Below are 63,351 nucleotides of genomic sequence, written 5' to 3'. Positions count from 1 at the left end.
TCACATCCGGATTTGGGGTGTGACAATCTTCGTCGCTCCAATCATGTAATACCCACTATTTGCCATATAAATCAAACACAAACATGTAGTTATACATCAAATTGACAAAAAAAAAGGGGGCGTGTGTATTACAAAGCTATACCTTAAGTAAAATTGCGTTGGCACAAGGAATGGAGTTAAATATATCTCCTCCCACAAAGCTCAGGTTCTTGCTTCCTTCAAGCCCTTCAATTACATGAGGGAGTTCAAAGACAGTGCAATTTATTTGTGGAAATGCATCTGCAATAGCTTTAGCTACCGTTCCAGTACCCCCTCCAACATCTACCAACGATTTCAACCCTTCAAAAAGTAGTCCCTTACCATTTTGAATCAACACACTCATGATCAAACGGGCATCACAAGCCATGCCTTCGTTTAATAGATGGTTAATTTTTGTTTCCTTCTCAAAGATTGTGTTTCCATTAGTAGTCTCAAATGGAGTAGAAGAGTACTCTCCATTTTGCAACCATTGGCTGAGATAGTGAAACGGATCAATTACGATTGAGTCTAGTTCAAATTGCACAAAGGGGAGTATGTTCAAAGGCTCATCTTTAAGGAGGAGACGTGAATTTGGAGTAAGTAAATAACCATCTCCTTCTTGCAAAAAGAAGCCATCATGAATTAGAATACGCATGAGACGATAAATATAATCCTGACCTTTCGATTTGTTGTCAATAGGGAGAGCATTCACTAAATCAGATAGGGTCATGGGTCTCCCATGGCTATGGATTATATCTGGAATTCCAAGCTGAATTGCACATTTGAGTGACATGGAGCTAACGTAGTTGAATGTATGGTTCCATATGTGTGCCTTAGCAGCCAATACTTGTTTAATATCATTATTACATAATGTTGTCATATTTTTGAGATACTTAGAGTTGTAGTAATAATGATTGAGGCAAATATTATTTATAAGAAGAAAGAATGAGCCAAGACAAAACTAGAAAACAAAGTTATAAATTACAGTATAAAGAAATTGAAAGGCAAGACATCTTTTACACTTTAAAATGGAAATTGAAGAAAGAAAAAAGCATTCTAAGTTAGTGAATAAAGAGTCTAGTACGTATTAGAAACCAAAATAAAAATGGAAAAAAGAAAGCAAGAAAATTAACTCAAATAAAGAAAAAGGACGAATATAGTATTAGAAGCAGGCAGACCCACCTCGTTAACTTCGGGAAAAAATCATGTGTATATATGTATATTTATCTTGAAAAACTGGTAGAAAATATGATATATTATTAATAGTGTACCCATAAGGAGGATATGAGTGTTCTTGTGCTACTGATACAAGACCTCGAACCCCCATGTGACTAGGGTATGCATCTAATTAAAGTGTTAAATTTCATTATTTTTATTTTAAATTTAGCTTAGAGATCATATGTGGTACACCCGAATATAAAAATGAGAAAAAAAAGGAAAATAGGAAAGCAAAATTAGGAAAGAAACACATTGATGAGGGGGGAATCACACTATTTGTGATACTTATCTAAAAAGATTCACAATACGCAATTGTTAATTTGTCCAAAAAATCACAATACGCAATTGTTTTTACCATTAAATCCTTAGGAATATAATTTGACAATCGATGAATAATGTAAATATGTAATAGCTATTAACCAGGACAAAATTAGAATACACATGAGACGATAAATACAATCGTGACCTTTCGATTTGTTGATAGGGAGAGCATTTACTAAATCGGCTAGGGTCATGGCTCGGCCATGACTGTGAATGATATCTGGTATTCCAAGTTGAATTGCACATTTGAGTGACATGGTGTTGATGAAGCTTAATGAAAGTAAAGAAACTGTAATCTAAGAATTGAGAGGAGAGAAGAAGAGAAAATTATATTGCAAGATTAACTGACTACATTCACAATGAATAGTACTTTATATACATACTACACAGTATCAGCTCGTACTAACCAACTAACTACCTTGTGGACCCCACCTTCTAACTAACATTTCAACTAATCAACTTAATTAATTAACTGACTAGTAAAGGAATTATTTACCCAATTCCTACACTCCCCCTCAAGCTGGATCTATTGAACAAGTTCAAGAATCCAAGCTTGGCAACAAGTGTTTCATGTTGAGATCTTCCAAGTGCCTTTGTCAATAAGTCTGCCTGTTGGTCCTTGGTATGGATGTAATTGGTCTTGATCAATCCTGCTTGGATCTTTTCTCGGATGAAGTGACAATCAATTTCGATGTGTTTAGTTCGTTCATGAAACGCATGGTTAGCAGCAATCTGTATAGCTGTTTTACTGTTACAATAAATGTTGGTTAGTCCTAACAATTTAACCCCCAACTCTTGAAACAGGTTTGTAACCCAAACTATCTCTGCAGTCAAAGTTGCTAGACTTCTATATTCTGTTTCTGTAGAGCTTCTGGAAATTATGTTTAGTTTTTTGGACTTTCACGAAATCAAGAAATCACCCAACTTCAATATAAAACCAGTGACAGACCTTCTGGTATTTGGGCAAGCAGCCCAATTTGCATCACAAAACCCTGTAAGTTGAGGCTTCTGAACTGAACTCAACAATAACCCTTTACCTGGATCAACCTTAATGTATCTCACTACCCTTAAGGTTGCATCCCAGTGTGAGAGCTTTGGTTGTTGCATGAACTGACTCAAGGAGGCTATATCTGGCCTGGTGTTAGTAAGATATAATAGCTTCCCAATCATTCTTTGATACCTGTTTACATCTTCAAACAAACCATCATGGATATCACTGCCCTCGTCATACTCCACACTAGTCATCTTCATGTTACATTCTAGAGGTGTAAGGGCCGGTTTAGCAGCTGCCAGTCCTACCTCAGATATCAACTCCAAGGCGTATTTTCTTTGATTCATCAGTATCCCTATACTTGATCTAAGAAATTCAATGCCTAAGAAGTACGTAAGCTCTCCCAAGTCCTTGATCTTGAAATGATTGTGTAACACACATTTAGTCTCTTCTATCAAACCAGCATCATTCCCCGTAATCAACAGGTCATCCACATACACTAAAATAATGACCAGCTTAGTGCCTTTCCTCTTAGTAAATAAGGAGTAGTCCAAGTGACTCTAAGTATACCCAGAATTACAAAGAGCAGTTGTAAGTTTTGCATTCCATTGTCTGGAAGCTTGTTTAAGTCCATAAAGAGACTTAATTAGCTTGCATACAATATTATTCCTCTGTGGCAGAAATCCCTTAGGCAATTCCATATACACCTCTTCAAACAAATCACCTTGTAAGAAGGCATTGAATACATCTATTTGGTAAATAACCCAATGTTCAGCAGCAGCTAATGAGATTATTGATCTAACAGTGACCATCTTCACCTTTGATTCTTAATTGCCTCTTCATAGCTCCTAGGTTCAACCTCTATGGAGAGTTTGGACAGATATGCAGCATAATTTGGAGAAATGTGCTGATATGAGACATAGTTTCCAAGTGTGTAAGGCTGGCTTGAATCGGATACTTGTGTCACATAATCCTTCATCCATATAGGTGGATAAGATGTTCTAAGTGACTGTCTAGGCCCTCCTTCTGCAGCAACATTGTGATCAACATGATCTTCAGCAACATTATGATGAACATGATTATTTCCTTCAACTGTACTCATATCCTGTAAGGCAACATCAGGAAATATCTCCTCATATGGGAACTGAGGATTTACTTCATGAATGTCATTCTCTTGAAGTGTCAGATCATTAACTGGAAATAGGGGTAACTGTTTTTTACTCATCTTTTCAAAAGAAAATATATCCTCTTTAAAAATAACATCTCTACTAACCAACATCCTTTTCTAACTCAAATTATACAATATGTATCCTTTTTGAGTAACTGAATATCCAAGGAAAATACAAGCATCTGCTCTAGGGGAAAATTTGTCAGCTTTAGGCACTCTTGTCGCATAGCACAAGCATCCTAATGGAAAACTTCATAGGGGGTCTATCCCTTTAATATTGTTATTGGCAGCCTATTTATCAAATACACAGCTGCAAGAACACATTCTCCCCAGAACCTAAGAGGGATGTGTCCATGAAATCTAAGTGCTCTGGATACTTCAAGTATATATCTATGTTTCCTTTCTGCCACTCCATTGTTGTGGAGTGTATGGACAACTACTTTTATGAATTATCCCTTGTTCTCTAAACAAGTCATTGCATTCTTTGTTAAAAAATTCAGTTCCATTATCAGATCTCACCCTTTTTATATGTTTCTTAAACTAAGTTTGAACAAATGCAAGAAAGGATTGTAAGGTCTGAAACACATCACTCTTCAATTTAAGCAAATACACCCATGTCATTCTAGAATTATCATCAACAATAGTCAAGAAGAATCTATAACCATTGTAAGTCATCACTTTATATGGTCCCCAAACATCCAAGTGAAGCAAATCAAAAATAGAAGTACTTCTAGACAAGCTTAAACTGAAAGGAAATTTGGTTTGTTTTGTTAATGGACACACAGGACATTTATCACAAACAGCATTTATATCACTCGAAGACAATGACAGTTGTCTCAACACCTTTGTTGAAGGGTGACCTAACCTGTTGTGCCATAACAATCTATCATTTAGTGTTCCATCTTGTGCCATCAGTAGCATCTCAATTGCTTTATTTTCTCCACGTATTGATCGACCTGGAAGGTAATACAATCCATCCAATTCCTTACCAATCCCCTTCACCCTCCCATTTGAGAGGTCCTGAAAAACAACAAACTCAGGAAAGTTAATTGAGCACTGTAATTGTCTTATGATTTAAGATACTAAAAGCAGATCACAATTAAAGGCAGGAACTACTAAGACATTTTTTATGGATTCACCAGTAGTTATGTCACAATTCCCAATGTGTTTTACTGTAGTAGTCTCTCCATTTGGTAGATACACTCTTCTACCTACAAAATCTCTAATGTGAGTTAACCTTCCTAGCTTAGAAGTCATGTGACACGTAGCCCCTGAATCAACTATCCAGCTTCCTTTTGCATCATTCACAGAAAAGGCTGGAGTAATTGGACTCATACCTGTCATAGCTATATTTGCCAAAGTGTTATCAGTTGCTTCTACTTCTTCCTTGTCCATCATATGCATAATTCTTTGGTATTGCCATTGAGTGAAAGTAGGATGAGTCACCAAAACTCCTAGCCCAAGTGAATCAGAAGCCTGCTCATATCTTACAGTTGTCAAAGCTCTTGGTCTAAATGCATTAGGATCTTGTTCACATCTCACTTGGTTGGCCAAATGTTGGTGTTGTTTGTCAGTGATTTGTAATCCATACATCTGACTGGTTCCTCCCTGATCAACTCCTGGTCCAATCTTCTTCTTTAACTTCCAATCCGGTGGATATCCATTCAATCTGTAACAGTTCAGTTTAACATGTCCTTGCAACTTGCAATAGTCACAAATTTGATCCCAATTTTTTTCTTATGTTGAAAGTTCCTTTAAGGAGGTTCTTTCCCTACATATAAGGCTACTGAATCCAATGGTTCTCTACTAGAATGAGTCCCCGCAGTTGTACGCTGACTTTTATCTGCCATTATCATGGCATAAGCTTTGCTAACATTTGGTAGTGGATTCATCATTAGGATCTGACTTCTCGCCTGACCATATACTTTACTCAATCCCATCAGAAAAGCAAACAACCTTAAGTATGCCATGTGATCTACATATGTTCTCGATTTATCACATTTACATGATAGTGGAGGTACAAATGCATCAAATTCATCCCATAGCAACCTCAATTTCATAAAATAGTTAGAGACAGTCGAATTACCATGATGAATTGTGTAGATCTCTCTGTGGAGCTGATAGATCCTTGATCCATCGATTTTGTCGAATCTCTCTTTGAGATCCTTCCATGCATTCGTTGCATCATCTGCATACATAATTCCACTAAGTAATTCCTTGGAGATTGTGTTCATAATCCAGGCAAGTACAAAGCAATAGCACTTTTGCCATTGTTCTTCCAATTCCAGTTGATAATCACTTTGTTTGCATGTGCCCAACACGAACCCTAATTTGCTCTTAGCTCGAATATTGATTAGCATAAATTAGCTCTATAGAGAGTAGTTTTCTGTTCCTGTGAGTTGTATTGTGGTGAGAACACACCCAGGAGTATCTGAAGGATGAAGATACAGAGGATGGTTACGCTTCTTTTCAATTTCATCAAGCGTCTCTATTCTAACTGTTGCTACAATTGATTCTTCGTTGTTCTCCATTACCTCTGCTTCCACAGAAGGTCTTCAATGGTGGAAACACAGAATCGTAGCTTCACGCAGTTGAATCGAACTCGATTCACTGCTCTGATACCATAAAGAAATTGTAATCTAAGAATTGAGAGGAGAGAAGAAGAGAAAATTATATTGCAAGATTAACTGACTACATTTACAATGAATAGTACTTTATATACATACTACACAGTATCAGCTCGTACTAACCAACTAACTACCTTGTGGACCCCACCTTGTAACTAACATTTCAACTAATCAACTTAATTAATTAAATGACTAGTAAAGGAATTATTTACCCAATTCCTACAAAAAGGTTCAATATGTGTGCATGACCAGACAATACTTGACTAGTTTTGTCTTCAATAGTATCATTAGGCGATGTCATATTTGCGAGATGCTTAGAGTTGTGATAATTGTCGATCGAGGTATATTTCTTTCTATTTCTATATAATAGAAGAGACAGTTTTCAACATCTTCTTTGTCAATTAATTCTAAAATAAGGATATTTTGATTATTTAAACTCTTCAAATCGTGGATTATGACTTGCAATTCTTGAACTTGGGTGACAACAGTCTTATGGTCTATTATATTATAGTCCAGAAACTTTGCCACAATGAACTTCTTCATTCAAGCATCCTTTGTTTTGTACTTCTTTTCCAAAGCATCCTAGAGTTCTTTTGAGGTCTTCATATTACGGTACACATTGTACATATCATCTTGCAGGCCACTCTGCAGAATATAGTTTTTGCACAAAAAGTCTTAGTGCTTCCAAGCTTCTATTACTAAGAATCATTCTTCGTCTGGAGTTTCATCCAAAAGAACAGGAATGTTCTCACCAATGAACTCTGCAGACTCAACGTAGTCAGATAGAAGAACATTTTTTGTTCCCATCTCTTGAAGTCGACTCCAGAAAACTTTGCAAGTTTCTCAGTCGGTGCAAGAGCAGCAGTTGAACGATTGGGTGCAACCAATGTTGTTGCAGCACTCATTGTTCCAACATTAACTTGACTTGAATTAGTCATTTTGTCTGTCTAAATGGCATACACTTTAGCATATGCAATACTAACAGTAAAGTATAAATCTTTATATGACATGTTTCTGATTTAACAATGAAGTTCTTATATTTTTCTAATCGTTAATCGAATGAATCTTAAATTTAACAGAGTAGAAAATCACAAAGATTTTAATCTCTAGAAACCTTAAATACAAAAACAAATACATATTAAATTTCTTAAGCTTGTTATCTTCTGTATTCAAGTTAGTAAAACAGAAACAGAAAAGATGAAATAGAAAGACACAAAGTAATCAATCTGAGTCCACAGAACTCAATGTGTATCCTTAAGAAATTCAATCCCCTCAAGTACCCGAGGTTGTAGATTAATTCCTCCTAAGATAAAATGTATTAGCTATTAAAAAAGTAGCGGTACCTCAAACTTCAATAATTTTAGCGAACTCAAAAAATAGCAACGAGAGCACACACAGAGACTCAATCGATCGACAATTTTATTTATAATAAAATGTATGCAGAAGAGAGAAAAAATTCCAGTGTTTGAAAAATGAGAGAAATCTCTCTATATATAGCCAACTGTAGAAAGTGAACTCATCTGTTCGGACAAGAGTGTGAATGCACCTGTTCAGACATGTCTTTTCCAAACGTTTGTGTCTTTTGAGAAAAGAAGTGTTTGTTCGAAAGGAACATGTCTCTTCTAAGCGACTTTACCATTACGTGAATTTTCAAATAATTATGTTACGCTAAATTAATTTCGTTAATTAATTAATTAACATTCTGAATTAATTTTAAGAAGAAAGAAATTAATTAATGAGATTGATTAAATAAAGTTTGCCTAAAAGTTTATCAATCAAATCCTTTGCCCTTGCACTTGCCGAGGCCGAGCGACGACAGCGTGAGGGGCACCTTCTACTTAATCCTTTAAGAGCTAAAGGAAGTGTTTCATAATATAAGGACAACTTTTTTCTTTCTTTTACCAATATGGGATAAATGACTTTTTATTTTCCCTCCAAATTGGTTCCCCCACATTTTCAATTTCTCATTCATTCTTATTTCACATTCACACCTTGCTTAAACTCAACAACTACAACATTATAAATCTACTCGTATCATGACATATTGTTTATTTTTTTTTGTAAGCAATAAAAGAGTGTTTTTCTTATAAAAGAATAGTCGTCTTTTGATACTATCAAGTTGTTGTTATTGTATTACTTTATTTGAATATCATATTTACCTTGTTATAATATTTGATGTCGTTGTTACTTTTTGTTATTGCTATTTAGCGTGGTTATTACCCTAGTTGGGATTATTATTTTCCCAACAGAAATAAACTAGAGGTATATTTGGTCGTGGAAATGTTAACTCCTTTCTCTCAAAAAAGTAGTTGTAATCACTTAGGGGCCGTTTGGTTACTGGTTAGAGTTATGCAGATATTAGTTATGCAGGGTTTAGTTATGCAGGTATTAATTATGCAGGGTCTAGTTATGCATGTATTAGTTATGCAGGGTTTAGTTATACAAGGTTTAGTTATGTGGGTATTAGTTATGCGAATATTAGTTATGTAGGTGTTTTTTAGTTAGGTAGAGATTACATTACATGAATTATTAACTATTAAATATTGATTTTAATATAAATTAATATATATTATTTACAAATAAAATAAGTATGCAAATAGAATTTTCTCTATACTTAACTAGGAATTCTGTGTTTTTTCTCTCTTTGTTTTTTTTAATGTTTAAAGCTTATAAAAATTAAAAAACTATTGATATATTTCAAGTACATTATACTATCCTATTTTATATAATGTAAATTTCTATCAATATGATGCATGTGTTGTTTGTACATTTTTAGTATACCAAATATATAAATTTACATTCTAAATATAAAATTAATACATGATAATTAAATATGTGGATATATTTAGTAATATATAATGTGAAATGCGAATATATGTATATAATTAGCATATGCGCTATCAAAATTATACATTCCTATTCATAATATTAATAAATAGTTAGATTTTGATTTTAAATGAAAACAGATAAAAAGTCGTTTGTATACAAAAAGAAATAAGAAACAAAAAACAAAAATAGTTGTGAAAATAGAATAGTTATGTGAAGTTTTCAATATAAAAAAAAAATTTTAAAAAATTAATAGGGATAAATGTGTAATTTATCATTTTAATACATGTATAACTAATACTCACATAACTTATTCCACCTTCTATGCTGCATAACTTATACATAGATTCCCTCATAAGTTATGTAGGTTTTAATTATGTAGGATTACAAAAAAGACAATCAAACACTGTATAAAATTAATACATGAATAACTTGTATACAATATTTAGAACTTATCAACCAAGCATAGTATAAGTCATGTTGACTTTTCAACCTAATAATTTTTTTTTATCAAACATAGTAAAACTAATACAATGTTTTATACATGAATAATATGCCCTCTTATACGGTATCCAACCGGCCCTACCGGAGTAAGGATCGGAAACCAAACACAAAAGGGTCCTTTATTAACACATGGAAATGACGAATAACATATGCATCATGATCACTCACTGCAGGGCACGATGTTTTATTTGATTTGTCGAATTAAGAGTGTAGATTAAGGGTAAACCTCAATAACACATCTTAATCCTAAGATGGGAATAATCTTGTAGTCACTATAACCAGCATCAAAAAAGAGTTTTGCCTATTCTTGATGGCTTCTTTCTTTTCCACAAACAAGAACCATCATAAGCATATCCATTAAGAGTTGAGTTTCATTTGACTTATCGTCTCCTTTCTCATTGTTATGATCCATCAGTACCATGTCAATGATGATGACCCTTCCTCCATTCTCTCTATTTGGAATTGCTTCTTTACATTTCTTCAATATTTTTATACAATCATCGTCGCTCCAATCATGTAATACCCACTATTTGCCATATACATCAAACACAAAAACAATTAATACATGTAATATCAAATTGAAAAAAAGAAAGGGCGTGTGTATTAATTACAAAGTTATACCTTAAACAAAATTGCGTTGGCAGAAGGAATGAAGTTAAACATGTCTCCTCCAACAAAGCTGAGGTTCAATTACATGAGGGAGATCGAAGACAGTGCAATTTATTTGTGGAAATGCATCCACAATAGCTTTAGCTACAGTTCCAGTGCCACCTCCAACGTCCACCAACGATTTCAACCCTTCAAAAAGTAGTCCCTTACCATTTTGAATCAACACACTCATGATCAAACGGGCATCACTAGTCATGGCTTCGTTTAATAGATAGTTAATTTTTGTTTCCTTCTCGGCATATTCAAAGATGGTCTTGCCATGAGTAGTCGCAAATGGAGTATACATTTTGGAACCATTGGCTGAGATAGTGAAACGGATCAATTAAAATTAGATCTAGTACAAATTGCACAAAGGGGACTAAGCTCAAAGGCTCGTCTTTAAGGAGGAGACGTGAATTTGATGCAAGTAAATAACCCTCTACTTCTTGAATAAATAAAGAAGTTGTTGGTCTATTGAACATTTTAATATTAATTAAATTGTTATAGAATGTCCTAGGCTTATTATGCCTTTGTGAATATGTTGCAGAAAGGAATAAGGACTGCCCATTAGTGGTTCTTTTAATTGGTGAGTTACTCCATTTTGGAGTTAACTGCCGCATTACTCCATTTGTTGGAGTTAGTGTTATATTCAATTCCTTTCTTGCAACAGTCTTAGCCGTTGGTGCATTTGGCCATTATTTCTCCATTATCTTATTCTTTACTCCTCCATTATCCTTGTAACATATGTAACTCCTAAGGTCATTTATCTTCACTATTTACTACCCATTATCTTCCTATCAATTGGTAGGAAGACTTCCTCAACTATAAATAGTGATAGTCTTCATTTGGTTTGGGAGATACTACACACAAGAAAAATATAGAGTGAAAGAGTTAGTCAAAAAAGAGAGTTCTTATTAGTTGAAGGAAGGTGTTCTTTTTGTGGAGCTTTGAACTCAACTCTTGTCCAGGGTTGTTGAGTTATATATTGTGAATAGGTTGTTGTATCCTGGAGGGGACAAGTCAAGAAGGACTATTGCTGGACCGGTGAAAACATTTGTTGCAGTGGGCTTGAATCTCCTTAAAGAGAGCGAGATATCCGCGCCTCAGCCTGAAGAGATTTATTTCTTCATTTTTATTTTTCAATTGTAATCTTGTATTTTTTGTTCTCTTGTAAGTTTTTTCACTAACAGAAGCCATCATGAATTAGAATAAGCTCATGACCTTTCGATTTGTTCATGGAGAGGGCTTCTACTAAATCGGATAGGGTCATGGCTCGGCCATGGCTATGGATGATATCTGGAATTCCGAGTTGAATTGCACATTTGAGTGACATGGAGCTAATGAAGTTGAATATATGGTTTCATATGTGTGCCTGAGCAGCCAATACTTGTCTAATGTTGTCTCCAATATCATTGTTAGGCAATGTTGTCCTATTTTTTAGATACTTAAGAGTTGTATTTTTATTTTTTTAATTTATAAGAAGAATGAGAAGTAGAATGTTTGATATTGATGAAGTAAACACTCTACTTCTTCTTATATTTTTTTTTATTTGGATATTTTTCATCTTACGAAATATCTTTATGTTGAAAATGATTGCGAACTTCCAATTTTTATATCACTACAAACAATCAAGTATAAGTGCATAACTATTTGAAATTAATGATAAAAATATCTAACATGTAATTAACTAATACAATATATATTATCATTTAAAACATACACTATCCCTATTCACAAATATTCTCGTTGTTTTTCATATTTTGGAAATGATAAATATTACTTGGTATCAATACTTACACTAATTTTTTAAAGAAAAAATAACTATTCAGTGAAAGATCATAATTAAATTGAAGTTATTTTTCTGATTTTCGAGGAACTTATTTTCTTAAAAGAAAAAAAATATTTTCCAAACAATTTAACCAATTCTATAAGAAAACTTAAAAATAAATTCTGAAAATAATTTCCTCCGTACCAAACACACTTTAAAATGAAAATGGAAGAAAGAAAAAAGCATTCTAAGTTAGAGAATACAGAGTCTAGTACGTATTATAAACCAAAATAAAATTAAATGGAAAAAATGAAAGCAATAAAATTAACTCAAAATTCAGAAAAAGGACGAATATGGACTATGGTATTAGGAGAAAATAAAAATGGAAAAAAAAAAGTAAAATAGGAAAGCAAAATTAGGAAAGAAACACACTGATGAGGGGGAAATGACTGTGTGATACTTATCTAAAAATGATTCGGGCCGCATTATTATAATTTATATTACTTTTAACGTAATTTTTAAATAATATATGTTATTTACTTTGTTCCAATTTATGTGACACATGTGAAATTTTGAAGTCAACCAAATTTTAATATGTAATTTTAAATTTTTTCAAATCGTTAATTATTGTAACTTATAGTACTCTTAATTAATTAAGATAATTTTTAAATAATATATGTTATTTCTCATGTCCCAAACTTATGTGATACATGTAAAATTTTAAGAGTTAATCAAATTTTTCAATATGTTTTAAATTTTAAAGTTGTGGTCTATACTATTCTTAACGTATTTTTCAAATAATATATATTACTCCTTTTGTCCCAATTTATGTGACACTGATATTTCGAGAGTTTAATCAAAATTTTAATATGCATAATATTTTATTTTATTAATTATTTTAATTTATAGTATTATTTTTTTAGCAATTTATAAATACATAACATACTAAAAATAAAAATAAGACAAATAAATTAAAATTGAGAAATTATTAAATATAAATAGAGGAGAAGGGCAAATCAATCAATTGACCAACTGAGCTTCAGCTCCTCTATTCGCTTCTATATTATAAATTGTAGAAGAATAATATAGCAATTTTTATAAATTATTTATTATTAAATATATAAATTACGTTTAAAAAATAATAGATGCTGGAGTACCCACTGTACTGAGGCACAAATTATGTCTATTGGATCAATTGAACAAGCAAATAAACATGTAATAGATGAAAGGAAATATCAAAAAATAAATAACAAAAAAAAGTTTCGATTTCACATCATCATTAGTCATAACACTATTTGTCTACATAAAATCAATTTATTGAAACTTCATGATCAAGTGAAAAGGAACAAGGGTGTACCAATTTGAAACCAATAAACCAAGGATGGCAACAGAGCAAAACAAGGGCAGAGAAAAGGGAAATGAGGTAGGGCAAGACAAATGTTAAATGAGGCGGGGCAGAGCAGGTCATAATTTTTTAAAAACATTGTTTGGGTAAAGCAGGACAAGAAGTTGTTGTAATCAGTAATTATTGAGTAAGGATCGAAAACATTGGTAATTCCAAAATTAACACATTTAAATTATGACGAATAACATTTATTTATATCATCATCACTCGATGCAAAGTCATGTTTTATTCAATTTGGCCAAACTTGTACGTAGATTAAGGGTAAACCTCAATAACACTTCTTAATCCCAGTATAGGAATGATGTTGTAGTCACTAAAACCAGCATCAACGAAAAGTTTAGCCCATTCTTGTTCACTTCTTTCTTTTCCACCAAGAAGAACCATCATAAGCATGTCATAGAAAAGTTGAGTTTCATATGACTTGTCGTTTTTGTTCTGATCCATCACTATTTCAATGATGATTACCCTTCCTCCATTCTCCTTACTTGGAATTGCTTCTTTACATTTCTTCAATATTTTTATACAATCTTCGTCCTCCCAATTATGTAATATCCACTGTAACAATTGTCATTAGTCGTCATCAAACATATATAAACCATATTATTAACAATAGAAGGAGCTAGGATGTACGTACCTTAAGCAAAACTGCATCGGCAGAAGGAATGGAGTTAAACATATCTCCTCCCACAAAGTTCAGGTTCTTGCTTCCTTCAAGCCCTTCAATTACATGAGGGAGTTCAAAGACAGTGCAATTTATTTGTGGAAATGCATCCACAATAGCCTTAGCTACGGTTCCAGTTCCCCCTCCAACGTCCACCAACGATTTCAACCCTTCAAAAAGTAGTCCCTTACCATTTTGAATCAACACACTCATGACCAAACGGGCATCACTAGCCATGCCTTCGTTTAATAGATGGTTAAGTATCGGTTCCTTCTCAGCGTATTCATAGAGAGACTTGCCATAAATACTCGCAAATGGAGTACAAGAGTCATCATTTTGGAACCATTGGCTAAGATAGTGAAACGGATCCATTGAATTTGGATCTAGTCCAGAATATACAAGGGGGACTAAGCTCAAAGGCTCATCTTTAAGGAGGAGACGTGAATTCGGAGTAAGTAAATAACCCTCTTCTTCTTCAATAAATAAGCCAGCATGAATTAGAATACGCATGAGACGATAAACACAATCGTGACCTTTTGATTTGTTGATAGAGAGAGCGTTTACTAAATCGGATAGGGTCATGGCTCGGCCATGACTATGAATGATATCTGGTATTCCAAGTTGAATTGCACATTTGAGTGACATGGTGTTGATGAAGCTTCATGAAAGGTTCAATATGTGTGCATGACCAGACAATACTTGTCTAGTTTTCTCCTCAATATTATCATTAGGCAATGCCATATTTGTGAGATGCTTAGAGTTGTGATAATTGTCGATCGAGGTGTGAAGATATATATATATATTTCTTTTCTATATAATAGAGTAGACAATTTTTAGCATGTCTGCTAATTCTTTGTCAATTAATTATAAAATAAAGATATTTTGGTCATTTAAACTCATCAAATTGATAAGGTTGTTGTCCATTCTCTTAGATAGTACACGTGTGTTTTCAATGTGAAGATGAACAAACACGTAGCATTTTTAAGCTTGTATAAGCTTTTTTCTTCTCTAAAGATGCTTCTATATATAGTTTTTCAACATGTCTGCTTCTTTGTCAATTAATTTTAAAATAAAGATATTTTGGTCATTTAAACTCATCAAATTGATAAGGTTGTTGCCTATTCTCCTAAGTTGTATACGTGTGTTTTCAATGTGAATATGAACAAACAAGTAACATTTTAAGCTTGTATAAGCTCTTTTCTTTTCTCTGATTTTATTTAAGCTTCTTTCTTCATTAAAGATGATTTTATTATATAGAAATATATAAAAATAAAGTGTGTGGTGCTATTCTGTGGAATTTTTTTGTTATTATCTTTTCCTTTTTGAATTAATCTTAGATAATTTCTACTGGAAGAAGGCCTAATTCAATTTTGCTATCTCACTATGCTCGATTGAATTACATGATCTATAAAATTTTGTTTTAGGTTATGAGAAATTTTTTTATTACGAAATTTCTTTTGAGCTGAAATTTCTTTAAAAAACTTTGGTATTATTTAATACTTTGATAGAAATTTTGGACCTATGATTAGTTATATACCCTATATGGTATTATGGGATGTATTACTAATACCTTTCATTTGGTGGTATTACTAATACATAGGATTTAATACCATAAATTATTCCTTATATCATTTTAATTATTATATTATTTTCTTAATTTTATGTTTTATATTTGTACTAGTAAAATCATTTAAATAAATTAGCTTACAAATTATTTAGAGAGAATTGTTTGTTGCTAAATAAATTCGATACAAGTCAATACAAATATTTGAAATGTGAGTTGTATAACATTTACTAATCAAAAAGGTAAATATATTACCACACATTTGTGATCTTAATTGATTGTATTATTTGTTGATATATATATATATATATATAAGGTTTTCTAATTATTTGTATTTTATACAATTTATAAAATTGCATACATATTAAAATTACAACTTGCTTGTTTTTATCTACAAATGTAGATGGTTTATTCGATTTTACTATTGTTTACCGTCTTTTCGGTTATAAAATTAGATGATCTATCTTTTTAAATTAAAAATTGACATTTTGTAAGTGATCGATCTATTAAAATGACAATTATTTACTTTCAAATAATTAAAGTGAGAAAAATAGCAAACATGACAACAAAATTGTTCTTATCCTAGCTAGTTAGAAGGCCATATAAAAAATATATTGTCCGACAATTATCTACTTGACCTAATTACATAATAATTTAAGGGTATAATTGGAAATAAACTTTTTATAGAATTTTAATCTAAACACGCGATGAGGTGGGAAATAATGAACCAAACACTTGATAAAATAAATCTAGCATTATTGATCTCTACACTACTAATCCCTACAATATTAATTCATGTTTTACTAATCCCTTCATTATTATTATTTGTACCAAACGACGATTAAGAAGGGAAGGGAGGTAAAAACGAGATTGAGATCGACTGTCCCAACTCCCAATTAAAGTTCAAAACCGAGAAACTAAAAAGAACACTAATTTCGATTATTCTTTTAAGATTATTGAGACCCAAGGAAAACAGGAAATTTTCTTTCGATCTTGATGGATATTTGGGTTATTTATATAGATTTTTTTTTGCTTTTATACTGTTTTTTTAATTTCATCATTCCCTTTGTTTACTTATGCCTCTTCTTTCATGGCCATGTTATTTTCTATTTTTTTTCACTGACCTTCTTCTGTGTGCTTACTATTTGGATGTAACAGTGCTTGGACAGTAGAAGCAGGGGAGAATTTATGTGTTAAAATTGGGTCATCGAAATCCGTGGTCATCCGACTAAACTCGATATATTACTTGTATAATTATTAAAGAACATATTAAATAAACGCTTGTGGAACCCATTTTTAAAGTCGATGGATGGTTCATTGGTTTGACAGCCAAATTTTAACACTAAGGTCCCGAGTTCGATTGGTCGAGAATTATGACAATCTATTTATGCCTAAGCAAATGTAATTTATAGATGTTCAAATTATTTTGATTTATTTTTCATATATATATATTTATGACCTTAAAGATATTCATTAGAAAAGATACCCTTTCTAGAATTTAAGATATTTAAATAAAATTATATATCGGGTGAATATAAAAACAAATTTATAATGTCATTCATGTCTTTAAATAGGAGGAGATAAGGATGAAAACAGCAATGACAGATTATAAAGGAGGACAAATTAGCTTCATTCATGTTCTCATCGCCAACAATTAACAATTTACTAACTGTGACATCTACCAAAACTCTTGGCTCTGATAAGGCATCTACCAAAACTCTTGCACTTTATTAACTGTGACATTGGTAAGTGAATATGCATTAATTAGATATAAACTTTCTCATCAAAGAAGTTAGTAATTCTCTTTATGTTTTTTGATCTGGAAAATAACAAGGACACTAAAATATTTCCTATTTCACATTTCAAACTAAACATTGCAGATATATTATTATATTTTCTAACTGTGCAAATAGATATGTTTTAACTGGTTCTTAAAATGCACACTTAATAGTTGCCCACATGAAGTAATTGTACACATTTTTTCATATATGTTATTTAATGTATGTGTACCATTTCAATTACTGTGATTAAGTTCTTTTTGCGATCTTATATTTTTATGAATATTAATTTTTACCTTCTCTACTTATGTAATAGGTTTCAATCTTAGGGTTAAAAATCAGAATGTAACGATTTGATTTCCGTCATTATGGAAAAGCCAATGAGAAAAGAATTGGGGCCAGAAAACTTTTTCGTAGTAACTTGAGATTTCCTAGCCTAGTTCAGATTTGGACGAAATCGGAGTCAGTGAGGTCTAGGGAAATCTGGTAACAAATGAGATATCGATTAATTATAAATTTGATTACATGAATGGATAGCTAAGACGTTAAGGAACTCGTACGACTTTACGGAATTGAATTCGGACGAGTAGAACTCCTGAAACTGAACTTAGCGTGAACGGGTATTTTCTGAGTGTCATGGGATGAGGGTGTGTTGTGAAAATAGGGGTTTGGAATTGTCACGCCCCGAGCCTACACCCTGGGTGGGACCGGCACTCGGAGACCATTGTTGTCCCCATGCGAACCCTTGGCCTGGCTTTCTTAACTCAGCGGAAACTTATCTCAAAAGCATAACTCAATGCAATGAAAGGTCATAAAACAACCAACTGATAAAATCTGGCCACAAAGGCAACTCAAGTCTAAAAATAGAATATTTACATATATACATAGATGAGAGACTCCAAACTAACTGACTGACTGTCTATGAAGCCTCTGAAATACTGAGATGGATGTTGGGACAGACCCCAAGACATCTTAATAAAACAAAACTTGAGAGAACAAAATAACCGAGTCCTCCGGAATGCAAAAAGGCTCACCACTGACTCTGAAGTACTCAACTGGATCAATGGTAAACCGGATGCTGGCCTTGGGTACCTGTGTCTGCATTATAATAAGATGCATGCCAACTGACATCAGTACATTGAATGTACGAGTATGCGAGCTGGAAAGTGAAACCACAACTTAAGCTTGAAAAGAGCACAAAGGAACTCTTACCTTGGCTCTGTTCAACTCATGAATAACTGAACTCAATATATAAAGCAATACGACACATGCAATATATAAAGCTTGCAAAATAGTGTGAACAACTTAGCTTTGTTAAAGATAAAACAATAACAACTCAACTTTACTTATATAAAAGTAATATAACTTTAGTGGGAGACTCTTTAATCGACAATCACCACTATGAGCCCTAGTGGTGATACAACGTTTTACCTCACGTTGCCCGAGGACCATCCTATACCTTGCCGTGATATAGGAAGCTAATGATACAACATTTTACCTCACGTTGCCCAAGGACCATCCTATACCTTGCCATGATATAGGAAGCTAATGATACAACGTTTTACCTCACGTTGCCCAATGACCATCCTATACCTTGTCGTGATAGAGGAAGCTAACTTTACTAAGTGGATCCACTAGCTTAATCTTACGGGTTCATCTACAAAGTATGACCCGTTAACTCCCATGTTGGCGCATGGTTCTTATGGAGAGTTGAGTTTATATGAACTCGTGTCCCCAATTTGGTGCTCAAGACTACTCTAAAAAACACTTAGCTCATAAGTGTTTTAAACACATCTTTCTTTATTTGAGAAAATTGCTCAAAATCTAGCCCAAAGGCTCTCTTGGAAATCGATGTTCCTTTCTTTCTCAAATGTAAAAACATTTAGAAACCTCTTTGGGAAATACATAGTTCCCTAATAACTTTCGAGAAATGGACTCGACTTTATGCTCTTGACTTGACTTGAAACTTGAGACTCTTCACTTGGCTTGAACTCTATGCTCTTTACTCGACTTGAAACTTGAACCTTAAAACGAAGGTAAAACGTTTAATAACGACTCTTGAAAAGCTTTAGAGACTTGCTTGAACTTACTTTTAACCTTGCTTGACTTGACTCTAACTTCACCTTAACTTCGATCCTAACTTGCCTTGAATTGAATTACGGATTCAAGGTATATGATCACATGTTTATGGATGAATTCGGGATGTCTAAATGTACCTTAGAGTGTTGGAAACAACTAGGAAACATAGGTATAAGGCCTAGGAACATGCATGAGAAAGCTTGGAAAGAATGGGGGAACATGGCGTCCTTAGCACTCTGCAAAGCGCGGAGCGCCAGCCCTTGAAGCTTAGAAGGCACCTGCTGGCGCTCTAAAAGGTGTGCCACCCCAAGGGCTGGACTTCAGGGTCCCTTTTGGGGGGCGCTGGTAGGCGCAACGCGCCAGCCCCTTCCCCAGAAAACCCGACTTTTCTCCCTCTTTTCTTCAACTCTAAACCACCCTAACTTCAAAGGTTCCAATCCCAAACACTAAGGATCATAAAATCCCTGAACATACAAGAGATTCAACTCAAACACACAACCAAATCATGTCCCACAACCAACAATAACTTCAACAACACAATCAACAACATCAACAACACAACCCAACAACTTCAACAACATATCCAATCTTTCTCAATAATAATGAGTTTGGTGTGTGGGGGAAAGGATCAACCCATACTAAAGACTCACATACCTAATAGGGATCACCCCCGACGATATCCACGACGATCTTTTGACGAAAACTTGTTTCTTCTTCTCCTTTCTCTCCTCTTCTTCTCTTCTTCACTCTCAAAACCTTACTTTCACTCTTTAAAATGAGGAAGGCTGATCAAAATTAGTCTAATACACTAATATATATCCAAAAGAAAAGGCTAGGGAAAAGACCAAAATGCCCTTAAAATTTTCCGGACGGATTCCCTGCCAACTGCCCAACTTTCAAAGGGCATAACTCACTCATACGAACTCGGAAACGAGCAAACTCTATGGAGTTGGAAAGATCATTCCACGAACTTTGCAAATATAACTGGAGCAACACCTAGATCATCCTGAGCTAGGAGTTATAACTATTCAAAGTTGGCCAAAAACTCATTATTTTCCATACTTGGCCAAATTTTCCAGATTTGAAATTTTCATTTTTTTCCGAAAATGACTATTTCCAATTTCAAGCTTTTTTCAAAGTTATTTCAAATTGTCGGATGTTACAGGAATTCTTAAATTGCTCACTGGTTCCGTGCAAGCCGCTAAGGCGGGATTATTCTCCCCAGGGCGAGGCCTTTGTGGTGGGTTTGGGCCCCCATAGCGGGACTTTTCGACTTTGAGAGCTAAGGAACGACCCCAGGTGTGTTCTTAGGGTTTTTCACCATTCTTGAGGCTAAAGGTAAGATTTTTTTCTCCCCGAATCCACGTTTTGATCCGTAGAACTTAATTTCTTGGGTAATTATCGATGGGGGAGGGTTTTGATCTGGAAATTATGGTGGAAAAAGCCCTAGTCTGGGTATGGAGATCAGGGTTTGACCTAGGGTTGATATTATTGATTATGATCCGGGTAATTGGGTCTTGATTGTTGATCCTTGCGTGTAAATTGTTGTTTGTAGACCTAGAACAAGCGAAAAGAATCCGGAAAGAGAAGATTTAAGTGCCTTAGGGATTCAAGCTTGAATTCGAGGTAGGTGATGGTTGTGATTTCATGTTGATGTGATATATGTTTGTAATTGCTCATTATAATACATGTATGTATCCAAATGTTGCATTATTGATCACCCTAATCGTAAATGAGGATAATTGAATAATTGTATACCATGAATCACCTCTTGTTGTATGATTGTGAGAATATACATTGTGATTGTGGTTTGTTGAATGGATCGGGTGTTGCGTTCCAACACACTAACTTGGATCGGTTGCCACATTTTGGCATAAATATGGGATCGGTTGCCACATTTCGGCATAAATATAGGATCGGTTGCCACGTTTCGGCATAAACATTGGATCGGGTACTACGTACCGGTACACTAACACTTTGGGCGTGGGTTCCATGAGAGGACCATTGAATTGTGTTGTGTATCTACTTGTGATAATTATGTTCATATCTAATGATGATTGATATTAGAAGATTGTATGTTGCTCTAAATTGATAACCAATGTGTATTATTGAGAACGTGTGATGCTACATTGATCTTGAAAAGATGACTAATATTGTATATGTTCGGTATATGCCTGTTTGTAATGTTGTGGTTACTTGCATTTGTTTCACTTATTGGGATAGCTGTGTGATCCTACCAGTATACTGTGGTTGTGTACTGATACTGCACTGGCTTGTTCTTTGTTGAGTACAGGGCATCTTCAGACGGCTATTGATAGACCTCAGCTAGGTGACTATTGAGCGTGACCTAGTATTAACACGCGAAAATGCTCTTCACGTTGGGCCCGTGCTGACACGGGCCACACCCCCTAGTAGTATAAGAAATGTGAAGGCCACCATTAGTGAATTAGTGTTTTATCTATCTATCTATACTACTTTAAAAGATGGATTTTCTATCCTTGTTAAAATATTTTATAATATACAAAAAAATTATTTACTATTTTTTTCAAATTGAATTTTAATTATAGTAAAATATTTAAAATCAAGGAGTTCTAAAATATGTAGGAAGAAAAAAATATTTTAAAAATTTAGAAGTATTAAAATATATGTTAAGAGAAAAATAAATATTAGAAGATATCACGAGAATTAATAATTAAAGATTCCTAAAATATAATAAGACAAAAATATGTTTTAAACAAAATGTATCACAAAAGATCAAAAGCAAAACAATACCAAGTTAGGGAAAATTAAGAATTTTGCCGCAATGTGGCCCAAAATCTGGTACTATAACGAAGCCCACATGTTAATTTTTGATGTCTAATAGCTCAAATATATTCATTTTTTTTAGGAATCTTGTGATGGCAATATAACGTAGATTAAAATCTATATCTATACTAGATAGGCATAGCCCGTGCTAAGCACGGGCCCAACACATAAAACTATTATATACTTTGTTCGTGTCTAGTGAAATATCTTTAACCGAAAAAGTGATGATATCCCTTTTATGTTTTTGGTTAAAAGTCATTAAATCGTTAAAGTATAATTATTAGTCATTCTCAACAACAATTTTATCATTTCTCTTACGTCGACGATGAGCTAAATTGTTAATAATGTGACCTTCATGATATGAAAAGATAATAAGTGTCTGATAAATGGCAAACTTATCAAAGCTACAATCAATATAATAATTATTGTATTTCATTAAAGATAGTTCTATCAACAATCTTATCATCTCCTCTTCTTCCTCTTCCTATTATTAATTATTATTATTATTACAAAGAAAGTGCATCAATAGACGCAACAAATATAAATAATTATACTTCAACTAATTTCACAAAATATCTGCCACCTCTCACCCGTACAAAATAACTTTGTCCATCAAAGTAAAGACAAATAAAATGATAAACAAAAATTTGGTTCTTAAAAGCGCAAGGAATCCATAAATCTCACCATTGATTGATCTAATTTATCTATACAAATCCTGAAGGCAAGAACTATACAAAAGATAAGGACAACTCTTCATTCATTATGAGGAATAGTTGTTCTTCTAGATATTTTCTAAAATACAATTGGGGATTGATTTCGCAATAGTTTTGCTGCTCTTTCCAATTTTCTAGCTTTGTTGGCTACATTGCAGACCAAATCACCACCTCTATCAATCAGTCGTCTTGACTAAATCGAATATATCTTTTCATAACAACTTGTATGAGCCTGCAACTTTACGTTTTCTGCATTACCTGAAATTATAGTAGAAAAATAATCACATATATATGGACACTCATTATCAATTTTAAGAGAACACAGATGTATATTATAAATGTTTTCAGCCATGTACATTGACAACAACTCCTTGTTGAGTATGACATTGTCCAGTTTTAGATTGAATGAGTTAAAAAACATGTTTCAAAGTTGTGAGCCATCAAAAAGTGATACATGTGACTATTCATTTGATATCTTCTCTACACATGCAACACATATTGCACAAGTTAAAGCTTCTTTTGATAAATAACCATGTGTTAAGTAAGATTGACAATCTACTAATCATGTGAAACAGGCTTCCTAATAATAGACCTTTGTGTCCCTCTTACATTGAATTGTTTTGGAACAAGATCTCACAGAAAAATGACCTTTACTGCTAGAAATCTACCATACTCATCTCTCATATAGCTTATTTCATAAGGACAACACAGGACCCTGATATTTATAATAGTAGTTCATGGATATTAAGATTTAGTTCTAGGCTACAACTTTCAACAAAAGACCTACTATTTATGTAAAATATGGTAGTATAATTGTCTTTGAAATTTATTTACAATATTTTAGTTATCAAAGGCCATCATCATTGTTAATTAGCATTAGTTTGACCCAAATTATCTGAAATGCAGCAATAAAAAGCTCTTATTTAGCATGACATTAGATCAAAGAGTTGTTACGAGAACCAAAGTGTGTCTATAGAGAACAAAAGCTATCAAAGTCATGACCAAATAAAAATTCATACACTTACCTTATTCTCAATTAGTAGTCACCGACAAAAAAGGGGAACAGAAAAAACTCACTCTACATTTTCGTTTTCCTTCAGCTCATATAAATTAGCCAAAGCAATGTCAGCTGTATTGAGAGGAAGAGAACTCAATATACCATTAATCTTAATGCTTATATGTATTTGATTTTAGGAAAATCAAGTAGAAGAAAAATGAAGTGCAAGTTAGAAGGAATAATGTTGTTAAATGCCTTTTTAGGTGTGCATTATCTCACAAATTAACTTAATATAGATATAAGAGGGAGTACTATTTATTTTATTATTTAGCTAGAAGAGATTAAGAAAAACGGCAGACATATGTTAATATAAACAGTTACTTTTTATTTTTCCTCTTTATTTTTTTTTAAAAAAATTAGCAAACCATTTATAATTGTTCACAACCAAAACAAATCACTGCCATTAAATAATAGAACGGACATTTGACATGAATCTACCATTCTATTGAATTGGACATTTTCTAATGGGAGGGGATCTCTTCCCATATTGTTCTATATAAAACATAATATAAATAAGAATATTTGTATTAGCAATATGTGAATTAAACAATTGTACCTCCACAATTGTGTCAACACATCATTGTATTACTTAATAAAGCAGAAACAAAAAACAAATACAATTCGAAGATTCATTAAAAAAACTCGATTCCAAATTCACTAAACAAATACAGTTTACATATTACCCCAGCAGGTATGATCAGTGCAGTTAATATAGTACCAATGATTAACAAATTAGGGATGAAGAAAGAGAAACTGGGAGGAGTTTGGACAAATTTACTGGGTATCAAAGAGAGAATAAGAATAAATTATGAATTTTTACACAAACACACCAAATATATATATATAAAGATTGTGGTCTTTTTTTGAAGTCGAGAGGCACACATTTCGTGAAAGAAGATAAAAAGGAAGATACTGAAAATAAAAAAGAAATAAGAAGAGGAAACAACACTTACTATGGAAAAATGAGAATTGAGATAGCACTGAAGAGTGATAAATGCAAGTGTGGAAAAGGAAAAATGTCTTTTTATTTGTGTTTAACTTCTTGATTGTAGAAAAGTGTTTTCAATGTGTGGATGAAAGAGAGTCATGTAGAAAGATATTGTTTAGTTTTAAATGATCTTTTTGTCCACTCAACCGATTAGCATATGAAACTGATGAAAATTACACTATAAATGATGGAGTTACTTTTTAATTTTTCTGCTGGGATTAGTTAAAAGGGATGAAGATGTTTCTAGAGTGAACCTAAAACATTGGCTAGAGCATAAATGCACGTATATCAAAGAACCCAGCAACCCTCGAAAACAACTAACGAAGTATAACACAGTGCATGCAACAAGACTACAACACAAGCACTACATAAAGCAGCAAAATTGAATTAAAAATCAAGCTAATCGAATGGAAAATCGACAAAAGGAGAGCTGAAACAAAAAAGAACTTAGAGCATTAATAAACCAAAGAGAAGAGGAGAAGTTGTTAGGTCTAGTTAGAAACTAAAAAAATGATGTCATCTCAAGATTAAACTGAGAAAACGTTACTCCATCAGAGTTTCAACTTTCAATAAATCACAAAGTACAAACACTTTAGGGATACAATTTAGGCATTTTAAAGTGAAATTCTAGTCTCATTTTATCTAATTGCCAATATAATTATTTTCATGTCCACAACAGTTGTCGAACAAAAAACATTGAACAGAAGCATAGAAGCATAATACATGTTCATCATGAGGAAGAGAAAGGGACAATAATGAACACAACTAAATAAGTGAGCAAACTTACATAAGATATGCCACAATATATCAAATCAATCGCTCCCATGTAAACTATAAACTACAATTCTACATTACTTCAGTAACCCGTCACAGAAGGACTGAGTGACAACTCAAACAATTAATGAAGTGAAGCCAACATACTTTCAGAAATAAGCATCATAGCAAGTACCTGAAATGTTGTTGTCAAAGAAAAATGACTTAGGAAGCGGACTTGTGTGTCTCTCATAAGAGCGACAACTATCTTCTAGCCATCTTGATCAAGTGATTGCATCGGAACCATCCAAAAAGCCAACACAGACCAAATAGTAGTTGCAACTGTCAAAACAAAGAGGAAAAGAACTAATTAGGAAGCAGAAAAAAGTAAAGCTCTTCATAAGAGAAACTATATGTAACAACCCAACCCCTCGTTTTAAGTATTAGTACCCCATTCCTTGATTTGAGACTTCCAGTAGGTTCATACAATGTTTTATATTATGTTGGGAAGTTTGATTTTGGTTCATATGATGTTTTCTTAGATATTTCTTAGGCCCCCTAAGTTTTACCTCGCCCCACCCTTATCTACCATCGCATTCTGCCACCTCACATCCCTAGGTGTTGATGGGTGGAGATTGGGTTGAGAATTCTCTAGTTAGTTGGTCCTTAATCTAGCTGGAAGGTCATTAGGATATCAATATAATTTTACTTTTCAAAAACAAGGAAGCCAAATTGAAATAGTATGAGCTACCATTTTTTTTTGGAATTAGATGAATTACCTCCTCTATCTCGGATTTAATTTGGTCCTTAATCTAGCTGGAAGGTCATTAGGATATCAATATAATTTTACTTTTCAAAAACAAGGAAGCCAAATTGAAATAGTATGAGCTAGCATTTTTTTTTGGAATTAGATGAATTACCTCCTCTATCTCGGATTTAATTTGGTCCTTAATCTAGCTGGAAGGTCATTAGGATATCAATATAATTTTACTTTTCAAAAACAAGGAAGCCAAATTGAAATAGTATGAGCTAGCATTTTTTTTTGGAATTAGATGAATTACCTCCTCTATCTCGGATTTAATTTGTTCTAGAAGTGAGTTTGCAATTTTGTACCTTAGAAAGTCCATTTCACCAAAAAATAGTGACTTATCTCAGGTCATATTGTATCAATTTGAAGGATATACATCCTCAAATTGATTACAATGACTCTCATTCTATGCACAAAAATAAAGTACTTGTGGTTGCTCCAATTTAAAGCACAACAATTTTGGTATTAAAATACAACATTTGATACTTGATAGAACTTGATCTTTCACATCTCACAAAGTTTAGAAACAAAAGATTCAGTCGAACTCACAGGTCATGCAAGATATAAGAGTGATGGGAACAAGGATACAAAATCGAGAGATGAAAGGAATTGAATGTTTACTAATCCCATGAGTAAAGCAAGTATGAACGTAAAGATTGATATTGTTCCAGGTTGCAAAGCAGCAACATAAGTCGAATTTGTGCAGTCAAGAACAACAACAAAGAGTTGGCAACCAAAAATACATGTCTTAGTACCAAGAGAGAAAGAAAGCATTTTCAGTGTTTGTCTTAGTACCAAGAGAGAAAGAAAACATTTTCAGCAATAGGCTTTTATTAAGTGTAACAAAACTATGGAAATTAACAAATTCAAATATACAAATTTAGTACATCAAAACTTACCCAGTTAATTCTAGAATGAAGAATAACAATATACGAGCCGCTTATTCAGAGGAAGCATCGACCTCCTATACATAAAGAAACATAAAATGCATATTTGTAAGCGATACTCACATTTGAAAGAACTTGTACATATAAAGGGAATCATGCTAAAATTAGCTGCGAAACGAAAAGATCTGAAGGGAACTTGTACAAGATAAAGGGAAAAAAAGAGAAACATAAAGAATAAGATGAAGACGAAGAACATTGAAGGAAGAATATACATACCTAAAAATGGCGATAGCCTGCTGAAAAGATGGAAATAGCAGAGACTTGCGTCTACTTTTTCCGGTTTGAGTAAAAGAAGAAGAACGGGTTTGAGAAGATCCTAGCAATTTTCATTTGCTTGATTCCTAATCTCTTAATAATATGCAAAAATGATGAAAGAGGAAGAACGTTCTGGAAGAATATAGAAGAGGCACACGTGGTTTGCTTAAAAAGATAAGTTTTGTATAATGACCATAGTACCCTTGAATAATGAGTATATTTATAACTCTGCCATTGGTCGTCGGTCGTCGGTCGTCTTCACTCAGATAAAAATATATATATATTTATTTATAAAGCTAGATAAAAAAAAAGTAATGTGGCACCTTTCAATGGCCAAGAATCCTATTTATCTTTTTTTGTGGTTTTTTGACATTTTTTCTAAAAAAAATTCAATTATTTTATTTTATAAAATCATATCTTTAATTCATACCTCTTCAATTATATAATTAATTTAGTAATATCTATAACTCCTAACCTTTCATATTCATACCCTTCAAATTATTTAATATACAAATTTATAACTCTTCAAAATCACACTTATAAAAACCTATTTTGAGACATATATGATGATTATTTTATTTTCATTTTTCTTATTCTTCATATTTTATCTCTTTGGTTGGTTAATTTTTATTTTTGTTTTCTTTGATTTGATTTGCAAAGTTAGAAATTTATAATGAAGTATGTTAGACATTTTTGCGTAGTTTGATTTTACAAGGTAAATTGATTTGACATGCATAATATAATTATCACTTTTTCTATTGTAATTATTTATTTGATTATCTTTTTGGATTTTTGATTATACGAATCATGAGTTTTCTTTTAGAAAAAATGATTTGATTTTTTCTCTTCGCTTCTCTTTGTAGGTTCTTTCTTTCCTCTTTAACTCATAACTAAATATTCTTTAAGGTTTTTACTTGATTAGTTAACTTTTTTTTTATGTTTTTTTTGTTTTTGTTTTTGTTTAAGGTTAACTTACCATGTTTTCAGGTCTAGATATTTTTTATAATAAAAGTAGAAAAGGGAGTTAACATATACATGTATGCTACTCAATAAAGTATGTAGATATAATTTTATAGTTATGTGGGTCACCTTTTTATTAATTATAATGATAAAACATGAGAATGTAAAGTTAATTAATTTTCAAAATATAATTTAATTCATAGAAAAATTGACTATTAATGCGTAATTTTGTGATCTTCATATTTATTTATTTATTAGTATTATTGTTAGAAGTTCTTAAGTTTTTGAAATTTTCAAAGACTACTTCTATTATCTGTTGGATTCGAACTCAAAATGCAAAAGTATTTGGTTAGGATAAAAACGATTTAGTAAAATTGTTTGCCCCTCTCAATCTACTCTCTTTATCAACATATAAATTATCTAAATAAAAAAAAAGTAATGTGACACTTTTTTTGGCCAAGAATCATATTTGGCCCTCTTATTTATCGAGAAAAACTTTATTTAGAAATTTTGAATGCACGTCTGATTTTAATATAAACATGCTACTTGCCAAGAGACTAAAATGAATGAGATGTGAATAAGGATAAGAAAGAGTCATATTTTTTTTCTTTCTTTTTTTACCATAATAAATGTGAATATATGATTAATATGTATTAAATTTGTTATTATTAAAAGTAAAAAAAATATTTATTTTATTATTTTAAAAAATGGAGTTATCTTTTGGAGAGCTATTGCTTCGATTTATTTATAATAATTATCACAATAATATTGTAATAATAGGAATAATTGTATTAATGTTGTCAAACTTTTATTGTCCTACATATATATATATATAAACTAGTGAACTTCTCCGCGCTTCGCGCGGTTATAAAGAGTGATAAAAATTTTGATAATTTTATTAAATATAATATTGATGTAAGAGAAAAATGTTTGATGAGTACTTAGTAGACTTCCAATAAAGTTATTAAATTTTTTTACTATTTTGAACGAAAAAATTGCAATAAGAAATTCACATAAGATGCAAAATAAAGATAAATCATACCAATAAAAATGCAACATCATTCTTAATTCCTTACTCACTAAAAAATAGATGGAAAAATATGAAATCAGTACACATATCTTTCGAGTTCTTATGGATGCCCACTCCCACAAGCCGATCACCATTTTTCATCTTATTCTTCAAATCAAATTAAAATATGAATATAATAAGCACCGAAAATATAACAACCTAAAAATCTAATTTGATCTTCTATAAAATCTTACAATGATTTTATTTACATGGCTACTATATGAAACACCAAATAATATGATGAATATGACTATTAATTATTTTATAGGTCATAATAATAAAAAGTTGTGTGGAGTAATTAATGAAAATAAAGACAAATTAAGTTTTACATTTAACATATTCTAAAAATGTCTTTTTAATTCTTTGCAATGCACATTTAATATAATTAACAGTTAAATATTTTTTAAGTTCTTTTAATATAGCACATAAATAAAAAAAAGAAATCTAAAAAAATATAATTGTATTTCTTGACCAAAGGAAAATATCACCCTCACTTTTTCTCTTCCTAATTGTTTTGTGATGATATAACTATTTAGCACAAGTCAATAAGTTACTAAAGATTTTAAAAGAAACATGTATATATATAAATAATTTACAATCCTTCTAAAAATTAAATATCCACTTAATATATTTTAGCAAGAGGAATATGACTAGTTAATTAAGTAAAAAGCTTAAAATTTATCTAATTAAGACTATCCGTCAATAAAAAAATTCAAATCTTAACACAATTTTAAATTTAAAAATCCTTATACTTGTTAAGCTTAAAATTATTAAGTACAAATTTAGTCAAGACTTCTTGTTAATTTGTTGATAAATTCATCTTAACTATTCTATTATAATGGTACCAAAATAAGCTTATTCGTGCTTAAAATTATTTGAACATATAGTTATTAGTTAACACATTTTCATTTGGAAGTAAGTTTTAAACATATAATTAACATTTTTTCATTTTAAAATAAATTTTGAACCCGCAAATAAAACATAATATATAGTTCGAATTCAACAATCAATATCTTTTGAACAATATAATTAAAAAAATTAATATTATTTTCCAAAAAATTAAACCAAACCTCTAATATATATGAATAATGAAACTAATAAATCAATCAATTATAATATATAGAGATAATTTTTCATTTGACATCTCTTTATTATCCAATAATTTTTTATTATTATTTTGGGCATTAGATGAAAATAGAGAAAATACTCACATGACAAGATGCTTGTGTAAGAACCTTTTCCATGTCTGTTCCTCCATACATGTCTCGACAATCACCAATATCACACCATGCCATGATAACTTACAGAAACAATTACAATTTCTCATAAAAAATAATATTAAATATTCTCTAATAATGTAACAACAATAACATATTTAATGTAATTTCACAAGTGAAATATGAAAAATAAAATAAAATAGAGAGACAGAAAAGATGTGTCCTGAAACCCTTAGCTTGATAAAGCCTGCCAAATTCATTGAAAAAAAAAAAGAGAGGAAACATATGAACAATGCATTTGTATTTAATTTAATATAAATATCCATATTATGAACCCCTTTACAACAACCAAACAATTTCATAAAAATGTAAATCTCAATTTGCTGGAACAATTATTTGACAGTATGAAAGATGTCTCAATGTTTATTGTTATATACAATATAATCATCATATTTTTGTTGATTATATAATTTAATGACATGGAAAAAAAACATTTTCATAATAGTATAAACATAAAAATAGTAAGGAACTTAAGATTACCTTATCTCTCTCCAAAGTATTATTTTCTAATAGCAATATTGAAAAGCTAGAAAAGAAAATTGTGAAAAAAATCATGGTTGAATTTGAATTGGGGCTCCTTTTGCTACCGTATTTAAAAGAATATTATAATAACTTTTAACTAATTTTAATAAATAACATTAATGCAGAATATGAAAGGATAATCAGCTCATACACAAATAGAATAAAGAGATAAATTTAATGAAATTGAAGATGGAAATATAAGAAAATAATATAAATGACTATAATAAAAAAAAAGTTTTATACTCTTATTTTCTTGAAAGAACGTGAAAGAAAGGAAAGAAAGATAAGGGTTTAAAAAAAAGTTAAAAAAAATAGATAAAGAAATATAGAGGGTTTAAAAAAAATAGATAAAAATATATATTGTAATTAATTTTTTATTTTCCTTAAATGGTGATTCTCTTTATATACTCACCATATTTTTAATCATTATGTATTTATGTCAATAATAACAGTTGCAAATGATTTCATTGTTTCATCCCATAAATACGTAATTATTTTAAATGAAATATATAATTTTTAATATTATAGAGAATGCCAAAAGTTTCATATTAGGCTATTAGAATATTTTTTTTTAGAAAATGACATCTTTCTTCCGTTTCCAACTATACAATTAATATTTAGAATATTAAATGTGATTATAGAATGTTGAATTAATAGCTTTATATTTCCTTAGTTATAGTAAAATTGTAATTGAACGTTTATTGGAATCATTCTCTTTCCTTAATTATAATAAAACTAGTGAACTTATCCACGCTTCACGCGGAGAAATAAACTATATCACCCGTCTTTTTTCTGATATAATTTTTACTTCATTTAAAAATTAATTTTGACTATGAAAATATCAAATTACACCTCCATGTATAGAATTTCAAATAAAATGTTATTTTGTCTTATTTGTGAAAAAAATATAACAAAACACAACTCTGATTTTAAAAATTTCTAGTAAAATAAAAAAAATTAATTTCTAATTATATATGGTCAAATGCCCACCAAATTCATGATTTATTTTTCGTTCCTTCTAATACTCGAATATTAAAATCATCAAAAAATATAATCAATTTTATTTTCAATATTTCTTTCAAATGTATAATTTAAATAGAAGAAATTATAATATACATAAAAGTCTTTTTCAAAACTTAAGTTTTTAAATTCTAAATCAAAAGTTACATAAAACATTATCTATATTTTGTTTTAAGTAAATATGAAAAAATATTTATAAAAATAGTTTGTTAGCAGACCTTTGACTATATAATTCTTCACTGAGTTATCTATTTATTTAATTAGTCTTTGCTACTCAAGAAATAATTAAATGAAAACAATTCCTATAATCATTCTTAAATACCATGAAGGCATGAACTAAGGAAATTCATATGCATGAAGTTCTATATCTTCTTCTTTTTTTCTCTCAATTGAATTTTATATCGAACTATGATTCTTTTAGATATCTAATTAGTTGAAATGTGAGTGTCATATATTTGTGGTGATTTTTTTCTTTTTCTTGTGTATATATTTTTTTATTTCTAATAATTAATTTTCTTAAGCACTATTAGTCTTTCAGTGAAATGTATTATATTGAATTAAGGAAATTATTTGCAGGCAAACGATAAAATTTATAGGTAGATATTTTTTGTGATTATATCATCTAATTTTTAAGAATTTAATTGAGAATTTTCATTCACTAAAATATATATAAAAATTAAATTACTTCTACAATTATATATTATAATAAAGCTAAAAATGCATAGCAATTTAATTTCCATTTGTGTCACTACATGATATTTTGATTTATACTATACTAAAGCAAAAAATGTATAACAATTGAACTTCTTTTTGTGTCACTGTAAGATATTTTTGATTTATTTGAAGAATTTATTCCTTAGAACGAATATGATATATGTCAAACCTAAATGTCTGATTATTATACAAAGAGATCAATGAATATTGGAATGAAATTAATCTAAAAATAAATATTATGAATAAAATATATAACGAAGACAAAATATATCAAAAGATGTGAAGGTAGGCATACAAGTATCTTAAGATAGGCATACAAGTATCAATACATTTATTTTTGTAAAGATAAATACAATTAGATATAACATTTTAACTTTTCGAGAATGAAAAGATGTAGTAAAACAAAACTAAAAAGAGTAATAATATAAGTGAGAAAATAGACAAGAAATGTAGAGAGACAAAAGAGAATTTTCTTGTTCTTCCAAGTATATTCAAGTGTTTTCTAAATCTTCAAGTGCATAACACATCCTCAAGACCTCTATTTATATTGTTATAAGAGGCATACAAAAAGATAGCAATAAACATGATATTAATTATTGAGAATGTGGGGAAGATTAAAGAGTGTGGAAGATAAATGAGGAGATGGTGGAGGCGTGAGTATTATTACACATAATGATAAAATTATATCTTGAAGTTATGGACATCCACATTAATCAACAAAACATTAATTACAAACAAATAATAATTATATTAAAATGAGGAGAAAAATTAAAAAATGTCCAAAAAATGAGAAAAAAAAATAAATAGGAATGGATGCCATAGAGAGATGCCACATCACCTCATCTATGTTTCTCCTTTATATATATATATGATTGTAATTAAACCTTTTTATTGTCCATAAATGGTAATTTTATTTCTATTCTTGCAATGCAATTAATGCTTAATATATTGAATGTAATATTAAATCATATTATATTTAGTGTGATGAAAAATTGAAAAATTGAAAAATTTGAGAAAATAGATAAATAGGAATCCTGGCTTCAAAGAGGTGCCACATCAGCGTTTTCTCATTCAGATTTACATATATATAGATTGAAAAAAATTATCCAACTCTTGATACTTTTTCTACATCTTCAACACTTCATACACGTATTCTTTTTTAAAAATTATTTCTTCATCACTCTCTGATAATCTCTATACGACTAAATTATAATGAAGAGATAATGAACGATCAGATAATATAATGATATAATTAATTGAAAAAAAAAAAAACTCTAGCACATATCTTTTAACCCTTGCGTGAAGCGCGATCATGTTCCCTAATTAAGTATAAAATAGCCCAAATTTTATTTTTAGATAACATATAGCTCAAGTACATTTTTTTTTTCTAAATACTTCTTCAATAGACTTTTTCTTCTTCTTCGTAACGAAGAAAATAACCTTTTAGAGGAAATAAAGAAAATAAATTTCATAAATGATTTTCTAAGATTATCATCCTCTCCTATCCTCAACAACCTCTAAGGCTCTAACCCTTGACCATCAATTTATAAAAATTTCATTAATAAAATTGTAATTGTTTTTTCATAATAAATACACATAATTTGCCAAGTCTAACAAGAAGACGGATTCATTTAGAAGATAGTGGGCTTTATTAAAAAAGCCGTATAAACATGTTCGTTTCCCTTATAAAAGTCCCCAAGTGTCATTCTACTAAATTCAAAATCCAATTGTTCTTTGTACATAATTAATCAATCAATTTTTTTTTTGTACTTCATTTTATGGAAGCATATTAATTTATTTGACGCTTAATGATAAGATTGATTTCTGTAGTACCCAATTTCTTTTAAAATCTTCAATTATAATATCAATATGATTTGAATTTCAATAACCTAAAAAAAAGAAGAATATCCCTAACGACGGAGAAGACAAGGAAATGCTCTCTTTGTTTAGTGAAAGGCTATCCAATCCTTTTCCAACTTTCAAGAAAGAATGCTTAGAGCTAGAGGACATTAGTATATTGAATATTATGTACAGCATTGTGCAGAGCAATTCAAATTTTTATCAAACTTTATAAATGAATATTGAATATCGAATGGTTATGAAATAATAAAAAGTTAGAAGATAAATAATGAAACACGATAAGCAAAATTTGTTTAAGCAATTAAACACATTTAATATTGTCTAGCAGATTAATGATGGCTTAAAGTTAAAATTGAACGAAGGTCTTAAATTATTATTATTTTAAAAAAAATTATAATTATTATATTTTCTATTCATATTACTCAATATTTTCCTATTAAATTTGGAACCTAAAATAGATGTTTTTTTTTTTAATTTAAACCTATCAATCAATGAAAGACGGCAAGGCTAAAAAGAAAATGGTTGATTGAAGATGAGAAACACGTAAAAGGTCAGAGACATAAGGGCACGCGTCACGCTTCTTATTATGTTTATTCATCTACAACATTACACGTTAGTTTTGTTACACCCTCCTAGTTCATTTTACAATGGTGCATTGCACCTATCTTTTATAATTTTTAATGTGTTATATTTATATTAAAATTTGATTAAATATAAATTTATATAAAAAAAATTTATATTAGGATTAAAATACTTTCTAACAAAAATGATGTCGTATTCAGAAGGACTCGACCCCAAAATTTCTAACTTATTACTACCTCCGTCCCATTTTATATGTCACATTTTTACCTTGCACTTGCATTAAGAAATGATATAACTTTACCCTTTTATCTTTATTTAATGTTTTCTTAAGTCAACTTTATTAATAAATGACAAGATTAATTAACTATTCTATCAAGGATATAATAAGCAAAATATGATAATTCATGCATAAATTTTATAAAATGACAAGTATTATGATCTACCTATTTATAGAAAGGAATGCCTTAGAAAATGGGACGGAGGGAGTATTTGTTTGGTATTTTAAATAGTTAACTCACTTTCCAAATCTTCCACAGATTTGTATTCAGGTACACCCTTAATTTAATAATTCTCTTTAAATCCCCTTTCTTTGCACATGCCCCCTTTGCTTTCTAAACAAGGACACTAATTCAAATTGGTTACAATAATTATCTTTTTTTGGACCGACTTTGATAATCTCTAGGAAAAGTAATTGCTAATAATTTTGCCAGAGGTAGTAAATCGACGAAATTTCGTCAGGTCAAAGATAGATCGAGTTAAAAAGAGTCCATTATTATTCTATTTGAATTGAAATAGATTAAAATGTAAATCATTTTTTTTTTACTATATTCGTTTAATTTTTACTAAATTTAAATTATTTTATTTATTTTTATAATTTTTTATACCTCAATAATTTGTTTTATATTTATAGTTATACGTAATATATGATATTTTTATTTTCCGGCAAAACAAGGGGAGAAAGAAAATAAATTTTGTCATTTTTCCCACATTGATTTAGTCAGCATGAAGCAATTCTACTTCATTTAATAAACTGCCTAATAATACAGACTTGTAAATACGTCACACTTGAAAAAATAAATGTGAGCAGACAGTTGGTGGTTTTTTGAAGAATTTGCTGTCCCGATTTAATACGATTATGTTTTTCTTTCATTTTGAATTCTTCCACTTTTTTTTTTCCTATTTTCTTGAAGAAAATAAAACTTCCCTCATTCTGCTGGACTCATTTTTCTTCATAAATAAATAAAATGGGCAAAATTAATCTTTTAGTTTCTTAATTATTGATGTGTTTTATTTATTTTGAGAGTTGATTTTGAAATTTTATTTTCAAATATTGATTTCACAAAAAAATTTGATCTTCAAATATATTCAAGTTCACAAAAAATAGCTCAAACCAGTTTTTGGACATCCATCTAGTAAATTTCAAAAAACAAAATCAAGTAAAATGTATATCCACAATTATAAAAATTTAAAATTTTATGTTTCAACTTTATACATATATTTTCCATATAAAAGGATTTTAAAATGCATATTTAAATTAATTATTATAAGAACCAAAATTAAAAATTAGTACTAATAATTGTGGGACCAAAATCACTTATATATACTCTTTAATAAATAAAAAGAAGGGCGAAATCCTAAAAGAAAACAATTCTATTTGACTTTTTAGTTTATCTAAATGAAATTCTATATAAAAGAAAAACGTAATTGATTTGTTTGTCTTACTTTTTTATTAAAAAATGTTAGAAAATCTATCTGCTACCTCCTCACTCATGGCAATATACCTATTTAACTCAATAAATTCTCAATTTCCAGTGTAATACCCATGACAAATCAAATAAAATACTTAAAAATTTAGAGTTGAGACAACGGAATTTTAGCAAAAAATTGAGTGGTTCAATTCTATTCAATCCTTTGATGGATATGATATGATAAATACTATATAGTGTTATGAAAACCATGGGTATATAGATATACAAAAAAAAAAAGTGTTTAATTGAGGGGATAAGAGCAATATCACTATCAAGCCACCAATGCCGACGAATAAGAGACAAGACGCAACTTGAATTGGAGTTTCTATACAAAAAAAACAAACACGTATTCTATATATACTTGTGACTTGTGACCCTCCCTTTATTATCTTTATACTTAAAGGCCAACGAGCAAAACAAGAAATATATAATTCAATTTTATTGCTTTTTAGGCAACGCCTCTTCAACTTCAATACTCATTCTTTTGCCTCTTCAATAACATAATATATCATATTGTATTATGTTATGTTGTTTTTATGAATATATTTTTTAGATATATAACATTTTTTTTATTATCACATAATGTTGCATAGCAAGATTTAAAGAATAGATTTATAAGAAAAGTTGAGTATTGAGGAGATGATAAGTAGAGATTAAATAAGAAGGAAAAAACTAAGGGAATAAGGCGATTGCATCAAATTGTCCGTTACATAAAATGAAATTTTTCAATGTTATATAATAATGATTTTAACAATATTTAAAATTTAAGTAATAATTGAAATAAATAGTATTCCCTCCGTTTCTATTTAATTTTCACAATTTTAGATTTTACGCTCCTTAAGAAACTACTCTTATTTAGTGTTGTTTTGAAGTTAAGTTTTTAATAAATGAACATGAATTAATTTATTATTGATTTAAAAATAATGTTATTTATATATTAATTTTATAAAATATCAAATATTAAGAAATATTTATATTTTATAATAAAGATGACATATAAAGAGAACGAATGAATTATATTTAAACTAGCAACGGAGCATACAATAACAACCATCTTAGCAGGCTGTGAGTAGTTGGCTAGACTTTTAGAATTTGGACGCCGTAAATTACTGAGGATATAAGTTTTAAAAAGTGAATTTTTTAATATATTAATTCTAATTATTTAGAATACATTTTTGGGGTTACTACAAAAAACTAATCTCCGCAGAAATCGTAGAAAACTTTTAGTATGGTAGAGGCACAATAAACAAAAGTTTTGTGAGGCTTTATTAATTTCTTGATACTTGGATATAGTGGATCCATTCTTTAACTTTAAATCTCTAAACATTACGAAGAAAGAGAAAATATGATTTAAAACTGACTGATCCAATAAAATTATACTAAATAATATAAATAAAGTGAATCATATCCAAAAATAAAAATAAAAATCCGGACATCATTCTTCTTCAATTTCAAACATTTTTATTCTTTTTTATCTTCTAAATTGAAAATTTTATCAAAATTATATCTCTCATATTAGGATTGGCAAAAAGAAAATTTGTTGAAATATTTTTGTCAGAAAATTCTAATTGTTGAGTACAAATATAATTGAATTTATATATATTCAAAATGATTTTGTAAAAAATATTCGAAATGATGTTCATGTTTGAATGTACTTTAATACAATTTCAAAAGTGAAAATTGAGTTAAAAATAGATTATTTTTAAAAAGTAAATAATTTTATGTTTAAATGGATCCTAAAAGTAGAAGTTAAAAAGAAATGAATTAGGAAGATGAAAATTTTAAAATACGATAAATGAAAAATAGTTTAATCCTATGATACGAATACGAATTATATTCGTATTTAAATTTGACTATTAATATCTTAGGTAATTATTTAATCATAAAAAATATTTTTATTTATATTATAAAATTGAAGGAGTAATTGAATTGGTTTTCAAATAATTTTTTTTTTAAAAAAAAAAATGACAAGAAAAAAAAAACCATGAAAGAGAAAAGAAAGGCAAAGAAATAAAAAATAAAATAGGTCCCCACAAATCAGAATATAATTGCAATTAAAATATCCTCACACAACTAATATAAGTTATACCTCTCCCATAGTAAATTTTTTCGTAAACACATCATACTTTTGCTATAGTACTAATGTCAGTGGCAAGTGGTAACCCCAATATCTTTCAAATTTCAAATTACACCCTCATTCTTTATCTATTTCATATAATATATTGATTCACTCAAATGTCAAATTTCACCGCTAATCACCTCCTTAATTTATATTATAAATTCTAATAAGTTCAAATATTCCATATTTTTTTCAAATAATTCAGGCACAAGACAGGGACCCAAATAAAAAAAAGACTCAGTTTTTTTTGTTGCTTCGTTTTCTTGTATCTTATTTTTTCAGGTTTTTCTTTCCTCAAATTGCATTAGGGAAGTACCTAACTTGTTGCTTCATCTCTGCCTATCCTTCTTCTTGTAGCAATGTCACGGTAAGGCAACAATTAAAGAATCACAGAATTTTTATTTTTTTAAAAAAATAAATAAGAGAGAAAGTATTTAGAAAAAAATTATGAACTTGATGTAAATTATTAATTTCGCTCTTGAATTATTAACAGCCTTGAAAATATTTTTTTACGTAACTAATTGAACTTAGATATAGTCCCGATACACCCACGATTAGCCTCACGACATAATAAGTGGTTTCAAATTCTTGTAGGAGCACAAAACTATTAATATAAAGTCGAGAAAAGTGTTGAAAACACCCTTAAATTCGGTAAGAACGAGATGTATTTAAATTTAGTTAATCAAATTAAGGGAATATATTTAAGACTGTCAATAATTTAGGGATCAAACTAATAATTCATGCGTAATTCAGATATTTTCAGTACTTCTCTAAAAAAATAATAATTTAGTTTTTATCCTAATTAAAAAAAAAATTATAATCACATTAATTTTTTTTGTTCTTTTTCAAAGGAGAGGAATATTTTCTCAAAAAATAATTAATCTAAAAAGTCAAAGTAATCTCTTAAATTTGCAAATTACTAACACAAAGTACCACCTATGATACAGAAAGTACCAACAATTTGGTGTATTTGTGTAGACACCATCTTTATTTTTCTTTTTCTTTTTTGCAAGAAGAAAAGAAAAGTTTGGGCATGAATGTATTTCACAGAAATTAAATGGTTTGAGAGACTTTGAAAGGAGAGAAAGGGAGAGGGAGGCGCAGTTAAAAGGTAAAGAAGAAGGAGAGTATAACAAATACAAAAACCAAGAGCCACAAGAAAGAAAAAAAGGGAAAAATTTCATTTCTCTTTATCTATATCTACTAATTTTTCCCTATAAATTAAAAATATATATACCTCCCCTTCTTCTTTAGTTGAATTTAGAGATGATTACTGCTTCATCCCCTTTGTTTTCATGGGTAGATAATCTTCTCCTTTTTTTTTTCTTTTTGATATTATGAATCCTGTGTACTTTTCTGATTATGATTGATGAGGATTTTCGTTTTTCTGTTTTGATGGTGTTTGGAAGTTTCTGGGTTTTGGTTATGAATGGAGGACTTGATTAACTAAAGATGATCGTGTTTGTTAACAGGGAATTTGAATGTTGAAGATAGTTTTTTAAGTTTTTAATGGGTTTTTAGAAGGGGAAAAAGGGGGAGAGTTGTAATTGATCGCTAATTTTTAGCTCATTTGATTTGTAAGTTGATTATTGATCTTGATGAAACAGATTATAAGATCAGTGTTTGTTTTAGATCGGATTAGTTGAAACATTTTCATTGATAAATCTTTTTGGGGGTTTTACCTTGTTGTTTTTTTAAGATAAATCTTGTTGAGTGATCATAGCAATGTAAATGAAATGGATGATACATTTTCGATGTTTTTGTTATTTAGATGATTACTATGACTTGGAGATAGGACTGATATTTTGACGTTTTGTTTTCAGGATTTGGTTTAATCTTGTGCAACGAATAATGGGTTGCCGGTCTGATGTATTATGGTGGTGTGAAGCGAATGCGTATTGTGTTACCTTACTAGTTGGGTCGAATGTAGATGATGCTGGATTGTTTGATGAAACATTTCTGGGAATTCCGTTGATAGATAGGTAGTGGTTGTTTAGTGTGATGATAGATAATGTTGTAGATTCAATCTAGTTCTACTGCAGTTAGGTTTGTTCCGGTGGTAGGAGAATGAACTGCTGGGGATTTCATGGGGCGGAGTAATTAGATATTGAATTGGTGCAAGACAGGAGATAGAATTTAGGTAGTGTAGTAGATTAGATATTGACAAGAAGATTGTGGAGGTAACAAATTTACGTTAGACATGGGGTTGCCTCAAGTGCCCTCCAGCAATATTGCTGAGGAAGTGGCCACATCATTGAGCACATTTGTTCAAACTCCTGCTAGATTTGCTGGCATGAGTAGTTGTGATATGAGTGGAATGCACATAAGTTGCATTAGCAATCGGACATCAGCGGATTTTTCATTCGTCTCGTCTAGGGATGTTTCCAGGGATGCTGATATTCTTAGTCTACATAAAGATGGTATGACAAGCATGCATAAATTGAGGATTGATTCTGCAGAAAATCATGGCTTCTTCACTCATAATGGTGGAAGGACTACCCAGAGTCCTGCATCAAGGATTGTTGGGTTCGAATCAAAAAGTGCAATAAAAAGCCATGCTAGTTTGTTTGAAGCAAATCCATTGGATAGCGTCGATTCATCTACTGTGGTTCGGGACATTGACAGAATGAATGAGACTACAAGTTCATTAGTTAGGAAACGCTTGTTGTCTCCTTTGAATGGTATGGTTCTTCCAGATAAATTTGCTGGTGAATCTCTGGATATTGGTGGTAGTACTGTTCGGAGTAATTCCAACTTTACTCGTGATAAATATGGTGCTTCCTCACAAGAACATAAAAAGGCTCATATAGGCAACACAGACAACTTTAGTAATGAAAATTGGTTCATGCCATCTTTCCCTAGGGGGAATTGTTTGCCAACTGAAAACTGTGGAGAAGTCTCCTCTTTTGTCATAGATGATCCTTTGTTCAATGACGGGGGACCTGAATCTGAGATCCCTTTTACTCCTCCATCCCCTGGGTTAAACTTTTATGCACATATGATAAAAACACAGTTGAAAGATGGGATAATGGACATGCCTGGAGAATATACATTCTCGCCACCTCCGTCTCTTTCTCCTCTTGGACCAAAATCTCATATAAGGTTGGGACGCGCAGAAAGGTTTAGGCATTCCTGGGAGGATCACGATGATAACTACTTAACTTTGAAGGATGTGGAACAGTCACTTGATCGAAGGCTTTCAGGCATTTTATCTCCACGGAAGGAAGAGGATCTCAAAACAGGAAGTGATCTTTTTCAAGATGTTGAAGTTTTTGAGATGAACTTTGAACGTTCCACACCTGAAAGTATAAGTGTCACGAGGCGGTCCAAGACACAAAATTCAGTTCCTACAAATCAATGTGCAAGATTTGGTAGAAGTCTTAGTGGACTGTCTGTCAAAAGGTCCTTAGTCGGTTCATTCGAGGAGTCACTATTATCTGGTCGTTTGACATCCAGTGTAGTCAGCCAGGTTGGTCTTAGTGCCTCAATTATCTTGAAGATGCTGTTTATGTTCTTTCAGATGTCATCCAAATTATCCTTGGTCTTCATTTTGAGCATTAGTTTTCCTTGATCTCTTTGTTTAAGTATTTGTGCCATGATCTTGGAAATGGTTTGACATATTGCTCTTGTTGACAAATTATAATATGCTTATGCAGAGAATTGATGGTTTTCTTGCTGTCCTTAGTATCACTGGTGGAAATTTCTCGCCACATCCTCAGAAACTTCCATTTGCTGTAACTAGCGTAGATGGTGATAACTTCTTGCTTTATTACTCATCAATAGATCTTGGAAGACCAGGTAGTGATGGTAAAGGCTCACAAATCAGGAACTCTAGCACTAATAATTTACAAACAAACAAGGGCCGCCTACGTATACCGATGAAAGGGCGCATACAACTGGTATTCTGCTCCTATCCTCTCAGCTTGCTTGTGCATCTGTGAACATGCTTATGTTGAATATCCCTTATTCTTAAGGAGTCTAATTTTCATATAAAAGAGATAGCCCTGAAACATATCTTTGCTCTGAGGCAATAGGAACCCATCCTTGTAATTCGAAGGATTCCATCAATTCTGTTTGCTAATTTGATATTTGAAAAAAAAAATGTTTGATAAACTGGTTTCATTATGAGGAAGAGGAATAGATTTTGGACATATAAATGGGGAGATAAAATGTGATGGCTCCACTTTCTCCATAGAAGGGAAATTAAATCATTTTGAGGAGAACTCTTATTTTGATTGTTCATATATCCTAAGCTAAGTAATTTTTCATGATCATCAAAAGTTTGTTGTAACCAAGTTTTTGGTTAAGAAATACCAACATCACTACATGTCCTGAAAATTGTATTCCAAATACTTAATAGTTACATAGTTACCCTTGTCTCAAAAAAAATACTTAATAGTTATTCCCTAAGACCATTTTATATAAGGGTAGTTGACTGGAAACTGAATTTGAGATGTTAAATGACTTGTATATTATATTACACATTAAAAGAAAATATTAAGCCAATATTTGAAAACTTAGTTTGATAGAAGAAGCATCACATGTTCAACTTTATTTGTTAATAATGGTGATGTCTATGCTGGCTTGCTGGGGATTCAACTATTCCATAGGGTGCTTGTTGCCTCTTACTAGCACAGTTTTCAGGTAACTCTACCAACTCACCAATGCTTAGGCAGATAGCGAATGCCTTTTGGTCTTTTCAGGATTTGAACCCTAGTCTCCAAAGTTTGCACCCGCTTCATTGACCACTAGAGCACACCTTTGGGTGCATTTGAACTTTCTCTTTATAATGTGTTCTTCATATGCTTAGTACTGGTGACATGGGAAACATTGTAGGTAAAACAAGTGAAGCTTGTGCATGATCACGGTGTTACATCATTAGTGCTTTTATAATAGAAACTTCATATTTTTCCCAAGAGCTTTGGTCTAGTGGTACGAGCTCAGCGCGCAGGCGTGTCTTAGGCACACTTCATGGGTTTTTGAACCCTGTTGCAGACAAAAGTCTGGTATTTTAAGTGAAGAAGAGAGGAGGTCAGGCCCATTATCTATGGAGTTTTGAACTGTGAGCAACAGGCCTGCGAGAATTTCCTGGTTATAAAAAAAAATAGAAAAAGGGAAACCCAGTGCACTAAGCTCCTGCTATACGAGGGGTCTGGGAAAGGGCCGTACACAATTGTCTACTACAAAAGAATAGGAACTTCATACTTTGTTCTCCTACAGCAAATCTCCTTTTATCTCCAGGATGTGCTAATTCTCACTATTTCCTCTATATTGATGTTGGTGACACAAATTGTCAACCTCATGATATCAGCGCATGAGGCCTTCTGCAGCAAAACATGCTTGAGCGATTTCTCCTAAACATCATTGTATAGGGACAAAACAAACTTTAGGATTGATTGATTGATACCATACTGTAAAATGAAGAAACTTAGAAATTGGATGATTTCTGAATCTATCATTGGTCCAATCTTTTCAGCCTGTAATTCTCGTGGGGAGCATGAAGTGATTGATTTAATATAGGTCTTTCCGTTACGTTTATCACCTTGGTCTTAAGTACTCTCATCTTTCTGGTTTTTCCTTGGCTTAAAACAGGGAGTTGTATGACTATGATTAGTCAACCACCATTTTGTTTTACTTTTCCCAGAGATCCTAAAACAACAAGGATAACTTATTTGTTTCAGAGAATACCAAATAGCTTGGAGATTGATCATGAAATAGAAAGTTTGAGTCCCTCATCCAGTAGTTCTCTTTGGTCATTTTACGGAGAAAATGAATATGAACGCAGCTCTAGATTAACTGTAGGCTATAACTCTGAGATGTGATACTCAAATGTAGAAATTTTCCTTTTGCGAGCAAGCAGGTCTGAACACCACCGTTATATGAAAATAATATATGTAGAAATCTTCCTTCTTTCTGAATGCTACAGCTCTTTGTGACTCCTAGTTGTACGAGATATACATTTTTTGGTAATTTGCTGATGATTTTAACATAAATGTGCCTTTGTCTTTCCTTTATGTAAGTACAAACTTTTGATTGCTATTGGCGCAGGTTCTAAGCAATCCAGAGAGGACACCTATCCACACATTCTTATGTAGCTATGATTTGAGTGACATGCCAGCTGGTACTAAGGTAGGTTCAAGCTGTATTACCACTTTGAGGTGGGGAAACTATGCAACTTTGGTATAATTGTGAGAGCTTCTATTTTTTATCATAATGATGTACGAGCTTTTCTTTATCGGAGAATATCTAGTCGATCATCACTTTATTCATCGAATTTTGATATTGGAATATGGTTCAAGCAGCAGTAAATACTTGAAGCATCTGTGTATGCTAAGATAAGTAATCAGTTCACGAGCTTTTATAGAGCAGAACCAGTGGGCATGTACTGATTTTGTGCATGTTTGATGATGAATAAATGGGGAACTATGCAAGCAGTACTATTGGGCATTGCACTGATTTTGTGCATGTTTGATTATGGACAAAATGGGAAACTGATGGGTCTTTATAGTAGATAGGAGATAGTTGTGTCAGACTCTTCTTTCATACCTTTCATCTGTGGGACTGACAGATAATCTATATTCTGATATTTGCCTGATTCCATGATAGCTTTAATGATGAGTGTCAATAAAAAAGTACTGCATCTCATGTTATATGCAGTGAAGAAGTACTATATCTTTAGCATCCAAAGGGGTAATTATTATGCAGTTATGCATTAGCCTTGAATATGTTTGTTTTAATCACTATTTGAGCCCAATTACATGAAACATTGTTCTTCAAGCAAACTAGTGCATGATGGCTTCACTAGCCATGCAGTTGTTTGTCTGCAGTTGAATTGTAGCCTGTTGATTCCTTTGCTGGTCTTAATGATTAGGTTGGCTGAACAATCTTTGTAAGCGGTCCTGGTTTCGGTTCACTGGACTTGAATAGTTATTTTTTGAGATTGGTATTTGATGATCTGTGCATATACATAGTAACGGGAAAATAGGTGCAACTATGTGCAGCTACAATGTTTTGATCTATGATCTTAGTGATTACTTCGATTTTTATAGGATATACATGGGGCATTATTAAAGTCATACTAGCATTTATGTGAATCCACATTTGACAATGGTGATCTCACACTAGTTATGTGATTGCAGACATTTTTACGTCAAAAGATAAATTTGTTTATGGATAAAGCTGGAAACAAGAGTTTAGACAGAAAGATGGATAGTGAACCACCGTCGGTTATTAGTGTTGAGGAATCTATGCTGCATGAAAGCCATTCTACCAAATCTCATGGTACTGGCAAGGCAGGCCATTGTGGAACGAAACCTGCAAATAGCACTTCAAAGGTGAATGAGAGTACTGCTAATTCTAGTGTTCTTCGTTACGCTCTACATCTCTGGTTCTTGTGTCCCTACCCAAAGAAGAGCACAAAATCAGGTATTCAGTGCAAAGATGATCAGGAGAGACGATTCTACTTGTATAATGATATGAGAGTAGTTTTCCCTCAACGACATTCAGATGCTGATGAAGGCAAGGTATGTCTAATATGGTATATATGACTTACGCTGCGTTATGTATCCTACTGCTAACTAAAGCATCTGTACGCCTTTTAAAAAGATTCAGTGATGTTGGACTAATTGGTCTTTGAGGTGCACTCTGTTCACCCCGTTGCCTCAGTAAATTGAATTGATGTTATTGAAATTTGTTAAAATGAAGAGAACTATGTCGTGATATGCTAAAGTTCATTAAAATGTGAACAAGGAACTTGTAGCATTTGCTCGACTTCAATCATAATAGGATGAGATTTCCCATTACTTAACATTCGTGTTCATCATTCTTAAGTGCATGCATATTTTTGCCAACTTTGAAGGAGATGCTTAGGTTATTGTCTTCCTTTTTTCGGTGGAAGTGTATATTGTCCTCTGGATGCAGAAGTACATATTGTTTGGCACTGTAGATGGGTTCCTTCATTTGTGATATTATCGATGCTCAATTAGTTCAATGATACTAATTGGAATCCATATTTTTGAAACTGCAGTTACATGTAGAACATCATTTCCCCAGAGATCCCAAGTATTTTGACATCAGCGACTGAGATGGTGAACTTTATTCGATGTCTCACCGTCTTATTTCCGTTGTGCATGATGTAAATGTTATTCCTAGTTCACCTGTAAATTCTTTCCAATAAATAGTTTTATCATTGACCTGTACAGAATTGTACATAAGCATTTTCTACCATCAGTGGAAAAAAATAAATAACAGGGAATGAAAGAAATGTTTTTTTTCTTTCTTTTCACTATTCTGAAATGTGACTCAGTTGTACTAACTACTAGAAACCATTTGTTCATACCCTAGTTCCTTTGACTTTGGCTCCACAACTTTCTGCATGAAAAGTCTTTCTCTAATAACCCCATGTGAAATTCGAATCAAAGTCATCCTTTTTTTTAAAGAAAAAAAAAAAACTTTACATTGTTCCCGATACGTTCGCTGTTCGCATAACTTAAAAAGGAAATTAAATCAGCAATATGATACTAGAATACCTTTCTAATCCTCTCACATATGCTCCCAACACCATTACACCGCCAACTGCCAAGTGTGTAAGGAGAAAAAAAATAATATGTTTTTCATTTTTTTCTACTTGATCGACTAAAAAGTTTTGGAAAATATTTACACTAAAAAAACAAATTTTGTTGAAATGAGGAGGTTGCTTTTTCTAGTGAAAGAAGAAAAATAAATATATCAATGACATTCTATAGTGATTGTGTCATCTAATTCTTCTCCCTTGTCCGGCACACTTCACCCCCACCTGTAATCCCATCCCCACCGGCCACAACCCCACAATCCTATCCGTCCATCTCTATCTGTTATAATATTTGTCTAGATTATATATAAATGCTTTTAGAATATATATATTTTTTTCACTTACATACTTAACACAAGAAAATAAGTGAGAAATTTAATTAAAAAATATTTTCTTAATAAAAATATTTCTCTTCTTACCGAACACGCGATTCTTAGTCAATTTCCTTTAGAAGAAAAAGAGAGTAAATTATACAAAAAAAGAAGAGCCTCTAATATTAAGTAGCTGAAAACAGTAGGATTTAAGGCAGTATAATAATGTTTTCCTAATTGGCTGACACCAAAAAGGGCAATCGGGGCCTAATAATTCAGCCAAACCTACAAAATAGGGAGTTTGTTTTTCTGTTCTTTCTACAATATCAAAATATTTAAGAGAGTGCAAAATGTCTCTTTCAAATTCAAAAAAAATCTGATATTACGTTTTAATTTGTTTTTCTTATTTTTTTTTGTTCTTTTTAAAAAAAGTCAATTTCTTTTTCGACCACACAATTTATTCAAAAGTTGTATAAATTTTCTTGAACTTTGTTTCAAGCAGTTGTATATATCTTTTTTCTGTTTACTCGCTTCTGAATCAAGACATCATACATGCATCTTGGCAACTTTATATATGAAATTAAAGCTAATTAAGATGTTCATGTAAGAACGTTTGGTGCGGAGATGGAATTTTAATTAATTTCTGATAGATGTCGTGTCGTTATTTTCGCGAAAAGTCAAATATTTCCAAACGAGTCGATTTCCGATGGATTTAATTTATTTTTGTTAAGAGTTCTTAATTTTCGCTACTACGTAATCGTCTAAAAAACAGGCCACGTTTATCTTAGTATTACAACAAATATGATCTATATATGTCATGTTAGGTAAATGGCAAACTCTGACTTTCCAATAAATTGGGAAAACAATGTAACGCAGCTGATGGCCATGCAACGCTTAGGTAATTAGTACGTATAAATAATAGTATTAAATACGACTCCCTTCGTCCACTTTTAATTGTTGTGCTGCACTTTTCGAAAGTCGATTTTACTAATTTTTAAAGTTAAATTAGATAAATACATTAATTCGATATTTTAAATAAAAAATTTAGATATTCAAAAACTATACGAAAAGTACTATAAATTCGTTTTTTTTTTTTTGCATATCAATAGAATGAAAAAATACTTTGTAAAATGTTAGTCAAAGTTATTATTATTTAAATCTAAAAAAGAAAATCATGACAATTAAAAGTGGACGGAGGNTAAAATATTTCAAAAATAAATACATTTAAAAAAATTTGATTGATTCTTGAAATTAATCTATCGTTAAAAATTATGTATAAAATACAATAAATCATGATAATTGACAACTTAAAATATTTATTAAAAAAAAAAGAAAAAAAAATTGACTGATTCTTAAAATTAAATCGTGATAATTGACAACATAAAATTGTTCAAAAATGTTGTATGTGGGTAGTCTTATTGTGCCTTGAATATCGTCAAAGAAAGTACAGGTTTGTGATAAAAAAAACTTATTCCTTTATCCACGCAAACAATCGCTTCAAAAACTTCGTTATTAGCCCCAAAACATACCATTTATGTTATTGGGCCCGTACATAGCACAGGCAACAAAATCTAGTAATAAAAGAAAAGAGACTAAATTCACCGAAAGAAAATAAAAAATATAAGAGACCCTAAATCCAACTCAAAATTCGAGTCGTAGGTATTGGATCCGATCTTGGCTTGGCACCAAAGATCAGACCTGATTCGTGACCTGAAATCCGATCCTTCAGAATATATATATATGAAATTGAGAGTTAAACGAAACTATGTTAATAATTATTTTTCCCAATTATAAATTATCTAGAAACCAACTCATAATAATTTGAGTGAGTTGGACGGGTCCTATGCTTTTGGGCTCAATTTGATATCTCTAATATGTATTGTCAAATTTCTTTATAATGATATTATTTTATTAATTACTAAAACTTGCGTTACAATTATTTGTACATACACTAGCATTAGTACTTAGTTTTAATTATTTACTATTTTCTTCCTTTTCCGTCTTTGGTAGTGTATGTATAATGTACTATGTACATTGTACAGTAGTATCGAGTTATTATATTAAATTATAATTTTTGATAATTGTGATTTGGCATAACATAAATGTGTCTTTAACTTGACTTTATTTCACATTTATGCCTCCAATTTTGGGTTTGCAAAAGTAGACACTTTAACTTATATAAAGTTGAACAAGTAGACACATGACTCTTACATTGCATATTACACATTAAACACCACGCAAGATGAAAATTGTCATGTAAGATGCCTCATAGAATGTGCATGTCTATTTGTTCAACTTTATACAAGTTTATGTGTCTACTTGTACACATCCAAAGTTGGAGGGCATATCTGTGAAAACTTAATAATATTGAACTAATAAAATCATAATTTAAAAAAATATTGAAAACAAAATTGTTTAATCAAAATTTTAAATACCATACCATACTATATCATATCATGTTGATCCACCCTAGTACGTAGGTTATGGATACCTTCTAATTCTACATGCTTATAAGATACTTTGCTCAAAGGTCAATGCTAACATTGATTATGTTTCTGCATTCGTTTTGAAGAGAATAAAATAGAAAAGAAATAGAAATCCAATATTTTATCTTGCTGAAGTGATAAATAGTCATTCATTTTTAATCATAAATTTTGAATTTATACTATTATTACCAAATTGTTTGGATAGGAAGTGTATACCCAAAAAAATAAAACTCTAATTTTCATTGTGAATCCTAATTAATCAGATCGCTTGATCTACTTATCGATTTAATTTGTTTTCTTTTTAACGAAAGAACCCAACACGTGGTCCAAACTTGTGAGGTATACGTTGAGCGTCTTTTGTCATTACCTAAAAATCTAAATTAGCTAATCATTAACTATAGAAACCGAACGTGTATTTAAGTCACTTAAAAAAAATTACGAAATAAAGATCGATCTTTCTTAAAACATAATATTTCCATTTTCACATTTTTCGAATAAATTGAACTTTTGGTCCATTTAAAAATATAATTAAGTAAAAAAAACTTCATGTAACAACTTGATTAATCTTTTAGATTAGATGTTTGCGCATTTCAACATGCAATTAATAATAACAAAGCAAAGAACTGTCCTGAATTTGAGCCTTAACGTTACACTTACTATTAAAAATTAATCAAACCTACCCCTAAAGGGATGCATTGATTGTTGGGTTTTAAAAAAAAAAAACTAAATAAAGAAAAATAAAATTTGAATTAAGATCATTCGATAGAAATTAAAGGGGAATACTTTTGAAATAAGTGAATTGATAGGATTTTTATATTTCTAAATGATTATTCACCACAATAGAGACTAATTAATGCAGTCGAATATGTTGGACGATAGAATATATTCATTGCACTTATTAATCTTGATAACGCCGTGCACTATTAGAATTTAGAAGTACAAAAACAATTTGCTTTCCATTCAGTATTTAATTAACTAAATCAATAAGATGTGATCTTATATAACATTTTATCACTTAATTATATTATATTGATATATACTATCATTTCAATCTATTACTTATTTTAATATGCTTTCCTGTACATACATAACAAACAAGTGCAAGTATTTTTCGGGTATATTGCATTCATCAAAATAGCTTTGTTCGTTTTTTGAAATTCGCAACGAATCGATATTTAAGAAGTAAAGCTTTTCAATTGCGTGAAAATATTTTTTTATGATCTCTAACTCTTTTACATTAACTTAGCTTGATTCGACTTTAAAAAGAAGGGTGATGATATAAGTTCTACAAAATATTAGACGTAAAATCAACCAATTAAATTGATTTATGAATAACTTTAAAGTGGACCATAACAGCTAAGGAGCATGAGATTAGGTTAGACAATCCTAAAATATCTCATGCTTTTAGATAACTATTATATGTAAAGAGATTCCAGCTATTTCACCATATATATAGATACCATTAATGATGAGGTTATTACGATCTTTTTTTTTTCTTTTCAAAGAATAGATAGTGAAAGTAACTATTGCTATACAATTGATTGGGGAAAAAAAGTTGTGTTTTGCTTTAGAAACTGTGATTCTGTCTAGGGAAAGAATAGAATGGTGACTAAAGAATTGAGATTAGTTGAATTGAGATACGTCAAATATTGAGTCATAAATTTAATTGATTAATTTTAAAATTTAAATTTATTTAATTATCAAACACAAATAATAATTTTTTTTTGTTCTTTTATCAGTGCTATATAACATAGTAAAACAAAAAAGTTTTAAGAAAAAATATTTTAGTAGAATTTCCTAGGAGTCGATTGTTTAAAATCAATTTCTAAATAAATAAATTGATGTATGGAAATAAATTAAGTTAATAAATAGACAAGCTATTAATTCGCCCAAATTTAGGCGAGTTGGACAACCAACAACGACGCCCCATAAGCCTCTCATTTCCTTTTACTTATTTGTCCTTGAACTTTCTTTATAAAAAATAGGTGAAATGGTCTGGTAGACCCTTGTACTTGTATGGATTTGTATGGTAAATCCTTCTACTTAACCATTTATCAACTAGACCCTTAAACTCAATAAAATACAATATATCAAACTCCTTTGACCATTGACCAGACTTATGTGACATTAAGCTGGTTGAGTTGGCAAGAGAGTGTGACTACACGCATGTAAAGGCGAGTGAACTTCATATTTAAATTTAAAAAAAAATTAAAAATAAAATATTAAGTTTAAAAAAACTAAAAAATAATATATTGAATTAAAAAAACTAAAAAATAAAATAAAAAATTTAAAAAAAGAAAAAATAAATTTTAAAAAGTCTTCTTCTTCCTTCAACTCAACCTAATTTCGCCGCATCCCCATTCCTCCCCCAACGCCTTTTTCTTTCTTCTCCACACTTATTATCACCTTTAGCAGGACATTGGCACCTCTTTGTCGTCAGATTTCAAGTTGTTATCAGTGGAAGGAGAAAGCGACATTGATTTATCGTGGTGCTCGTCGAAGTCTACTGATTCAAAGTGAAGTAAGAGAGAGGCGGCACTGATCCTTTTTCACCAGAACGGGAGACGGCAAGGGGGTTTATTGGTACGACGGAGAGGATGGAGAAGAGAGGCGGTCCCTGGTGGCTCGCCGGTGGTGTGTCGGCTTAGGGTTACTGATTTTGTACAGGTTTCACCGGCAATAAGAATGGTGGCGGCGACGACGACTTTCGCCGGTGGATTTTAGATGTTACGCTGTGGAGTCCCAAATTTTGCTTAATAAATATAAAATTTATTATTTTATATTTTATTTAGTAAAACTTTGTTTAATAATTTTTAAAAATAAATAATGAAGATAATTATGACATGTTATTAATTTATGTGACATGAATTTGACATGAATTTGACATGTCATCTATTAAAAGGCGAGTGAATTACACACATGATAAGAGGGGTTTAAAATTATTCGTTTGATTGAGTTAAGGGTTTAGTTGATAAATGGTTAAGTAGAAGGGTTCACAATACAAATTCATACAAGCATAAGGGTCCACCAGATCATTTCGCCTAAAAAATAAAACTATAAAAAAACACTAATTAAGGAGATTTTTAAAGACTTTAGTATCATGTCATGTTTGTTTGCTATAACATTAATGATACAAAAAAATGTATATTTAGAGTTTCGTATCTAATTATTACTTATTTTCTTTTACCTAAGCTAACTTAACATTAAGGTGTGTTCTAATATAAAAAAAAATGATAATTTATATTGCTAAATGAAATAATGGATAGTTAAAGCAAAAAAATCGCAAAATAATTACAAGATCCACCATGTTATTGTTATCAGGGAACTGACCTAAATATACTTCATAACCTTTAATCATGTTGTTTTTTTCTCGATGTTATAGTTAGGGTGTAAAAAAAAATCGAAAAATAACATCAAATCGATAATCCGAATCAAGTTATATGTTTTGTATGGGGATTTGATTGGGAAAAAAAATCCTAAAAAGTTTGAGAAAATTCAAGATTAAAAAATCCTACTTTATTACTTTGATTTATAAATTTAAAAATTTAATACAATTAATTTAATTTGATATTTAAAAAACTTAAACCAACTCTATTTATGTATACCTACTATTTGTACTTGTAGTGAATTCACATTTATCAAGTACTCTTCTCCCTGTATAAATAAATAGCACCACCAATATCCACTATTCCACAACAATTCCCACATTTGCTTATTCTCTTATATTAATTAATATTATTATACTTTTAGCCCTTTACATCATTTTACTTTTCTAAAGAAGAGAGAAATCTTCAAAAAAATGAATCACTTTGCAATCAAATCAATAGAAACCCCATCTATGAAATCTGAAAAACACTTCATTTTCGCCCAAATTTTGTTGAGGATTTTGGCTACTGCATTCACTTTGACTGCCGCTTTCATAACTTTCAACAGCACACAGACTCTCATTATTTTCAATGTTGAGACGGATGCTCGATATACCTATTCTCCCGCACTCAAGTATTTTTTTGTAAACTAGCGTTTGATTATAGATTTGGTTGAATTTTTTTTAAAAAAATTTAAGGATTTGTGAGTGAAAGTGAAATTTCATCCAAAAACTGATCTAGACGAGGTTTTGGTACTTGAAAAGTTTTTGATGATACATTTTCAAAAACTGATCAAATATCATAGAAAATAATTTTTGAAAATCTACGATTAAACGAGAGCTTTTATATTGGATTTATATTTTGTGCTGAAGTTGTATGGGAATTTATTTTTTTGTATGTGCAGGTTCTTTGTGTATGCAAATGTCATTGGATGTGCCTTCTCATTTTTTTCCCTGCTTCTTGCTTCCATCTTTGGACGTACGAATCTTCACCCACACAAGTATTTTTACCTCTTCATTCATGATATGGTACGTCCTACCTTTTAATTATTATTTTTTTGCTTTTGCACATAATCATTTTAAATTGATAAGTCAATTATATTTTATTATAGATGAGGCAATTTTCTCCAATTCAATATCTTGCTTATAAGTTATGAATATTCAAGGTATTTGAGGTGATTAGGTCATCGGTTCATCTTTATATATTGTAACAAATTTCCTAATGAAATTGGAAAAATAAATTTCATGGCGTTCTAATTTTGTTACTTTTGCCCTATTGAGGAGTAAGAAATTTTAAAGTTAGAGTTGTGTTTGGTCATAATCTTTACAAAGAAAATTTAGATTTGAATGTATTTTCTTAAAATATGATTTATATCCATGATTTCAAAAACTAGCAAAATCATCCAACTTAACTAATTTATGAATCTGAAATGTACTATTGAATCTACTCTAAAAGAGTAACATCTCAAAATGAATAATCACATAATGTTATATATTAGATCTCATATACAAACTATTACAAATACTTTTACACTTTATTTGAATTTCTGAAGGTGGAGTTTGAAGATGAATTGTGTTGGTTATAATTTTTGCAAATAATAGTTAGCTATTTAAATGTACTTTTACTTTAAAAAAAACATGAAATATGAAACATAATTTAAATGGATCCATTAAAACATAAGACTAAAAATAGGATAAATTTGAAAAAGAAATTATAGTGAAAATAGTAAAAACAAAATTCGGGTGTTCTTCAAATTATATTCAGAATTTTCATGATTAAATGTTGATTTTCAAGTGAAAAATTCTCATGGTCAAACAGATCCTACACATAAAACTAAAATTCTAAAATTTTGACTAAACTAAACAATGTAATTTTATGATAAAAGCCTTCGTATAAGATGGTTCTGCCACTACCTCAACCCCCACCCTTTGACCATCCCAATGCTACCACCCCTAAACTCTCATTTATTCTACGTTTTCGTAGTTGGTATAAACAAATTTCATTTCAAGAAAATTCTCTTAATATGGGAGATATATAAGAAGAATGTTTGACATAAATGGCCCAAAGCATAATCATTCTTCTCTTATTAATTATCTCTTTATTTCTTTTGGGACTATAAGCATTATTGACACCATCCACGTGAATCCAAAGCATAATACATTAGTAAAAAATAAAAAATAAGCATAAATCATAATACAACAACAATTAATCTGAGAATAACGACCCAACTATCAAAAAAACCTAGAAATTATAACATTCACACACACACAAAAAAAAATTATTCTACTACATAAGTAGTGAATCTACATAAATTATTTTGAATATCATAAATATCCTTCATTCCTCATCATCGATATATGAATAGTACTCATTGTTCATATCGCGTCATAAAATACGAAACGTATTATTATTAGTAAGTATATAACATGGGGAATATTATTGCAGATTATGATGGCTCTATTGCTATCTGCATGTTCAGCAGCAGCAACAATTGGATATGTAGGAAAATATGGACAGATTCGTTCAGGATGGATGCCTATTTGTGATTCTGTTACAAAATTTTGTCATAAAATGACAGCCAGTGTTATATTCTCTATTTGTGGGGTTATTTTCTATTTATGTCTTACTATTATATCCGCATATCAATCAAGTTTGAACTTAATTATTACCCCGAGAAATTAAAAAAAGAAAGGGCAAAGTATATAATAGTAGTAAAATTTAATTTTACCTTGTAGTATCAAGGAAGGTAAAAAAGAAAAAAACTTATGTAATGCAGATGCAGTAAGTATTAAATATTTACAGTTGCTGATTGTACAATATTTGGTGGAATTATAAATGACTTGTATTTAATTTATTTTTACTTCTATTTATATGTACGCAGTGAAGTTATTAAATTATCGCAGCTACTCCCTGGACCCTGGCTATGTTTGTACGTAGTATTATAGTGTCTGATAGTTTCTTTAATTTTCTGGACTATTTTTAACTATGCAACATTTAAGTTATTTTTTTGTTTCAATTTATATAAAATTATTTTTTATTGGTTTGTAATAAGGTTGACATGTTTTTATATTTCATAAAAATATTTATAGATATATAAATGTCATGATAGGTTTAAAATTCATAAGTGTTTGAAAATTTATAACTACACAAATGTAGTATAACATAATTAATATTACAAATTTTAAAGAATTTATTCTCTTGATCTCAATTCATGTGACACACTTTCTTTTTAGTCTATCCCAAAAAAGGGCCACCTTTTTATTAGTAGAAACAATCTAATTTTAATTTTTTTTATTTACCTTTAATGAAATAATTTATATTCAAACAAATATTAATAGATAAATAAGTAGCTAGTAAAAGTATAACCATGTCAACGTAACGAGTCATACGCCTTGTTTATTTAGTGTGTTTTTCCCGAATGTACTTAATTAACCAAATATAGGGTAGTAAACTAAACTCCATGGCTATTAGTCTGTTATATTATTTTTTATCCGTCTTGAACCTTGAGTTTGATATAAGTTATTGAGCTAAGTCAGCTTGGATAGACACTCTTAACACAGTGATAACGTACACTAGTCACTTTTTAGTTATATGATTATCATAGAGTTTTTAACTGTGAAATTTAAATTTCATGATGATGACAATTTTTCAATTCCAAAAGTAAATCTAGAAAGTGGCTACATATTTGTAAATTTTATAACATTCTTAATTAGTGTCATATTGTCCGCTTTAATCATATATTCACACAATTGTTTATTCAAAAAATTATCACTATTAAAATGATGTTACACCGTATACATAATATCATCTCTTTCTTTTAGGTACCAAAATATAAAACTTTTGTTCACACGTCCAACACCAATTACAAATATATTATAGCATTTCAAACTCTGACTTGCCTCTTTCATTAATGCTTAGCCGATGATAATTCACATATAGGAGTATCAATTATGTCCATTGCTGCCAATTACACGCAACATAACATAAGGACAGTAACAATTGATAAGCGGAAAGAAAGGAATTGGGAATATAAATAAACGTCAAAAGTCAGAAGTAATTTATGATTAAAAAAAATTATTCGTAGCAATAATTGTACAAGATCACACAATGCTTTCTTTTTCATCTAATATGAAACTCTTGAGCATCCTAGCTCACACTCAGGCCCGTCTTAATTAGGTTACTAAAGTCATCGTTAGGGTCTCATATTTTTAGAAGCCCCAATATTATTAAAGAAAAATTACTTATAAATGATATTTGTTTAAAATAAATTATATGTACTATGAGTATTATGCTTTCTACTAAGGAAATTGCATATGAAATGAATATAGACATGAATTTCGTAATAAACAATTTGATGAAAATATTGATAACGAAATCACAAAGTCCCTTGAAATTAGAGTTGACTATTTTATATATATTAGATCAAACTATTTTTTCACTTCAAAATAGATTTGAACAAATTGAAGCATATGAAAATATTTTTTGTTTCTTATTTTGTGGTAAATAAAGATCACTAGATGATGAGAATTTAAAAACATATTGTCATTTGTCGAGACCTTGAACTTTCTTAACACATAATAGTCATTCTGCTATTGATAGTTTAGATTTATTTTTTGAATTAAAAGTGTTAAAAGAAATAATACAAGCAGAAGACAATGGTCTAAAAAATTTTAGCATAAGATTTGAGTTGGAAATTGTCCATAGGGGAAGTACTTATAATTTACAATATTTCTGACCAAATTTACTCATTCTTTCGTTTTAGTTGTCATATTTATTTTTCATACATTTTTTTATCTTAAAAATATTAATAAAACAATAACTAACTTTCCCTTATATCTTTAATCTTTTACCATAGTAATATCTCTTTTTAATAAATGTTCTTTTATTTATGAAAAAAATGAGTCAAAAATATTTTTGAATTATGCAAAATTAAATAAAATACACTAAGTTAATAATTTGGTTTAAAAAATATTTTTACCGTCAATAGTTTAGTATAAAATAATTTGATATTTTTAATTTAATAAATAAATCCAACTAAAAGAAGTCCGATCCAACTCAATTTTATAACTTTTCGATGAATGATAATCTATCAATTTTTTATCGCTTCCAAATGTATCCCATTTTTGCCCTCAATTTTGCAAATCCATTTTCAAGATTTTCACCTAAACTGATATTTCATTATTTCCTTTCTTAGCTCATTTAAAATACCTAAAGAAACTTTAATCAATCAAACGACTAAAAGGGTCATATGAATTGAACAGAATTTACTACAATATTATTATTTCTGATACACTAATAACTTTTGCAGGATAATTAATAATAGTAACTATTTCTCCATAAAATTTAGTTTCTTCGTATCCAATAAAATGTAACACAAATATATTAACTACACTTATGAAAAGAGGTGTTGGGGGTTGGTTGGTTGGGGTTGTTGAAAGGAATTTACTCTTTTTATTGAAACTGTATTTATAAAAAAATAAATAGAAATTTAAAAAGGGCTAAAATATAGAGTAAATTATCGCTCATCGAAAGGTTGAGTTGGTTTGCTATTGTGATTTTTGTGTTAGTAGTGTGAAAGTTTGATGGTAAAATATTTTTATTTTTGGAAATAAATTTATAATATATAATTTTAATAAGATCATAATTCTGTGATCATTTATGAAATTTACCCCATAACTACTCCATTCTTATCTTCTCCTTAAATACTAACAACAAAAATTAAATTTAACCTCCTATTTCACACAACTCTCTTGTCCTTTTTTATGCTTTGATTTTATTTTAAATTTTTTACCTACAATTTTTTTTTCTCAATTATTCAGAATGGAAAGATTCGAAGTCAAGATTAAGCATAACCCTTCTCCCAAAACTCAAAAAGTTATGTTAATTTTTCAAATTATTTTGAGAATTTTGGGATTTGCTTTCTGTTTAGGTGCTGTTTGGAGAATTATGACTAGTAAACAAGTTCTCTTTCTTGGCTTTGATGCCCGTTACACCTATTCTCCTTCAATGAAGTAAGTAATTAAAAAAATTATAATTAATTAGTACTAATTAATTTAAATTGAATTTCTTTTTTTTAAAATGATAATTTTTTACCCTTAATTTGCAGATTTTTTGCATATGCAAATATCATTGGATGTACCTCATCTGCTGTTTCTCTATTTCTTGTTCTGATTTGTTGTTATAAAAAACATCTTCACTCCAACAAGTACTTTTTTTACTTGTTCCTCCATGATTTGGTACGTTCCCTCCTTAATTTATTTTATTGGCAACCGATTAAATGTGTAACTTTCTTTATTATTATTATTCCCCTTTGTACCATTGATCATTTCCTTCGTAGTTTTCACTCTCTTAAATTACAGATGATATAAAATCTAGTGCTAATTTTTCTACAATGCTAAAAAAATAAATGTAAATGACATGCATAATAGTCAAATGAAAAGCTTAAAAAGGGCGTTAACATTAGCGTATAATAAGATAATGTGAAATCTCTTGGCCGTCAGATTTTCAAATTTTAAGATGAGGAAAATACTTTGTCCATTTTATTTTAGTTGGTCTTTATATTAAAAAATATTATTTATCTATTTTACCTAATCAAGAGAAATAACTATATAAGGTTTCAAAGTATAATTAATAAAGTGAATTTAGTAAAATAAATTCCTAAATAAATATTTTCAAGTCAATATGAGTCTAGTAAAATGAAACGGACAAAGTATTAAATTAAATTTCAATCCTAGCGAAAGATCCTTTAGAAAGAAAAAAAATATCAACAAAAACATTCGTCTATTAATTCATTAAGGACATAACATGTCCAAGAAGCCTATAATTTAATATCATCTACAATTAGCTTAAAAATGATTTGATTATGTAAATATTTTTTATTGGTCAATTCATAAAACTTAAAATTGGTAGTTTCTTTACTAGTAATTAAAATTTAATTATAGTATTAATTAAATGGCAGTTTGTGTTTGGATTACTGGTGGCTGGATGTGCAGCAGCAACATCAATAGGATATGTGGGTAAATATGGGCAAAAACATTCTGGGTGGAATCCTATATGTACTTTTGTTCCTAAATTCTGTCACAAAGCTACACTCAGTCTAATTTTATCTTACATTGCTATTATTTTCTACCTTTGCCTCACTATTATCTCAGCTAACCAATCAAGACACATTATTAAGTGAATGATAATCAATATGTATTTCACTAATTTATGCGTGGTTAATTAGTGTTTCATGTAATGTATGCCTAATGAGAATAGTGTACTTTGAGATAAATGGAAGAAACTATAACCTTTTATTACCATTCTGTGTTTTAAATTTTTATTTTCTATCTGATGTCTGATATTCGCATTGAGGCCCGATTAATTCTAAACGGATTGAAAAGTTTCACCTTGAGAGGTTAATTGCTTCCAAACAAAAACGATTATTTTGAGTTTTCCGTCATAGTGGATTCATTAAAATCTCTTAGAAGTATTTTAACTGGCAGGAATAGTATTCAGAGGTTTGCCTCTCATAAAAGGGGAAAAAGCCCCTTAATTATCATGAAAAATAAGCCTCATAACTTTGTATTTTGAAAAAAAAAAAAAAAATTAAGTAAAGAATATATTCATGGAAAAAACTTACATTATAGGCTAGAAAATTCAGAAAAAATGTACAAGATGTCCAGATATTGAGATGTTAGAAGAATCTCAATATCTCGTTCATGTATATTCGTTACAACTAAATGGGAAAAAGGCATAAATTCACCCTTGAACTTTTCTCGAAAAGTCAGTTACACGCTTAAACTAATATGGTGACCTATTGCATGCCTCTGCTACTAAATGGTGAATTTTTTTACCCCCTAAGACGTGTAGCACCACTCTCACAATGGGAGGTGTATCACACTTGTGCCACATCAAATTCATTTTTAAATAGTAAAAGTGTGTAATAGGTCGTCATGACAGTTTAAGCGTGTAACTGACTTTTCAAGACAAGTTCAAGGGTGAATTTATATTTTTTCCCTAACTAAATCGACGCATAAAACTTCATTGGGCCCAAGCAAAATAAAGTAGAGTAACTACATAAATCTCACTAGTTTAGGTCCTAATTACTATGATTTCCACCGATAGTTTCAAATATTACTTTCTATACCATATTTTGTCTTTTGGATACATGTATATATCTGTCGGTTTGAATATTCCAGAGTAATTGAGGTTTAATTAATAATTCTAACAAAGATCTGATTCCTTAGTGTATCAACTTTAACAAATATCCTAAAATAACGAAATCATACAACTAAACTAATTCTCTAATGGTAAACTTCATCTTCTTGGCATCATATACCATATTTTGTCTTTTGGATACATGTATATATCTGTCGGTTTGAATATTCCAGAGTAATTGAGGTTTAATTAATAATTCTAACAGAGATCTGATTCACTACAAGAAAACTACTCATTAAGGACGAACATTTAGCGGCGAAGTTAAAATCTGGTCCTTACAAGTGCACCTTTATGGACGGGAATTTTTTTTTTGTCTTAATTTTAGTTTTAATTTTTGGACTTAGCGAAGACTTTAAATCTGGTGCTAAAAAGATAAAAGTTCCTGTCTCTAGAAGTCTAAGTTCAGTGGAGTATAAATTACCTTTTGCCTCTTTCTTTTTACCCCAAAATAAAACCCTACATTCTCCCTCTTGTTAAATCCCCAAGAATTGGCCTCTTCTAAATTTCTCTTTTAATGGCTGCAGCTCACATCATCCATCCAAATTAGCTAAAGATTTCTACAAAGTTGATCAGAAAAGTCCCCTATTTCAATAGGTTTGTCAATTTTCTCTCTTTTCTTTTTACTTTTAGAACGTGAATTTTTTTTTT

General features: G+C 30.5%; 5 protein-coding genes, 1 long non-coding RNA gene and 2 pseudogenes across 7 annotated transcripts in view; 4 read left to right on the top strand and 4 right to left on the bottom strand.

Annotated features, from left to right (window-relative positions):
- The window catches only part of LOC125858712 (trans-resveratrol di-O-methyltransferase-like), an 80,553-nt gene extending 79,655 nt beyond the window's left edge, over positions 1-898 (bottom strand). Inside the window, exons 1-2 of the mRNA XM_049538529.1 lie at positions 143-898; positions 25-55 (exon numbers count right to left, since the gene is read on the bottom strand). Coding sequence (XP_049394486.1) covers positions 25-55; positions 143-898 — 787 coding nt within the window. The remainder of the gene's footprint in view (positions 1-24; positions 56-142) is intronic.
- An 8,989-nt stretch (positions 899-9,887) lies between these two features.
- Positions 9,888-10,921, bottom strand: LOC125858711 (trans-resveratrol di-O-methyltransferase-like; annotated as a pseudogene).
- Positions 10,922-13,749: 2,828 nt separating this feature from the next.
- On the bottom strand, positions 13,750-14,896 carry LOC125858629 (trans-resveratrol di-O-methyltransferase-like; annotated as a pseudogene).
- An 8,197-nt stretch (positions 14,897-23,093) lies between these two features.
- Positions 23,094-28,092, bottom strand: LOC125860966 (uncharacterized). The gene is made up of 4 exons (XR_007445904.1): positions 27,864-28,092; positions 27,600-27,664; positions 26,089-26,234; positions 23,094-23,352 (listed from the first exon to the last, which is right to left on the bottom strand). It is a non-coding gene; the product is annotated as an uncharacterized LOC125860966 (long non-coding RNA).
- Positions 28,093-40,791: 12,699 nt separating this feature from the next.
- LOC125858105 (uncharacterized) lies at positions 40,792-47,992 on the top strand. 2 transcript variants are annotated; one of them, XM_049537787.1, is made up of 6 exons: positions 40,792-40,884; positions 41,597-43,242; positions 43,430-43,672; positions 45,822-45,902; positions 46,913-47,296; positions 47,800-47,992. In XM_049537787.1, the coding sequence occupies exons 2-6, from the start codon at positions 41,974-41,976 to the stop codon at positions 47,854-47,856; spliced, it is 2,034 nt and encodes a 677-aa protein (XP_049393744.1). In that variant the 5' UTR covers positions 40,792-40,884; positions 41,597-41,973; the 3' UTR covers positions 47,857-47,992. The 2 variants fall into 2 exon arrangements, with proteins under 2 accessions (XP_049393744.1, XP_049393745.1); XM_049537788.1 differs by having other exon boundaries at positions 40,867-41,072.
- Positions 47,993-54,898: 6,906 nt separating this feature from the next.
- LOC125858710 (CASP-like protein 1F1) lies at positions 54,899-57,186 on the top strand. The gene is made up of 3 exons (XM_049538528.1): positions 54,899-55,138; positions 55,409-55,532; positions 56,950-57,186. The coding sequence occupies exons 1-3, from the start codon at positions 54,939-54,941 to the stop codon at positions 57,184-57,186; spliced, it is 561 nt and encodes a 186-aa protein (XP_049394485.1). The 5' UTR covers positions 54,899-54,938.
- A 2,544-nt stretch (positions 57,187-59,730) lies between these two features.
- LOC125860825 (V-type proton ATPase subunit C) overlaps positions 59,731-63,351 on the top strand; it is a 64,511-nt gene continuing 60,890 nt past the window's right edge. The window contains exon 1 of the mRNA XM_049540852.1: positions 59,731-59,747. The gene's annotated coding sequence lies outside the window, so the exon portion shown is untranslated. The remainder of the gene's footprint in view (positions 59,748-63,351) is intronic.
- Positions 60,325-61,684, top strand: LOC125858709 (CASP-like protein 1F1). Its single transcript, XM_049538527.1, has 3 exons — positions 60,325-60,515; positions 60,611-60,740; positions 61,463-61,684. The coding sequence occupies exons 1-3, from the start codon at positions 60,325-60,327 to the stop codon at positions 61,682-61,684; spliced, it is 543 nt and encodes a 180-aa protein (XP_049394484.1).

This window comes from Solanum stenotomum, chromosome 3 (genome assembly GCF_019186545.1).
Source record: "Solanum stenotomum isolate F172 chromosome 3, ASM1918654v1, whole genome shotgun sequence".
NCBI classification, from domain to species: Eukaryota; Viridiplantae; Streptophyta; class Magnoliopsida; order Solanales; family Solanaceae; genus Solanum; species Solanum stenotomum.
This window is presented reverse-complemented; position numbering and strand designations above follow the sequence as displayed.

Bases quoted from the DNA above. Each gene is read 5' to 3' on its own strand.
- LOC125858709 (XM_049538527.1), top strand. From the start codon at position 60,325: ATGGAAAGATTCGAAGTCAAGATTAAGCATAACCCTTCTCCCAAAACT. The intron at 60,516-60,610 runs GTAAGTAATTAA...CTTAATTTGCAG, and splicing joins ACCTATTCTCCTTCAATGAA to ATTTTTTGCATATGCAAATA. The intron at 60,741-61,462 runs GTACGTTCCCTC...ATTAAATGGCAG, and splicing joins ACTTGTTCCTCCATGATTTG to TTTGTGTTTGGATTACTGGT.
- LOC125858710 (XM_049538528.1), top strand. From the start codon at position 54,939: ATGAATCACTTTGCAATCAAATCAATAGAAACCCCATCTATGAAATCT. The intron at 55,139-55,408 runs GTATTTTTTTGT...TTGTATGTGCAG, and splicing joins ACCTATTCTCCCGCACTCAA to GTTCTTTGTGTATGCAAATG. The intron at 55,533-56,949 runs GTACGTCCTACC...ATATTATTGCAG, and splicing joins ACCTCTTCATTCATGATATG to ATTATGATGGCTCTATTGCT.
- LOC125858105 (XM_049537787.1), top strand. From the start codon at position 41,974: ATGGGGTTGCCTCAAGTGCCCTCCAGCAATATTGCTGAGGAAGTGGCC. The intron at 43,243-43,429 runs GTTGGTCTTAGT...ATGCTTATGCAG, and splicing joins CATCCAGTGTAGTCAGCCAG to AGAATTGATGGTTTTCTTGC. The intron at 45,903-46,912 runs GTAGGTTCAAGC...ATGTGATTGCAG, and splicing joins ACATGCCAGCTGGTACTAAG to ACATTTTTACGTCAAAAGAT.